The sequence below is a fragment of the Quercus robur genome, chromosome 9 (genome assembly GCF_932294415.1).
Source record: "Quercus robur chromosome 9, dhQueRobu3.1, whole genome shotgun sequence".
Taxonomy (NCBI): Eukaryota; Viridiplantae; Streptophyta; class Magnoliopsida; order Fagales; family Fagaceae; genus Quercus; species Quercus robur.
Genome location: NC_065542.1, coordinates 8,678,946 through 8,749,610, shown reverse-complemented (window position 1 = coordinate 8,749,610; position 70,665 = coordinate 8,678,946). Strand labels below are relative to the sequence as shown.

The 70,665-nt window shown below is 32.9% G+C and overlaps 7 protein-coding genes and 1 long non-coding RNA gene across 14 annotated transcripts in view; 5 read left to right on the top strand and 3 right to left on the bottom strand.

Annotated features, from left to right (window-relative positions):
• LOC126699096 (uncharacterized) overlaps positions 1–7,109 on the top strand; it is an 8,780-nt gene extending 1,671 nt beyond the window's left edge. The window contains exons 2-8 of the mRNA XM_050396673.1: positions 271–402; positions 1,221–1,344; positions 2,828–3,258; positions 3,576–3,652; positions 3,782–3,917; positions 5,718–5,921; positions 6,729–7,109. Of these exons, the coding sequence (XP_050252630.1) occupies positions 271–402; positions 1,221–1,344; positions 2,828–3,258; positions 3,576–3,652; positions 3,782–3,917; positions 5,718–5,921; positions 6,729–6,788 (1,164 nt within the window). The 3' untranslated portion in view covers positions 6,789–7,109. The remainder of the gene's footprint in view (positions 1–270; positions 403–1,220; positions 1,345–2,827; positions 3,259–3,575; positions 3,653–3,781; positions 3,918–5,717; positions 5,922–6,728) is intronic.
• An 11,367-nt stretch (positions 7,110–18,476) lies between these two features.
• On the top strand, positions 18,477–20,775 carry LOC126699411 (dof zinc finger protein 1-like). 2 transcript variants are annotated; one of them, XM_050397185.1, is made up of 2 exons: positions 18,477–18,790; positions 19,303–20,775. In XM_050397185.1, the coding sequence occupies exons 1-2, from the start codon at positions 18,767–18,769 to the stop codon at positions 20,137–20,139; spliced, it is 861 nt and encodes a 286-aa protein (XP_050253142.1). In that variant the 5' UTR covers positions 18,477–18,766; the 3' UTR covers positions 20,140–20,775. The 2 variants fall into 2 exon arrangements, with proteins under 2 accessions (XP_050253142.1, XP_050253143.1); XM_050397186.1 differs by lacking the exon at positions 18,477–18,790 and adding an exon at positions 18,886–19,129.
• Positions 20,776–26,704: 5,929 nt separating this feature from the next.
• LOC126698653 (pentatricopeptide repeat-containing protein At2g13600-like) lies at positions 26,705–29,478 on the top strand. The gene has a single exon (XM_050396031.1). The coding sequence runs from the start codon at positions 26,923–26,925 to the stop codon at positions 29,458–29,460; it is 2,538 nt and encodes an 845-aa protein (XP_050251988.1). The 5' UTR covers positions 26,705–26,922; the 3' UTR covers positions 29,461–29,478.
• On the bottom strand, positions 29,384–33,052 carry LOC126698654 (uncharacterized). Its single transcript, XM_050396032.1, has 5 exons — positions 32,620–33,052; positions 32,318–32,526; positions 31,291–31,389; positions 30,872–30,945; positions 29,384–29,871 (listed from the first exon to the last, which is right to left on the bottom strand). The coding sequence occupies exons 1-5, from the start codon at positions 32,942–32,944 to the stop codon at positions 29,646–29,648; spliced, it is 933 nt and encodes a 310-aa protein (XP_050251989.1). The 5' UTR covers positions 32,945–33,052; the 3' UTR covers positions 29,384–29,645.
• A 4,504-nt stretch (positions 33,053–37,556) lies between these two features.
• On the bottom strand, positions 37,557–41,645 carry LOC126698658 (protein yippee-like At4g27745). Of its 3 annotated transcripts, none has more exons than XM_050396038.1 (4): positions 41,313–41,645; positions 39,081–39,122; positions 38,822–38,951; positions 37,557–37,989 (listed from the first exon to the last, which is right to left on the bottom strand). In XM_050396038.1, exons 3-4 carry the CDS (start codon positions 38,912–38,914, stop codon positions 37,762–37,764), a joined length of 321 nt encoding a protein of 106 aa, XP_050251995.1. In that variant the 5' UTR covers positions 38,915–38,951; positions 39,081–39,122; positions 41,313–41,645; the 3' UTR covers positions 37,557–37,761. The 3 variants fall into 3 exon arrangements, with proteins under 3 accessions (XP_050251995.1, XP_050251994.1, XP_050251996.1); XM_050396037.1 differs by lacking the exon at positions 41,313–41,645 and adding an exon at positions 39,644–40,164; XM_050396039.1 differs by lacking the exons at positions 39,081–39,122; positions 41,313–41,645 and adding an exon at positions 39,644–40,168.
• A 693-nt stretch (positions 41,646–42,338) lies between these two features.
• On the bottom strand, positions 42,339–44,987 carry LOC126698659 (protein yippee-like At4g27740). 2 transcript variants are annotated; one of them, XM_050396040.1, is made up of 3 exons: positions 44,827–44,987; positions 44,601–44,702; positions 42,339–42,697 (listed from the first exon to the last, which is right to left on the bottom strand). In XM_050396040.1, exons 2-3 carry the CDS (start codon positions 44,694–44,696, stop codon positions 42,473–42,475), a joined length of 321 nt encoding a protein of 106 aa, XP_050251997.1. In that variant the 5' UTR covers positions 44,697–44,702; positions 44,827–44,987; the 3' UTR covers positions 42,339–42,472. The 2 variants fall into 2 exon arrangements, with proteins under 2 accessions (XP_050251997.1, XP_050251998.1); XM_050396041.1 differs by lacking the exons at positions 44,601–44,702; positions 44,827–44,987 and adding an exon at positions 43,248–43,862.
• Positions 44,988–48,026: 3,039 nt separating this feature from the next.
• LOC126700563 (RNA-binding protein 2-like) lies at positions 48,027–59,249 on the top strand. Of its 3 annotated transcripts, XM_050398757.1 has the most exons (7): positions 48,029–48,274; positions 51,566–51,687; positions 51,782–52,019; positions 52,136–52,197; positions 52,271–52,352; positions 54,321–54,441; positions 54,566–54,900. In XM_050398757.1, the coding sequence occupies exons 1-6, from the start codon at positions 48,181–48,183 to the stop codon at positions 54,422–54,424; spliced, it is 702 nt and encodes a 233-aa protein (XP_050254714.1). In that variant the 5' UTR covers positions 48,029–48,180; the 3' UTR covers positions 54,425–54,441; positions 54,566–54,900. The 3 variants fall into 3 exon arrangements, with proteins under 3 accessions (XP_050254715.1, XP_050254716.1, XP_050254714.1); XM_050398758.1 differs by lacking the exons at positions 54,321–54,441; positions 54,566–54,900 and adding an exon at positions 58,845–59,249 and having other exon boundaries at positions 48,027–48,274; XM_050398759.1 differs by lacking the exons at positions 54,321–54,441; positions 54,566–54,900 and adding an exon at positions 58,878–59,249 and having other exon boundaries at positions 48,028–48,274.
• Positions 55,092–56,773, top strand: LOC126700564 (uncharacterized). Its single transcript, XR_007647240.1, has 2 exons — positions 55,092–55,325; positions 55,862–56,773. It is a non-coding gene; the product is annotated as an uncharacterized LOC126700564 (long non-coding RNA).
• Positions 59,250–70,665: the final 11,416 nt, after the last annotated feature.

Below are 70,665 nucleotides of genomic sequence, written 5' to 3'. Positions count from 1 at the left end.
TTTTTCATGTTTATATCCATTTCCTCATTGAAAGTTTATAATATATTTTTCAAAACCCCCTGCCACGCGGGGGGGGGGGGGGGGAGGGTGGTGGGGTGTAGAGGATTCTTGTATGCTGACGGGAAGGTCTCCACGATTTTTAAGTAACGTATGTGTGTACATATGGAATCAAAGAATTCTTATATTTATGTATATTTTGCTATTAGTTTAAACTTATTGGACATTTTTCATACAATATTATACTATGTTTAATAGATCAATGGAAAATAGGTTGAGCCCTTTTTGGATATTACAAGTGCATATAATCATCTGCAACATAAGCAGCATGTAAAGAAGAAACCAAAGCAAACTAAGAGCTTGGCAAACATCTGTGAAGAAGTGTTGGGCTTTTCTCTTTCAAAGGTTTGGTCTTTAACTCCTATATTTTGTTTGTTTAATGCTCAAGATAAGTTCCTCTTCAATAGTGCTTCCTGTTAATTCATGAATCCAGGTTGTTTTGTTGTTGCCATTTTAATATGAAAAAATATAAGATCTGTTGTTTCATTAAAGATGCCATTTAAAAAAAAAAAATTATTATTAATGATAATCTGTAACATTTTAAACATAAGACTGAAAAATATGAGCACCAATGACTATCTTTATTTGGCTCACCATACTAGAAAAAAAGAAAAAAAAAAAGAAAAAAGAAAAAGGGAAAGATCTTGAATGCTAGATGTTCGATCTTTAAAGCCTTAAGTTGAAATTACTCAAATATACTACGATATCCTTTTGTATCCCTGCAGATGTGATGCTTAAAGATGATAAAAAGTTCCAATCTACAATACGAGATAATTGAATGAGGAATCAAAAGTCTCGCTAATCTCTGGGACATGTTTTTCCACTATTTGCATACTCTGCTCTAGACTGTTTTTTTTATTTTTTTTTTATTTTTTTATTTTTTTTTATTATTTTTTTTAATACAGGATTTTCACACAAAATACTCCAAAAAAAATACAAACACTGGTCATTACATACAAAGAGAGAGTGAATTGATAAAACCTGAAAGATAATTCTCTTGGGCTTAGAGGCATTCTCTTGGGCTTTGTTGCAAGTCATGGTTGTGGCACCTGTCCAAGTTAAATGAGAAGATATGTTGTTTCCTAGGGATTTCAGTTCCCAGTCTGGCTCAGGATGACAGTTTCAATTCTACAAGTTGTTAATGTAATTTATATCTCATTTAGGAACTTCAATGTAGTGATTGGTCACGTCGTCCTCTTACAGAAGAGCAGAAAACATACGCAGCGATGGATGCACACTGTTTGCTCGAAATATTTAATATCTTTCAGGCAAAGGTTGTGAAAGAAGGTATGTGGTGCATTGAAATTTTGAGCTTTGTTAAACCTTTTTTATAATTGTATGCCAGTGATCTTTGGGACAAAATTAAGAAGTCTTTGATTGTGTATCATATTTGCTCTTTTGTACCTTTGAAGATAGTTTTTAGCTTTATAGAATGGCATGAATGAATGCACACACACACACTCACACGCCTTCTTATTTGTTTGATGTCTTTAGCATATTATGCCTTCTGAGTTTTGTTGCTGGAAACTATATAATCACAAGTGTAATTCATTATAAAATGTTCTTTGTGTGTGTGGATTGCCAGATATATCACAAGTACTGGTAAGTTGTTGTTTTCATGATCTCCACAACTTCTGAAGCATGAATTCCCCACAGAATTGCGTCATTCAAAATTTTATTGTTCTCCGAAGTTCTACTGCATGTCCTAGAATTTTAGTTGGTCCAACAAACTTATTTCCATTCAAAGTTTCAGGAAATTAATTCCTGCACTGCTTTAATGAGTCATCTAACAACTACTCTGAATTTTCATGAATATTTAGGAACTAATTTGATGTGATGGCTATAAATATCCATATTTGATCCTTAAATCAAAAAAATCAGAAAGGATGACTCATTGCCAATTTATATTGGTGGATATACATTGAAGGTGGTAAAAGGTTGGACAGAGATACCATGGATTTTTTGCTGCTTCCTGGCTATCCAAACTTGGACATCTCCTCTTGAAAGACTGCAGAAGCAGCCAAAAAAGCTGGGATAATAATTCTTCCCGGCTTCAATATTCAAACATCATTTGGTTAACATCAGATATGAGGAATAATAGATGAACACTGTTAAGCTGTTTCCTGCCCTACTAGATCTCTAGATGATACAAGGTTCTGGTGGGTGGGGTCGTGTATTTGTGGTTTACACTCCCCAAGGATCAAAGGGCCCTGCCTTGGTGAGGTTCCACGACATTAAAAGAAAAAAAAAAAAAAAAAAAAAGATCTCTAGATAATCTCACTGCCTTATTCATCAACGATTATCTGAATGATGAAGGTGAATTACATGCTTGACCATTTAATTGCAAATCAGTTATTGATAAATAAAATTTGCCACTTGATTTGTACTTTGTCCTTGATGTATACTTCCTATATACTCGGGTGACACCCTTATTTTTTTAATATATTTTTTATTACTTATAAAAAAAAAATTTGTTTTGTGCCAGTAATCTTCCAATATGGTGGGCAAATTCACATTTCGCAACACTATTATATTATCTTCATTCTTTGCATTTCCAAATTATTGTGTTTCAAGTAAATACTTCTCCTTATGTCATGGTTCATGGATTAGCAATGTGAAATCAAATACACTAGTGAAACATTGAACACCCAGAATTACTTAAAAGAAAAGCAAAACATAGAACAACCAGAATCCTCTATTTCCCCTCTTCACTTAGTTATTGAAGCAATATCCAGTTTGTAATGGAAATTTCTTGGGCTCTTCATTGCAGGGAATTATTTTCATAATATCAACAAACCAGCTCCCCCTGATGTGAATCTTGGGTTGAAAGAGGTTCTTGAGAAGGATGATATGAATAGTAAAATTTTAAGGATCAAATTTGGTGAAGCTTTAGATATAGTCCGGGCTACAACTTCTGATTTTCCTCAAAGAATAGTTACAGTTGGGGGAATGAGGTCAATGTGCACCATGCCTATAGATGAATCTCTCTTGAAGGTTGTAAAAAAATATGGGGAAAAGATTATGTTGAAAGAGTCGGACAAAAAGCCTAAGGCTTCCAAAAAGAAAGGAAAGAGACGGTCACCGGTGGCTGAGAATTGCAAAGAAAACCGATTAGAAAATTTGGATGGTTGGCGAGGCCCCCCACCATGGGATTTGTCCTTGGGGAGTGATGGATGCCCTAAATTTCTATGTGATGTGATGGTAAGTACTTTATCTTATCTGTGAAGGTAATACTTCATTCGAAGTTACATGGTCTTAGTTTTTTACTTTTTGTACATGGTTGAATGCAAATTACCTGAAAATTTTAAGGCAAAATCCTTATCAGTGGCAGGTTCTTAAAATTGTCACTGACCAACTAACAATGAAACCCTCTCTTTTCATCTTTTCTTTCGCTCTCTACAAGAATCACCCCAGTAGTATTGTAATACAAACCCTTAGATTCTCTACCTCCATGCAATCTAGGATTTAAATGATTATGATTATTTTGTTTGCATGAGGCTGACAGAACATTTACACAGGTTGAAGGCTTGGCAAAACATTTACGGTGTGTTGGTATAGATGCTGCAATACCATATTTGAAAAAGCCTGAATCCAGGTGTTCCTTAAATGAATGATTTCAATCAATAAATAAATATATTTTTGACCTTAAATTGTTGATTATAGTGTCAACTTTGTCATATTTCTTATGCAAACTGAAAAAAAAAAAAAAATTCATTGCTTTCAGGGAGTTAATAGAACAAGCACTCAAAGAGAAGAGAGTGCTCTTGACACGGGATGCTAAGCTGCTAAGACATGAGTATCTGTTAAAGAATCAAATATATAGGGTGAAGAGTCTTCTAAAAAATGAACAGCTACGCGAGGTATGCATTCAGTTATTACAAAAGAAGATTGTTTTGTTTTGACATTCGAGGTTTATTTATGAGAACTGCTTTACAATTATAAATCATTTAAATTTTAAGAAATCATGTAACCATGCAATTGATAAAAATGGCTAAAAAAACTATTTTAGTACCCCCCAATAAATCAGATTCTTCTCACCTTAATTATCCAATTTAAGTACTTGTTTGAATTTAAATATTTGAAGCTGAACTATTAGTAAGTAGCACTATTTGGTTTGTGTTGCATTTGTTTTAAAAATTAAGCCAAAATGCAAAAAATTCCCTAGGGTTTAGGTCAATTGCGAAAATAACCCCCCTATGGGTTTCCATTCTTCTTTGTAACTCCCTAAGGTTTCCATATCCGTCAAATTGACCCCTGGGATTAACTTCTCTTAGCTCTTATGAACAGAAAAATCATGTAACTATCATGTGACTACCGTAATAGGATTTACCTACTGGTTCGTGCAATTGGTCACGTGATTTTCCCATCCATAAGAGCTAAAGGAAGTTAGTCCCATGGATCAATTTGGTGGATATGAAAACCTTAGGGGGTTATAAGGAAGAATTATTTTTAAAAATAAGGAAGAATTAAAACCCTAGGGGCAGGGGGCAGGGGGCAGGGGCGGCTTGATGCATTTGGGGGCCTAAAGCGAAAATTAATCATCTTATTTTAGATGCAAAATTACTACTAATTAACATGAACTACATAGAATTTTTTCTTTTTTTAGAAATTTTATAGACAGAAAAAATTTGACAAAATTTTTCATACTTGTTGATGTGGTAGATTGATAATGGTAAGTAAAATAGTGATGTTAGTGGTAGACTTAGATGAAAACTAGTAAAAGTTTGCTAATTAAACTTATTATTATTATTATTATTATTTTTTAAGAAGTGCAACATTCACAATATTTTTTTCAACAAATCTTAGATTTTAAACTGCTTTTTGTTTTTTATTTGAAAATATCACTATAATTATTTTTTTGCCATCAACAATAAGCTGTAATAACCTGCTACTTAGCATTAGTTGTAAAAGTGTTGTGAAAAATATTGTGGACGTTACATTTTTCTCTATTTTTTATTTGTTTTTCATCTAATAAAAAAAATCATTTTATTTATTGATTATAAATAACCCTATTGGTTAAAATTTGAGGGCATTTTTTTTACTTGGGGCCTTAGACGGTCGCATTTCTTGCTCCACCATTCAGTCGGCCCTGGCAGGGGGTGTTTTTGCATTTAGGCCTAATTTTTCTTAATAATCATTTACGCCTAAAAATTATCTTGATGCCTGAAATATTTTCAAAATTTTAATAGATCTAAAATTCTGAATAAGGTAAATCTGATGAAGATGTATTTCTGAGTAGGATAAATCTGATGAAGATGATCATAGATTTAATAAGTAATTCTTCAATTGGAACTTTGTTTTGAAATATGTACCCAGATGTCAGTCACGACACTACTTCTATCCTTTAAAAAAGTAAAATAAATATTCTTAGTAAAGATGCAAGGGGTGGAGGGTCACTGTTAATATCTAAAACGATAAGGAATACTGAATGATGATTCCATTAAGAAGAAAGATAGTACGAAGTCTGAACATGAAATCTGGTTTTTGAAGGTAGCCATGTAAAGAGCATGAATTGTAATTGACTAAATATAACTGTAAATGGGAAATGTAGAAGATGTCTGTGTTGCAGAGCAAAAGACAGGTTAAGGTTACAGTGAAGTGTGATGAGAATGTGCTGATGGCTAAGATTGGATGCCTTGATGTTTTGTCAATTGATGCAGGTCATTGAAACTTTCCAGTTGAAAATTAGTGAGGATCAGCTGATGTCAAGGTGTTCCAAATGCAATGGGAGGTTCATTCAAAAGCCCCTATCCACTGAAGAGGCTGTTGAAGCTGCAAAAGGTTTCCAAAGAATACCCAACTGCTTGTTTAACAAGAATATAGAGTTTTGGCAGTGCATGGACTGCCACCAGCTTTACTGGGAGGTACAATTTTTCTATTCATTTTTTCTCTGCCATTTCTATAGATTTATATATGTTTGAGGCAACTGAACCTTAACTCACTAGCCAATGATTGGGGGCACTGGTCTTGAGTGTAAGGCCAAGTTGACTAGATAGTTTTGAAGCAAAACAATATTTTATTGATCCATATTAACATCATATCAACTTTTGTTCTTGCTGGGAGAGAAGATTTTCTATACTTACATTTCATATTAATCTACTATCTAAAAAGACTTTTTGGTACTGCATGTGGCCTGTTTACCTTGTGGCGGTATTGGACATCAATATAATGTAGGCATGTGGTGTGTGTCTCTAAGGACCAGATGGACAAAAGACCAAATTTCATATAAATTGGTGTATGTAAAATCTGGATTTCATCAAGAATGACATTTCTTGTAGATTGCTTGACAACTAAAGTGCTGAAAACGTGGGAAATGGGGGATCCAATTTTTTTTTTTTTAATCTTGGGATAGATGGTTCTCTCTGGCCTTTTCTTTTGTCAAATTAAGAGTTGCAATCTTCTTCATAGACTTCTCTGGGACTATCCTGAATGAGAAGGATTCATCTTTAGCTCTGTCTTTGAAATATATGGCCAGAAACCCTCTTGAACGGATCATAAGATCTGGATCAAATGTCTCACTTGTTGCATGAATTAAAAAGTATGTTCTAATGTCGGTTTCTTTTGATTGAAAAATCACTTTGAACTTATCAGAACTGTCGATATGATGTGACGCTAGGGTAGATGGTGTTGGTAGCTGACTTTTTAACTTAATGTGCACATTATTCTTACAGGGAACCCAATATCACAATGCAGTCCAGAAGTTCATTGATGTATGCAAGTTGAACGAGTAATCTGTAAGTTCATAATCATTTTGCACTAAGATGGCATTGGTGCCACTTTATGACCCTTCTGTCTGAGTCGGCGTCCTTTTCACCTATCCGTGTAATTATACTTGATGATTCCATGTGTTCAAGTTGTGTATCTTTCTCACCCATATCTTGCATATGATCACGACATCTCCCCCCCTACTTTGTTTCAGTGTTGTTGTGTATAAAACTGGCTGGACCTCTTTGGGGGAAAAGCTGTCGGCCAAATTGAATAAACTAAAAAGGTGTTGTAGCATGGGCATGCCTTTTATCTATAATATTGTTCCAATTCTTTTTTGATTCCTAGTTATTTTTATTGTCACCAACTCGATGTTCTTCCAATGAATCATACCTTCTTTTTTTGGGGGCTAAAAATGGTGTCAAGAACTTTTTAAGCATCTGACTATTCCCGTGAGTGTGTGTAGTCCCATTCCACACACACCAAGTAATTATAAGGAGGAATCCTAGGAAATGGCCCTAAAATGCTAGCTCGAGGTTTTGAATTCAAAACCTCATGGATCTCATAAGATCTTAAAAGCCACTAGGCCAACTCATACTTGTTATGCATGAACTACAAAACTTTTATTGATGGAAAAGGCATTTTATCAACACGCAATCCTACTTGTGTGACATGACAAACTAATACAACTAAGCCTCTCACCTTTGGCGCAAAGTAGCATAGTTAATGTTCGAAGACAAAAGTCATTATTGATTCCATAATAATAACCATTTCACTGCTTCACTGGAAATTCTTTTCGCATTTTATAAAGGGAATGTTCCATGATAATAACTAATACAGATTAGTTGTGTTTTTTCTATTAATTTATTTGTTTTTATAAAGTTTTTTAAAGTTTCACTTTTTTTTAAAGCCTATAATTGTATTTTTGTTAACTTTTGACAAATAAACAAATGACTTCTCCAGCAAAAAACCAATCCAAAAGGACATTTAATTTGACCCCAAACGATGGGTTACTAAAACATTGTCATGCTAATTAATGGTTAACCTCACTTTCTTATGGAAAATTTTACAAGTTTTTGGACTTATACTGATCTGTTTGGTTTGCTGTGTTGATTTGATTAATGTGTTTTTTATAAAATTAAACACCGTTACTTTTTGAGTTGGGTCATCAACGCACTAAGCTATGATGTGATTGGTACAAAATTATATTATAAATTAATGAATCAAATATTAGTTGTTAGGCAAGAAGGATACAGAGGAAGATATGGAAACCTTACAAGCATGATACTTGTTTACTTTGGCTGATAGGTGCCTTCACAGTCCACACACATGCTTGCTTGATGGATAGGCCTTTATTGATTTTGAATGTCCTTTGGGTCCCACACTTAATTTTTGCTTAGTGGTGGGTCCGCCTAAGTTGGACCAACTCATTAGGTCTCTTTCTTGTAAAGATTGTAATAAGACCCTAAAGAGGGTTGCCCTCTTGTTTGTGCTTGAGGAATGTATTGGAGGGATGATGGGAATTTCTGGTGGGGCGGTGAAATGCGTAAAGATCGGAAAAAACACCAATGGCGAAAAGATAAAATTAACGTTCATTCTTTTTTGGCTAAAAGAAGACCTATTTGAAAAGTTCGCAAAAAAGTCTTCCTTACTGTCATTTTACAAAACTTTATATGAAATTTTCACTTTTTTAAGAGGAATTTTAGGGGTGGCGGCATTGATTGTGAACCAATTTTGGGTTATTTAACATACCGAGGTTAACCCAAATATTAATTACATAACCTTGATTGTCAACTATAGATTAGTTGAAATTTTAAAATTATTGTCAAAAGAAATTAATTAATTATTAATCAATTTCCATTTTTCATCAATTCTATAAGAGCTTAACCCTTCTAGACCATAAGAATATCCACTAATTTCTTCCTTTCGCTTTACATCCATCTCAAGGTATCATTTCTAATACATCTATGAGACAAGCTCTGACACATTAACCATATCTAATACATGTATCATAAATCTTTACTGAATGTGACATAGTGCAATAAAAACAAATCCTTCAATTTTCAAATATAAAGGGAACAAAAAAATTAAAAAAAAAAGTCTCTTTTTGACAAAGGAATTCCTTTATGGGTCTTAACTCTCAAGTTTAAATACATAAGGTCGATTTTTCTTGAAAACCCCTAACACTAAAACTATGACTAATGTTTGAAATATGATACGATACAATCATTGAACATTTGTAGGCTTGAACTATACCTAACCTTTCGAAACTTTGATACTTTTTCTTCTTCTTCTAGAAGTGATAGAATCATATCATGTTATATCTATATGATAAAAGTCGTATAATATGTTGTAGTTTGTATCAAATGTTATTAGTGTTATGACATGCTTTCATCATGTGTTGCACAATAAATATATCAAAATTATTATTATAATTTTTTTTAAATTAGACTTATTTTGTCAAGGCTTAAAATTTTAGTCTCTTGAAATTTATAAGAGGTATATTTTTCAATTTTAAATTATTTTTCATTCTTTACTTTAAATTGTAGTCTCTTGATATATATATATATATATATATATATATGGTTTTGATAAAAACTTGGTCTTATGCCTATGTAGTTTCACCATGTAACCATGAAGTAAAAGCCTCTGGATTACCCGATAACTGGTTTTGGCGAGTGGGGTTAGTTTTGTCCGTAAGAGTTTGATTAACAGTGAGGATTGTTGTACAATATGCTCTACGACGTGCAACTAATTTGAGTGAAGTTCTCCTATGTCATCAAAAAAAAAAAAATGTAACCTTAAAGTAAAAAAATTTCGTTTATTTTTACTTTATATTTTAATGTTCAATTTAATTTAAAACATTGAATTAATTTCTTAAATTTACATATGATTTTTTTATTAATTTATATATCACACAAGCATAATACTAATTATTACTATATAAATGATGCCTTTTTGGGGGGAGGTAGAAGGGGGGACTTCACGAGCCATTGCATCCGAATGGCTATAAATCCCACATTTTTGTGTGGTAAAATATCATTATTTTTAAAATTATAAAATTCATTTTATTTATTAATTTATGTTCATATATAGGAACAACATTTTTCATTATTTATTTATAGAAAGTCATTTAGAATCTTCTGTGAAACCATTAACTACAACTTTTTTAATTTTTTTTTATAGAAAGTCATTTATAACCTTATATAAATCCATTAACCACTCTTTAAAATAAACTCACAATAAAAATTGTGACATGAAAAAGACAGTGAAGAAGATATTAGACTTGTTAGAAAAAACATGTATGATATATATCACAATTTATGCTTCGAGCTGCTCTTGCAGCAGCAGTATGAGAGCGTAAGTTCATAAAATATTCTAAACTAACATTTTACCTTCTAGTGGCAGAATCAATATTGAGCTTTTAATGAAAAAATATTACTTTTTTTTGTCCGACACGGCTTGCGTTTAGCGCATTAATGTATTGGATACGTTAGACACGAACATATGTCTGCATTCTAACGTGTTCAATGCAACTGATGCACTGGATACAATCCTAACTTATTTTTGTCAAGTTCTACATTATTCCATGAAGTAAATGAAACCTCGTTTTAATAGTAATAGAAGAAACAGTGGTGAGTGAGAACATGGTAGGAACAACTATCAATACCAATAATTCTTCAAATAAAAACAACACACTATACCACCAAAAGCAGAAGCACATTAGAGCAAACTAATAAAAATGAAAAGGTTTATGGACTAAACATCCAAAAAAACTTAGAAAGATAAGTGTTAAGTGAGCTATTAAAGAACACTAGTCCCGTACTTTCACGTATGCCTTTTTATAACAAATTTTACAATTATTCAGTTGTCAATTTATTGATTATTATTTGGATCCATCATGGACATTACATTATAACCTATCATTTTAGTTCACCACCTCAGTAGTTGTGAAAAATTTTGTAAAAAAAAAAAAAAAAAAAAAAATTTATGACTTTAGACGTGTAGGGTTAAGGGCCCAAATGGTATATTGGGCCTTGGCCGAGAGCATAGTAATCCAAGAACAAATGAATGGTGTTGGATGGGTCAAGCTTAGAATCTAACGAGCAAGATACGAATGAGAGGGTGGTTAGAGGAGGAATGTCTCCTCGGATAGGCTAAGCACGGCTCAAATGTGTATCCTAAGGTTCAAGGTAACCTTCCAGGAAGCTTTAGTGGTAGGGACGTGTATCTCGAGTGCACCAGAGGGTTGGGAGCTCAGAAATATCTAAGGGAAAGCTGCTACCACCACATTAAATGCTCTGCAACTAACTTTCTGGCTGCATTAATGTGGAGAAGACCCCTAAATAGTGCTGCCTTGGCTATCCCAACTCACAGAAGACCTGAGGGGGTGTTCAATGGGACAAGCATTCAAGTAGTGGCTTAGATGACCAACAAGTGTAGGACCAAGATCGTTCAAAGGAGAATATATAACATGAGAAACCCTCCATGAAGAGAGGATCGGAAAAAAAGAAGGAAAACACTATAGCAATTAGGAATTAAACTTGTAATAGAACTTTAAGAACAATTTATAGGAACCAGTCTCTTCAGACGTTGCCGATGATATTTTTCCTTAGTGTAAATTTGTTATCTTCCTTTCTTTATCATCAAGATCTGTTTATTTGCCGCTTAATTCATTAAAGTCCTGTTTTCCAATCCATTCTCTACAAATTTATTGTTTTGGGCTTTTTAGGCCTAAATCCATATATTTTTTGGGCTAGGAATTCAAACAAGATCCTTACAAGATGTATTGCTGAACATTTAGTAGACTTGTTAAAAAATCTCCATAAAAGAGAAAAGAAAAATGATTGAAGTGATTTTTTTTATTTCAATGAACGAGTGGATCCCCCTAACTTGTCCATATTCCCCAAGCTGCATAAGAAAAATTGCTTGTTACAACTGACTTTGGATAGCCACCAATTCTCCAGACCTGGCAAGTTTCCAAGCCCAAGATTTTTCCATTAACACAGTATTTACTCTAGCCTTAGAATTGCTTGTTGCATCATTAATTAATTGACTCTATGGCCATACTTTTGGAAAATAACACCGACTGGGTGCCAATTATTACACCAAAGAAAGATCCTGCTACCATCTCCCACATCAAATTCACTTCAAAAATTTCCTAGAACCATCCCTTAGTTTCAGAATAGCTCACTCTACTCCATGCATTATCTTGAGAAGATTCCAGAGACATTTGCCTTTTAGAAGGCACTCATGCGTGCACCCAAGCAGTCCAAAGACTTTAATTTATTGAAGAGATTCCATACATGTTTTAAAACAGAAGCCCTAGTTAGTGCAAATTTTCAACCCCAAGTCACATTTTTTAAGCAAAAAGATTTTATATCTCATGCTACCTAATATCCTCCTTTACTTGAATATTGTCATTCTACCTCCTTTACTTGAATATTGTCATTCTATGTAGAAAGTCAAGAGTTGTAAACGAGCCGTGTTTTGTAAAGCAGTGAGCTTAAAGCAAAAAGATTTTATCTCATGTTACCTAAGATCTTCCTTTATTTGAACATTGTCCATTCTATATAGAAAGTCAAGGGTTATAAACGAGTCATGTTTTGTAAAGTAGCGAGTTTAAAGCAAAAAGATTTTATTTCACGTTACCTAAGATCCTTCTTTACTTGAACATTGTCCATTCTATACAGAAAGTCAAAAGTTGTAAACGAGCTGTGTCTTATAAAGTAGTGAGTGTTCCAACTCAGCTCAACAATTAAAGTAAAATGTTCAAGCTCGGCTTGAGCTTGAACTTGTCAAAAAGTTTAAAAAATTGAGCTCGGCTTGACTCAGCTTGATTAATTATTCACGCTGAGCCTGAGCTCAATATCAAGCTTTTAAGCTTGAGATCTAATACAAGTACATTATCAAACTCATATCAAACTTATTATCAAGCCTATTTGGTTTAGAGGAGTGATTCCAACTCCCATATATATATAGTCTTAGCAAAATATGAGTTTATTTGTTGAACTCATATAAAGCTTATTACCATGCTTATAAACGGGTCTAGACTCAATTTGTTTTATATCAAGCTCTAATGTTCATGAGTCTTGTTCATAGATTTTTTATTTTATTTTGCTAGTCTTTCACGTGCCACTGTCACAAGACATATACTATACATGTAAATTTTACATAAGGCACACGAGACAAGAGACAAGCATGTATAAAAATTTTGCCTAGCGCAAGGGTATGAGAAAATAAGAAAAATATTTCCCAAGTTCTACCAGTACCACAAATAAATTCACCACTTTTGCTATAACACTCCTATACAGCAGATTATGACTAATTACATGTCACTTTCATATAAACTTTTTTTTTTCTCCTTATTCACAATCAACCATGCTGAAAATTGTGGCAAAAATAGAAATTTTGTGTTAGTAGATTTTATATATATATATTTGGCTGAACAGTAGATTTTTTATTTATTTATATATATATATATATTTCCATTTTTCTTTTTCAAAGTATGATAGTAAACTATAAGTCCACAGAGAGACATGTGGGTCCTATGATGTGAACCCACTACTCTACCCCCATCAAATCATCTTAGCCAATGGTTTTTTTTTTTTGATAGGGCCATATGGTATTTTTTTTTTTTTTTTGTTGAGAATCGGGCCATATGGTATTTAAGCTGCACTATTCGCCATGAAATCACATCTCTGATTGATGCCAAAGTAAAAGTTCATATAGATGATGCTAGCTACAGTTCAACCGTTGCCGGAACTCAAAGTTCCTGTTATGGATAATGTTATTGCACGAAAACTATAAACTTTTTGTCTTAAGTTATTGATGTTACATTCAATTATTTACAAAAACTGTCTCAACCTTTTTTTTGAACCCAATTCTTACTGTTTTTATTTTTTTATTTTTATAGCTGAAATATGGTAAAATTTTCTTTAAGATTTATAATTTTATATTTAAGTTATGGACAAGTTTTGAGAAGAGAATTTAAGTTATGGAGTTGCATATAGGATGTAGCAATGTTTTTTCTCATAAACTTCAACTTCATCATTTCATTATTAGTAATTCAACTGATTTTTTTTTTTTTAAATGTTTTCAATAAAATTGTTTATAATCTAAATTTTCCTCTTATTGTTGTAATCATTTGAACTTTATATATATCATGTCTTTGAGTTAATTGTGGATATAGAATTATTAAAAGTTTGAAAACCAAATGTTAAAGACTACAAAATTCTCTCTTATTTATTGAATATGCAAATCTTATTATGAATCCAAATCATGAGACTCACTATTAATATCACTGCAGTTAGGGATATGGGTTGAGTTAGGTTGGGTTTTGATTGATAGTTTGTTTAACCCATCAGATCTAACCTGACCTGTTATATATATATATATATAAATGTATTTTACTCTCCTTATTTTCATATTTTAGTTTGATTAATTTTGATATCTTAATGAATTTGAAAATTTAAAATATAATTTAAACATGTTATATAAATTGTAATCATTTATTAAAAAAACTTAAATAATTAATGAAAACACATATTTTTAGTTTTTATAGGGCATAAAATATTTATATACACACAATCAAAATACTCGATCCAATTTGACCCATATAAATTGAGTTTGATTCATTTCTAGAAAAATTACAATTTACCATCCTAAACTATACCTTAGATTATACCATAACCTTATCGAGCACATATTTTGCACTTTAAACTATAATCCTTATTACATTTTGCACTCAGACGTTAAATTTGTCATTAATTAGGATGAAAATATGAAGTTTAAAGTGCAAAGTATAATTTCTTCTTTTATTTTAAAATGATTAAGAAAAATGACAATTAAGTATTTTCACGTAATGTCATAATTCTCTATCTAAGTTAACAATAAACTTAATGTCAGGAATGCAAAATATAACCATGGAGCATAATTTAAAACAGAAATGATCCGCCGGTGGGTGAAAGAAAGATGATGATGATGATTCGGTGGTTTCTGAGGGACACTGCACAATGCACACGCGGGGGATATGATTGATGATGGGATGGGATGTGTGAGGTTACGACACGTTTCGCTATCTCATGGGCTTCTTTCTCGTGGGGACATTCTCATTGTTCCCGATTCTTTTTGCCACGTGTTCGATTGTCTTGTTCCATAGGCTCACAGCTATTTAATAGCTTAGCTTGGATTTGATTTTGAGCCGCTGTCTCTCTCTCTCTCTGCCGCTGCCGCTGCCGCCGACGCCGACACTAAAAGGAGAATCTCTCTGTTCTGTTACGTGGCAAACTTGTAGCTCAGCTTTTAGCTCTCATCCCTGCACTCTCAATTAGGACAAAGCATTGAATCAATGATATATGAGTAAATGTCGCAGATATTTTTATCAATTTATTTTATTATTTAGTTTATTTTTATTATTATTTTTAGGTTTTATTATATTTTTTGTACTATTTATAGATCTTATTGTACTATTTCAATTAATTTTTACATTTATTAATAGTAATTTAGAAAAAAGATTTCAATTTTAATAAAATAAACGGATTCTAAATAGATGTTAAGAGTAGATACAGTAAAACAAATTTTTCTACAATTTCGCTATAACTTTGCAACGTAACGATTCGTGAGTGGTGGAATTAAAATAATAGGTCTATGATTTCATCATTCACGAATCGACATACAATAAAATTGTGGTAAAGTTGTTGAAAAGTTTGTGACAATAGAGTTCTATGAGTAAGTCTACGTTTAAAATTTTTTTTTTTTAAAAAAAACCCAATAATTATATTTTGAAATGTGTCCATTTAAATTCTAAACGTTTATTATGTGACTATCTAAATCCTATAAAAAAAAATGTAGACTTACTCTGTGAGTAAGGCTACATTTAAAAAAAAAAAAAAAAACCCAATAATTATATTTTGAAATGTGTCCATTTAAATTCTAAACGTTTATTATGTGACCATCTAAATCCTATAAAAAAAATGCAGCAAAATTAATTTTTACATAATAAAAAAGAATTATTTTTAACTGTGATCATAATTCTACCTGCGATGTTCACATTTTTTTTTAAAATTTTAATATTGATGTTTATATTTAAAATATAAAATGAGTGATATGCAAGGATAATATACGATAAGAAGTGTCTACTCTGGCTCATAATGTATTGTTTTATTTTGGTTTTAATAAAGTTGCAATATTCTCATTAAAAAAAAGTGTCTAAAATAGATAAAGAGTGTGGAACACGTTATCATCTATTTGGCCAATAGACTTTCTCTAAAGTTTCTTGAGTTACCTTCCCGATTATGTTCTTACCTCCTATGGAGGTAATTAAATAATAAAGAGATGTAAAGAGATGTTTTAGACCTGGGTGAGCAAAGATGCTAGAATATTCTACTCTTATTGTTAAATAAAAGTGAGATAGTTGGAGAGTTTAAATTGTTGCAATAATGAAAGTTTGAGGATTTTCTAGTAATATATATATATATATATATATTTTGCTAAAGTGGTAAGTTGTACGTAATTAGTATAACATTACTTTCACGTGAACTACTACTAAAAGTGACACTTCTATTTCAAACTAATCACAACATACCATTTCAAAAATTGTTAAAAGTATTGTGATTTGTGTGTGTGTGTGTGTGTGTATCACATGTATATTGGAATGAGATTTTTATTTTAAGGCTTGTTTGATATAATGAATGGTAATTACAATAAGAATGATAATTCATATTATTGGGAATATAATGTGTTGTAATGTAATAACCATTCTTATTTCTATGTTTTGTTGTAAAATTGGAATACAATCATACATATGCTTTTTATTTTTATTTTTTATTTGAATATCTTACTTATAATACCATATTTAGATAATATAATTTTTACACGAATTAAAAAATTACAAATAAATAATTTTTGCATTCCTATACTATATAATAGCGTGCGCGCACACACACACACAAGCATAGTAGCTTATGTAAAACATTTTCTCCATTTCTATTCACTCTTTCTCTATCCTCTAAACATAAAATCAAAATTTGCTTCCCTTCCCTTGCACTCTCATAGATTGTGTTTGTGGATCGTGGCGTTGGGTCGCAACAGTGACTACCAATCTAGTCATGGGTGATTATAGTGGCCTTCAATTTAGCCTTGTGTGGTTTGTTGTGTGTCATTGGATATGGAGGGTGTTGGGTTTGTGGGTGGTGGCAGAGCTTGGACTCATAGTTTTGAAATACAGCCGTTTAAAGAATCGAGAAAAAAAAAATTCAAAGTTTTTGAGATCGGACCGAAGTTCAACCAAAGTCGAACCATGTGGATCATTTAATTTTTGTTAAATTTAATTCATAAATTGTGTTTATATATAATAATTTTTCGTATCTTACAAACACAAGGCTTGCAGCCTAACGGTTGACATATCTTCCCAAAGAAGTCAAGTTTGAATCTATATATATATATATATTTCATTCATTGTGAAGAGTGAAAGAGAGTGTTACTATGATTTAAAAACTATATTTATTCATATTTCATTACTATGATACATGTCCATAACATGGACAATCAGAAATGAACACAATACTTTCCCCATTGGAGAGTATGACTCAACTGTGGAGGTAGTCCTTGTCACATAACCTACGAGGTTTAATTTTTTTGTCTATGCCAAAACATCATTCCATCGCACTCAAAACTGGATCCCACACACTGTTGTTCCTGTCGCTTCTAATTTACAATATTGCAAAACCACCCTTCTCCCTTTTCCTCTTTTCACTCTCTGTTTGTCTTCGTGATACTTCTACTTTCCTTGGCAAGTGGGGCCTCATCCATTCATTCTCATTTTGGAATAAGACATTTTTCATTCTCTATTTCTCTATTGGCAAGTAATACAAGTAAGTTCTAAGTTTCAAACCCTGTTTAAACCCATGTAGTAGTACTGCTCCAGTCATCCAAACCCAGTGTTAAAAAGTCAAGAAAATAGTAGCTTGGAATGTTTTACGTGTCCAATTATTGGGTGCTTTTTATAAAAATAATGTTTATTATTATGATGTCCAATTACATCATGCTAACTAGTAATAAGATGACTTTTCTAAGCAATTTTTTTTCAGTTCAAAAGAATTTAAGAATTTGGGAAATCAATTATCAAAATGGCAGGTTGGAAAAGAAGGAACTTTGAAGTAAATTAATTAAGCTATAATGGGATAGAACTTTAGGGACAAAACAAACAAAAACCAAAAACTTGTAGGTTACTTTACCATTATAGTTTATAGGTCCCATGAAAGAAATTGGTTTCTCATTTTAAACACATCATGCCTACACAAGGTGATTCAGCTTGAAATTGACTTATATAAAGACACACCTCTCTCTCTCTCTCTTCAATACAGAAAATTTAATAATATATATATATATATATATATAAGGCAAAATGAGAATAGCAAGAATCATTGTTCCTCATTCTCTGGTCAGAAAAAAGAACCCACTAAAGTCCACAGTCACACGCACAAACACACCCACAAGGAATAAGATTGACTAACTGAAAATGAAAAAAAAATTCTGCTAATTATTGTACAGCACGCGTGTACACACAATATTAGTATACTTACAAATATAGTGAAATATTAGGAAATTTGTTTTTTCGAGAATTAGTAAAATGAGTATAAACAGTTTCCAATATTTTATAGATATAAGTTTTTTTATACTTTGTTAAATGATCTCAAAAACTAAGATAGCATGGATAGATTTAGAGAGCAAAACTGAGTTCACATCCACACCTATTCAAACCTATTCTCTCAAGTAGTACTCTTAAAATAGAACATATATGACTATGATTATGAAGAGGGAAAATGACAACAATACCCTCTCACTCACAGATATAGAGTTGGCCAGCACATGGAACCACCACATATGCCATTTCTCTAGTGTTTCATATTGCTTTAAGACTAACAGCTTGAAAAGTGGGTGATTTTCTTCTCTTGGAAGACCATAGCTTTTCCTCTTCCTTTTTTTTCTGCCTCTTAAATCCATGGATACAGCTCAGTGGCCACAGGTAAAAGAGACTACTTTTTCATTTTTTTTTTCCTCTATGAAATTATGAAATTTTGTTCTTAGCTTGGGATTTTCAAAGCTAATAAAGAATATTTTGCTTTAAGTTTTAAAAAATCTTACTCTCTGATTGCTTGTTTTATAAGTATACCCTTTTCATTTTTTCCATGAGATGATGTTGTTTCAGCTCAGCTCCCCACTAATAGTTTGAATTTATGGTGCTCTCTTTTAAGATCTTTCATGTTGTTCTTGAAAGTACTGCACTTTATTTTTCCCACCATCTATAAAGCACTCAGAAAAAGTTATTATAATTTGTTTTTATTGCTGGTGTAATCTTCAAAGTGTAAAGCAGCTTCCTTGTTTTCTTTGTCTTGTTTGTTTCCTACTATACTTTCCTTTCTCTTTTCTTTGTCTTTAAATTCTTTTCGGTGACAAATACTTTTGTTTTGATCATAAACTGATGGCCTTTTCCTGTCCTTTCTTTCTTTCCTTTTTATTTTTGAAATTTATTATCAGGGAATTGGAGTGGTTAAACCTATGGAAGCTTCAAGGCAAATGAAGACAAGGCCTCAAAAGGATCAAGCTCTCAACTGTCCAAGGTGTAATTCAACTAACACCAAGTTTTGTTACTATAATAACTATAGTCTCTCTCAGCCAAGATACTTTTGCAAGACTTGTAGAAGGTATTGGACTGAAGGTGGGTCTTTAAGAAATGTTCCTGTCGGTGGAGGTTCAAGGAAGAACAAAAGATCAACTCCACCAACACCACCATTAGCATCAACATCACCTGCTTCATCTTCAAAGAATAAGCTTCCTGATCTGACTTCTCCACCAAGTTTCCCTCAGTCTGCTTCTCAAAACCCTAAGATCCATCAAGGCCAAGATCTTAACCTAGCATATCCACCAGCTCATGAGGACTACAACACCATATCTAAGTTTATTGAGGTACCCTATAGTGACAACAACAACAACCACAGCAGCAAAAGCCACCATCAAAACCCTAGTACCTCCTCTGCTTCACCTCAACTCTCAGCCATGGAACTGCTCAAAACTGGGATTACATCAAGAGGCTTGAGCTCTTTCATGCCCATGTCAGTTTCTGATTCCAGTGCAATGTATTCAACCGGGTTTCCTATGCATGAATTCAAGCCAAGTCTCAATTTTTCTCTTGAGGGGTTTCAAGGTGGATATGGGAGTAGTCTTCATCAAGGAGTGCAAGAAACTGGTGCAAGGCTCTTGTTTCCTATTGAGGATTTGAAACAAGTCCCAAACACAAGTGAATTTGATCAGAATAGAGGCCAAGGAGATTCTTCTGGTTATTGGAATGGAATGTTAGGAGGTGGATCATGGTAAATAATTAAGCCCCAAAAAGAGAAATGGATGATGAACAAGAAGTTGGTGTTTTTAATCACTTTTTTTTCTTCTCTTTTTTTTTTTTTTTTTGGGTTTTTCTTCCACTTGGGTGGGTGACTTGTTTTGAGTTAATCAAAACTAACAAATAGGGTACATGGGTTTCTTTCTTTCTTTTAAAGTATTCGCACCCCTTTCCTTCTCTCTCCCTTATTTTTCTCAGTTCTATGTACTTTCTGTTTTTTGCTTTCTTTGCACTTTGATCAATGTGGATGTTTGAAGCTTTATTTTAGGTTGGCTTCAAAAGTGTGTCACGGAATGCTGTGTAAAGATAGAACAAGATGCCAAGGGAGACTGATGATATCTCTTTTTAGGGCTTCATTTAGAAGAAAAAGAAACCTGACTTCTAGTTCTTTGGCCTTTGCATCATGGTCCTCGGTAGTACTCCTTATGTTTCTTCCATCACAGCAAAGGGTTCAGTGTATCATGTTGTTCATCTTGCTACAAAATTTTAATAATCTTCCATGTTTGTTAGGTAGCAAGAGTTTAGTAATATATTATATATATATATTCTGCAGAAGCATGTACTAAAGTTAAATTAATGATCAAATGACTATCTTAATCTTTGTTTATTTTAAATTAACACTGGGATTTTGTGGCTTTGATTATTATTGATAATTTATTTTATGGATTATATCTATTTCCTTTGAACTTTAAAGGTGAGTTGGAATGATGGCTGTCAATCCTTTACAGCAAAAGTTCTCTCTTTTTTCTCTTTTTTGCTTTGCCAACAGGTCAGAAGTGTCAGGTCCTTTATCAACACTATCTGGGTCGTAGAGATTCTTCAACCCCATTAAAGCACTTTCATGAAGCAAATAGGATCTGATCAAAGAAATACCAGAACTACTAGGTATGACCCCATGAACCATTTCTGCACATGCCATACCCACTTTAATCATCAAAAAGTGGGAATCATAAGAGAGAAAAAATATTACTAATAATAAAAGTGCCGTACCGCTTTTTAAACAGAGCGAGATCAGCTTAATTCACAGTGTATAGTAGTCAGAGTCTTTCACCCCCCAAAAAAAAAAAAAAAACCTTTAACCTTAGCTCAAAACCAGTTTAAAGTTTTGACCACCAAAACCTTACCTAAATGTATTTTATTCTTTTAAAGTCACTCATAGTTCAAGCCTCAATATTCATCACATTGTGCTCCATTTTCCTGAATCGTCATCATTATTACTCTCCATGTCCTAAAAATATTCTCTTTCTTTTCTTCTTCTTTAATATATATATATATATATATATATTTTGCTTGACTGTAACTCACACTGTTTGGCTATGGTGTGGGACCCACAAACATTCCCCTAGGTAAGCGTGCTGTGGAGTGTGGAATAATCTCCTCCACTCCGAAAATCCTCCAGATATATTGACCCTCCATTTATTAATATATTGTAGTAGTAGTAGTAGTAGTAGTAGTATATAATATATAGTATATAGTATAGTCTATAATGAGGGCAAGAGAACAATTCATTGATTTCCTTTAATTGTTGTCTAGGGTGCTTAGCACTAGGGTTTTTATTAAAGTGTGGTTGGATTGCAATGGGGGCACCACCTTGTCATGGAGGTGTCATTTTCTTTGCCAAACATAGGTATCTACTCCATTAATCTCTCTTTGAATCTTTTTTCTTTTGCTCTCTCATTTTTGTCAATGGGATGGGTGGAAATATTTAAGACTTTCACTAAACTTCAGCCCCTCGTGTCGGCGACAATTAGGGTTCATGGGGAATAACTTTGTCTAAAAATGTGCTGGCCAAATAGTAGTTTACCAGTAGTGTACTAGGCGGCAGGTGCAAAATTTTACTATATTAAACTTACAAATTGATTTTTTTTTTTTTTTTTTTTTGAGAATCTACAAATTTTTTAAGGTAATTGAAACTCATCAATCATATTTATTGTCACATTAGTTTGTAAGTTTTATATGGTAAAAGTTATGGTACCTTCAGCATTTTAGAGATTCTAAAAAAAAAAACAAAAAAAAAAAAAACTTCAGCATTTACGAGAAATTATATGGTCCTCATGGTAGACCACCATTCCACTAAAAGATTCTCACTTGTTTAAAATTGTCTAGCCAATTTTTATTTATTTATTTTTATCGTAAGCTGACTCAGCAATATTAACCAAATTTGAGTTTTTTAGTGAAATAATGAACAAGTGACATGGTTCATCATGATAACTGTATAATTTCTCAACATTTCCATGCACATAATTTTCAATGCAAAATTAATTTCCCATCATTATCCAATATATTTTGGTCGAACCATTAAGCAAGGCTAGAAGTAGGGATAGCTTTTGTTAAATTTGAATTTCAACGGTAGGAATTGTGGTCCTAAAGAAGCTAATCAGACTATTTTTTTTTTCAATTCACCTATGTTCATGTTGTACGACTTCTTAGCCGATATCATATAACCATGCGACAATAATTTTTTCTAGTCGTCACTTTTCACAATCGCATTTAAGCTTTACGTTTAATGTCTAGAAATTCCGTTTAATTAGGTCTAGACAGGCTAGAATTCAAACGTAGCAAATTCAAATACAGGCTACAATAATGTCATATATAATCACTGGATCAAAATTGTGTGTTCTGCACGTAGTTGACGATTTTTTCTTCATCATAAGCATGTTATTAGAATTGCTATAGAGCAGACAAGAAAGTATGTGCACAAATGGATAAAAACTTATATTTGATACTTAGTACTCATTTTATCCACCATAAACTACAATATGTCATGTATCTAACTTTTTTTTAACTAAACTTTGGCTTTATAAGGGAGCAAAAATAAAAGAAATGTGTGCACAAACAAATAAAATAATCTTTTACACTCTACCAAATACAGTACGCCATGTATCTAATTTTTTATGATTAAACTTTGGCTTTATAAAGGGAGAAAAAATAAATTATGTGACATACTGACGTTGCAATTGATAGAACATAAAGTAAAGTAGACAGAATAAAACATGATTTTTATTCCCAAGCTCATAGTGCACCTAGAATAAAAATGTCTAGCTAAGCCACTAGTAAGAGCTCGACAATATGTTCTATTGCTGCATTTAATTGGTGATACTTGAGCTGCTGTGGGAAAATTCATGGGTATTTTGCAAATCAATAATACAAATTACATCCTAGTTCCTACATTTTCTTTTCCTCCAATCAATGAAGTCTCTTATTGACACAACATGATACTTACAAAAATGATGTATCTCATTGACGCAGCATGATAGCCACAGGAAATGGAATACATTTATTTCGGATTGAGATCAGGTGCACCTTAGGTATTGCACCAAATCCAAATCCGTCTATTTCAACGATTGCACTTGAGTGTTAAAACCCTTGAATTCAAAATGCACAGAAAATAGAAGAAACTCTTTTAACTTTTATTAATGAAAGTAATAAAAGAGAGCATCGTGCTATAATTATGTCATCAACAATGGACAAGATTCTTTCTAATAATCAAAGTAATACATGTAGCATGATGATCATTTGGTAGGAAAAAAAGATGTACATTGAATTATTGGGGTTAAGCATTTGTGTTGTGCCTTAACAACTTTCGGAGTTTGGCTTTCTGTGAATAAAAGTTTAAAACTCAAAGCTGCCATGACCAATTGTGCATGATTCATTTAAAGCACCGTATTCTTCGAGGAAATCGAAATCATGGCCACCTTTACGTGACTAGCTCTATCCTAATTATCCATCTACCAATGTTCTAAAGTCGCTCCCTTGCATTATGCATTGCATTTTAACTCAACAAGTTTCATAGTTTTTTTAGGGGAAGTTTCGATCACCAATTCAAAAGACACTTTTTTTTTTGTCACCAAATATGTTAAAGATCTAGCAATAATAGGCTTTAAAAGCATGCTACCAACCCACTGCCTTATAGTTCACCATTACTTTTCTTTTTCTTTTCTTCTTTAGGTTTTGAGGTCATGGGATCCTTTATCTTCTCTTAGTTACCTTTTGAAACAAGGATTGGAATTTGGAAAGTTCAAGGAATCAAGGACCCATGTTCTTATGGGTAATCTACACTTTGCAGAATGGAATTTACCATTTGCCTTCTCTTTTTTCTTTTAAAAATTTGAGGTACAACTTTTTAAAGTTTCTCTTTTGTTAGGTTCATAATATGTAGGTTGGCAAACCATAAACAAAAAGTTCAGTCTTGTGTGTTTTTAAATTTCATTTCAAGTTCAAGACTCATTCCTAGAATAGCATAGCTATTCAACAGATCGAGAATTGTAAATCCTAATTCTCAATCAAACCCATTAAGTCGTCCAGTCTCTAGAATTTTGAGATCTACTTGCTAGACTATAAAAGGACCGATTATAAATCACTAAAAGAAGTTGGGAGAGAGTAGTGTTTGTAGGCCTAGGGTTTAGTACTAAGTCACTACTAGAGGTAACATTAAAATTTGGTTAATTTTATTGTAAAAACTTCAATTCTATTAGGGTATAGGTTTCCGTTACAGTTTTCACTTTGCAACTATATTGTTGTGTTATTTATTTTTAGCACTTTATTTGTTTGGCAAAATTGTTAGAGCACTCACGCTAAAGATGCTAAAATGACTTAAAACTTATTTTAGCAACCAAAACACAAAAAAGCAAGCTACATCAAGGATGCTAAAATAAAACCTTTGATGTTGGGTGTATTATAAAGTCGGGTGTTAAAATAAATAAAGTAGTGTTTTGAGTTACTAAAAACTATATTTTTTAGCAATTTTGCTATGAATGCTCCTATGTGGCATGATTAACCAAATCTAAACGTACAAATCATAATTGGTTTGTTAATTGATTTGGCATAAAATTGGTTAAAACTTAGCCACAAAGCATAGTATTGGTGGTGGTATATATAGCTATTTTACCACCTCGAACACCAAAAAGAGCCCAACATCAATGGTGCCAAAACCTTCTTCTTCTTTTTTTGGCAACTTGCTACAGTGAATTGCCAAAACTAGCAGTTCACTGTAGTAAGAGGGGATAATATATATATTTATATATATTATGCCTTTTGTTGGGTTTTGTAGTAGAGAGGAGGAGAGAAAAAAGATAAATAAAAAAATAAATAATGTTTGACTGATGGAAAAATTAAGAGAATTGATGTAGGATGTGTTGTGAAATTGTGTGTTAAAATAGATAAAATAGCTTTTTAAAGTGTTAAATACTAAAATTTTTAACTCCAACGATATAGATGCTCCCAGAGGTCTATATTTCTCAACAACTTTTAAAGGCACAACCATATGTTTATATGATAATCAATTACGCAAAATAAATTGATGATAATAAGTTCATCCAAACATGAGATAAGGTAATTTACGATTAAAGTTTCTTGTAATCAAACTAATGCATTCAGCATATATGGAATGGTGCATTCGTCAAGTTAAACAGGAAGATATATTCATCAAAACCTTAAAATTTTGATTAGCAGGATTAAATGGAAAATCATCAAAAGCATCGGATTCTGATTCAGTGTCACAGATTCACAGCTACACAAGTTACCAAGGCATTAAAATTGAAACAGCAGAGCACCATGAACAAGTCATCAAAAGCCCTCAAATACAAATCATCCGAGTGACTAAACAAGTCACCAAAGGCTTGAAAAGTGAAAACTAATCACCAGATCAATGAAATAGAAGTCATCAGAGGCCTGAAAACTAAAACTGCAGATTGTTTGAACAAGTTATCAAGGCCGGAAATATTGAAATAGTTGGTCAATGAACTTGAGTGCTATGATGATTAATAAGTTGAGAATTAAATAATGAAGTGTGAGAAAAACGTGTAAAGATTAAAACAAGGGAGAAAGTATGATTTAAAAGTAGTGAATGCAAGGTACATGTTCTATTCTTTCCTCTTTTTTTGACTATGTGAGGTAATCTGACAAATGAGAAAGTCTATCATGTATTGGATACATGTAATACCACCTCCTTAAAAATGGCTAGTTTTTGTTTCACATGTTTCAAGAAATGTCCACAGTTTTATATAACGCTTCCACCCACAATATCATATATTTATATTTTATACCTGATGTAAAAAAATGTAAACAAGGTAAAATACGAAACAAATCAAAACCTTTAAAAATTTAGGCGGCGAAGTAAGAAGAGAATAGTGTGTGTTTTTTAAGGTTAGGTGGAATGCTTTTACAACCAAACAAATGAACAAAACATTGATTTTATAAAGTAATAATAAAATTGTGAACGGGATATATACCATTCGAGTTGAAATAGACTCTTCTCTATTTCAAGTCTTCTTGTCTTTTCATTTTATCCATTTTATGATTACGATTTTATTATCAGAGGATCTGATTAGACATCGCTTATTACTTAAAATTAAAAATATTATAATAAAATAATTTTCAAATGTGTGAATAGTACCGTAAAACTCAATTTTAAAGAAAAATTTGTTAAAATCCGTATTTACGGGTCCCATAAACTGTTCACGGGACCCACAGAAAAACACAACACATTTTTTTCCTTTTCATCGCAATCCAAACCCAGCCTCCGTGTACAAACCGCCATATCATATCAAGTTTTAAATAGAGTGTAGTCCGCCACGTCTTTTTCCCCCATTCAATTTGGTTTTATGTAATTAACCCAACCTGTTTGCTAGGTCCATCCACAAATATGTGGTAACAGACTTAACTGGTAACAGTAAGAAGCAGAGGCACATCACTATCTCTTCAGACTCAGTTGCCCACTACCATCTCTCTCTTTTCACTTCACAGCCACAGCCAAAGCCAAAATGCCGACCCAATCATTGGAACCCATCATTCACCTACCACCATTACCACTACAGCCACTTGGTTCCAACAGGCCTAACAAAACCACTAGCCTCTCCTTTCAGCGGCCTAAACTAACCCACCAACCCTTGCACACCCACCTCTCCATGCTTGATAAACCAGTGGATTCAAACTCGTATGCTTCAATTCTCGAATCTTGTAAATGCCCAAGTTTAGGAAAACAGATACATGCCCACTCACTTAAAACTGGGTTTCATGGGCATGAGTTTGTAGAAACCAAGTTGCTCCAAATGTATGGAAGATGTGGCTGTTTGGAATTTGCGTATTTGTTGTTTGACACAATGCCGCTGAGGAACTTGTATTCTTGGAATGCCATTCTCAGTGTGTATGTGGATAACGGATTCTTTGAGGAAGCTTTTTTGCTTTATCAAGAATTACAATTTGAAGATATTGGCTTGGAGTTTTTCGTGTTTCCGGTGGTCTTTAAGATTTGTAGTGGTCTTGGCATAGTAGACTTAGGAAGACAGTTACATGGGATTGTAGTGAAGTATCAGTTTGCTTCAAATATTTATGTGGGTAATGCTCTGATAGATATGTATGGCAAATGTAAAAGCTTAGATGATGCCAAGAAGGTTTTAGCAACGATGCCCAAGAAGGACCGTGTTTCATGGAATTCTATTGTCACAGCTTGCGCTGCCAATGGGATGGTTTATGAGGCATTGGAGTTCTTGGAAAGAATGTCTTTGGAGGATTCGATGCCCAATCTTGTTTCTTGGAGTGCAGTTATTGGGGGGTTTTCGCAGAATGGTTATGATGAAGAAGCCATTGAACTGCTTTACCAAATGAAAGCAGCTGGAATTGAACCAAATGCGCGAACCCTGGCAAGTGTTCTTCCTGCTTGTGCTAGACTAGAAAAGCTAAGTCTTGGCAAAGAACTCCATGGCTATATAATAAGACATGGGTTTATGTCTAACCCTTTTGTCGTGAATGGATTAGTTGATGTGTATAGGAGGTGTGCTGATATGGGGACTGCTTTCAAGTTATTTTTCAAGTTTTCAATGAAAAATGTTGTGTCATATAATACAATGATTGTTGGGTATTGTGAGAATGGTGATATCTCCAAGGCCAAGGAGCTGTTTGATCAGATGAAGCTAGCTGGCAATGAGAAGGATATAATTTCATGGAACTCGATGATTTCAGGGTATGCAGATAGCTTCATGTATGATGAAGCTTTGAGCATGTTTCGAGATTTACTGATGGAAGGGTTTGAACCTGATTCCTTCACTCTAGGAAGCATTCTCAGTGCTTGTGCTGATATGGCTTCTTTAAGACAAGGGAAGGAAATACATTCTCAGGCCATTGTTAGAGGTCTGCAATCTAACACCTTTGTGGGTGGAGCTTTGGTAGAAATGTACTGTAAATGCCACAATTTAGCGGCAGCTCAGGTGGCTTTTGATGCAGTAAGTGAAAGGGACACACCAACTTGGAACGCCTTAATCTCAGGCTATGCATACTGTAATGAGAAAGAACATGTTCATGATCTTATTCAAAAAATGAAAGGAGATGGTTTTGACCCAAATGTATATACGTGGAACGGTGTTATTGCCGGCTGTGTGGAAAATGAACATTATGATTCAGCCATGAAATTGTTCACTGAAATGCAGAAATCAAATTTGAGGCCTGATATATACACAGTTGGAATCATTTTACCGGCATGCGCAAGGTTGGCTACAATTGAGCGAGGTAAGCAGGTTCATGCACATTCAATCAGATTGGATTATGACTCGGACATCCACATTGGAGCAGCACTTTTGGACATGTACGCAAAGTGTGGAAGTATAAAGCATGCGAAGCTGGCTTATAACAGGATCAAGAAGCCTAATTTGGTTTCCCACAATGCCATGCTTACTGCATATGCCATGCATGGACATGGGCAGGAGGGAATTGCATTGTTTCGTAAAATGTTGGAAGATGGTTTTGGACCAGACAATGTGACTTTCCTATCAGTTCTTTCTTCCTGTGTCCATGCCGGATCAGTTGAATCAGGTCATGAATTCTTTGATCTGATGGGATATTACAATGTGGAACCCACATTGAAACACTATACATGTATGGTTGATCTCTTAAGTCGTGCAGGCCAGCTTAATGATGCTTATGAACTTTTAAAGAGAATTCCCATGGAACCTGATTTGGTGATGTGGAGTACTTTGCTTGGAGGATGTGTAGTTCACAGTAATGTTGCATTAGGAGAAATTGCAGCAGAACGGCTCATAGAGTTGGAACCGCATAATACTTCAAACTATATTCTATTAGCAAACTTATATGCTCATGCAGGGAGATGGCATGACCTAGCTAAAACAAGACAGATGATGAATGACAGAAGAATGCAAAAGAGTCCGGGATGCAGTTGGATTGAAGATAGAGATGAAATTCATGTGTTTCTTGCAAGTGACAAATCGCACAAGCGAGCAGAGGAAATATACTCTACTTTAAATAATTTGATTATTCACATGAAAGGAGGGTTTACAATTTCTGTTTAAGTGCAACAAAAAAAAGAAGATTTGGTGCTCTATGTTGTATCATACAAAATATAAATATCTAAACATAACTTTCTAAAATATTCTTCCTAGAGAAGAGAACTGGCTTATAATGGTGCATTTTCTATTTGTTGGAAATGCCACTGAGAGTAACAGCATTATCTAAAGCATCATTCATAAGCTAAGATTCAGTACAGGTCCAGTGACTCAAGCACCCTGCGAGCTTGGATATGTAAAGCAGTCAGTCTTTCCTTGGGATCAAGTGTTGAACCAAATTGACTGGCTGCCCATATCAAGGAAGCAGATTTCTCTCCTAGAAGTCGCCTTATATCTTCATGTATGGCTGCCAACGGAGGCCTTTCCCTCCCATTTACATGCCCTATGAGTAGCAATAAGAACTCACCACATTTCAACCTAATGACAGGAAAAAGATATTTCTTATCACTATGTATTGAATTGGTAAGAAATAACACAGACAAGGGGGGTGATAAAAGAGAGAAATAGTGAAGAATTAATGAGCTATATATCAACTACTACCGACATGTCAATAATAGGCACATTCAAAGGTCTTAATGATGAGAGTTCCCTCCAACACAGTTTACCTAATCAAATGAACCAAGGTATGGACAAAGGAACAAAGAGAAGAATTTATTTTTTAGATCAACACTGTGTTTAGGCAAAGAGTCAAGTTGGAATGGCTTAACCTTGCAACAAAAAGAAGAAAGGGTAGTCTAGGAAAAGGCAGCAAATGCTGCAAGCATACAATCATGTGGTGACTGTCTGTACAGGACTTCAAAGGTTACACTAGTGTAATTCCAAAGAAATTTGCACATGTTTTGGGCAAACATCCCATGTTGCCCAATTCTACGTCTCCCTGACAGCTCTACTGTCAGATTCATTTTGCATTCTCAAGACATTTCTCTGTCTCCCTAACATTCAATTAGAGACACGGTTGGTCTCTTCTCAACTTGCTAACAAGACTACGAATTTAACCGTATAAAAACACAATCATTTGAAAAGGAAACCAGAACAAAAAATGATTACAAAAGTGCCAATTCCAAAGATTAAAATTATTGACCACTCTTTTAAGGTAAAAAAAAAGGATAAGGAAGATACATTCACCCAAACACTGTGAGAGGATAAAAGAAAAAGGGGGCATGGAAGCTAGCATTAGAGAAAACTTCAAGTTGAAGTAAAGAAAATTTAACATGCTCGTTTGAAAATTTTTCCATAGAATATGCCAAACCAGCAGGGCCAGCTAATAAGTTGTTACCATATTTTTCAAATTCGAAATATAGAACATGGTTTATATTGAAAGTAAAAGCGATTTGATTTTGCCATCAGAGAGGAACCATCACATTGCATAGTATAGATGTTTACAAGCATTAAAGTGATTCAGGACAAAAGAAATTACCTGAGATTTTCATCCACTTGTTTGTCTCTTATGAGCTCTGCAACTTCCTCGATACCATTACATGCCTCAAATTCCTAGAAAATAAGGAACAAAGTACACAACACATGTTGAACAAATATTAAGGCCATTTTATGGCTGGTAAGGTGACCTTGATTTACTTAATATTATGAGCCTCACTCTAGAAACTCATCTTCTCTCTTGAGCATACTTGAACAAATATTAAGGCCATACAGCAATAGGTAGAAGAAACAACAAAATAAGGATTAAACTTTGATCAACTGAAACAAAACCATCAAAAGAAGGTACAATTAATTATCATCAAAAGCCAGCTACAAGAAGACATATCATTATTTGGCCAAAAAAAAAATTCTAATCCATAACAAATGAACAGTAAAATAAGAGTCAAAATAGCGAAATACCATTTGATTGGCTGATGAGTCCAACATTATCGAGACTAAAGCATCTAAGCATGCACCTTGCTCAAGTACTCCACGAGTTGATAATATGTTCATTAAAACCTGCATAATAGAAAATTAGATCTAAGTTTGGTATTAAGAATTCTGACAATTATCAAAAAAATTATAAAATAATAAAAGAATTCACACATTTATATACAGCAAACTCTAACTCCCATCACCCTTGGCAAATAATCAACAGCCAAGAACAGAACCAAAAAAAAATTGACTGTTATGACTATATATATATTTTTTAAATAGGTAAGTTACACGTACAGGAATCTGCCTCTCCAGACAAAATTGGGGGTAAGGCTGCCTACCATGACCTTTCCCAAATCCCGCAAAAGTGGGAGCTCTGTGCATTAAGTACGACCTTTCTTTTTAAAGTTACATACACATTAGTGGGTCTTGAAACCATGATCTCACCAACCATATCATCATTATAGGGAGAAGAAAGTGTCATTTGAGCCATAGGTCATTGGGCAATCAATACAAATTTCATTGGTTAAACAGAAAGGCACAAGAGGAATGCAGGGTTTCCCCAAGACAATACATTGAAGAAAAGAGTGTTCAATAGTCAAAGATAAAGTTTACAGACACAAGAAAATTAAACATATAACCTCTACAAGTAACAGAGTTACACTTATACATGACAGTGATAATGACAGTAACATTGTCACACTGGTTTAACATTGAACAGTAACTTAGCTACATCATACCAACGGAACATGCTAAAGCCGCAAACTTTTTTATAAACGGCTGATCTGGTGGGTGGTGTTACCGGTGCACCAGTAAGAATTTGCCAAATCAACCGTTTGTAAAAATGTTGTAAAAGTGGAGATACCCCAAATCCAAATCTTGAATTTCACTATAAAGCATTCAATTTTTTTTTTAATTTTTTTTTTAATTTAAAATTTAATGGGTATTAATTAAAAACTGGGAATGAAACAAATCATGAATAATTAAGATGAGTATATAGAAAGATAGAGACCTGAATAGCGTTGTGTTGATGGGCCAAAGCAGTGCTCTCTCTATGAAGCAAACAACAACCTTCCAAAACTCGAAGCGCGAGTGCCACCTCAGCATCAGTAGAGGGACTCGTAATCTTCAAAGCCTCTACACCTTCACATATGTGATCTATACTCTCCACTTCCTCTTGTTCCCTTTCTTTCAACGAGTGCTCAAACACAGCTCTAACCACTGGTTTTTTTTTGTAACAAAAAAAAAAAAAAAGTTAGTTAATTAGTTAGTTAAAGGTGAAATTGAAGAAGAAGACGACGTCGTTGTTATAACCTTGGAGGTCAGGGAGGGACTGAGTCTGGCAGAAGAGGTGGACGGTGGAGTCGGACTCGGCGACGGATCGGAGGAACTTGAGGAGGTTGCGGAGGCCGCGGAGGCGGAGGAAGGAGAACTCGGCGCGGGCGTCGCGGAGGCCGGTTTTGAGAGCGAGAGTGACTTCGCGGTAAAGCCGCTTCCGGTTCAGCGAGTTGACTAGCTCTTGCACCGCCGTCTCCGGCGGCGGTTGCTGCTGCTGATGCTGTTGTGGTTGTGATTCTGATTCCGGCGATGGTCTCGGAGCTGATAGTCCCTCCGCCCACAGCGCCTTCTTCAGGTACATTTCTCTCTCTCTCTCTCTCTCTCTCTCTGTGTCTCTCTCTCTCGCTTTCGCTGCTGTTTGTTTCTGTGGAAAATGATTACCTTTCCTGTTGTGGTTGGTTTGTTGAAACGTAGCTTTTTGTGTTTTAACGGGATAAAACGACAGCGTATTCTTTCGCTGTTGAAAACTACAATTATTAAAGCGATGAGTTTGATGTTTTAGGTTGCGTTTGTTTGAGATAATGGAAAGTGTTTAGAAGATATAAAAGTTGGAGGATGAAAATTTTTTATTTTTATTCTTTACCATTTATAAGTGTTTAGTAGAAGCCTAGTAGGGATGGAAAAATAGAATGGTAGAAATTAAATTATTGTTATATCCTTATTATATTTAGGGTATGGTTTCTGTCCAGTGTTATGTGACATTGGACTTGTTGCGATCATGATATGTGTCCATTTTGGGACACGTGTCATGATCGCAGCGGGTCCAATGCACTGGAGGTACTAGACTGAAGCCACACCCTTATATTTATAGTAATGTCTTTTTATCCTTGTATCCACTTTTTTCCTCTTTTTTCTCTTCAAGAGAAATTATTAGGTCCATCGACAGGATTGCTAAAGTGGTCATTCTAGTTATTCTAACTAATGAAATATTGGTGGGTTCCAGTTACCTCAACTGGTAAAGTCACTTATGGTTGAATAAAAAATTTGAGGTTCAATTCTCATTTATATCAAAAACTGATTGATGTCTTGATCTGATAATAAATAACTATTATCAAAAGCGGATGTCATAGGTTTAAACTTTCTATTAAAAAAAAAAACTAATAAATCATGGTTATTTATGTAAATGTGACATCACCTAGTGGTTTTATATTTTTAATTGTTGTATTGATTAAGAATCTGACTCGCACATTTGCATAAGTGATATTATTTTATTGATTGGGATTTAAGAGGACTACTTCAATAATCCTCCCAGACTTAATAATTTCTTCCATTTTGGGGGAAAAATCACCCACCCATTTTCCTTTCACTCCATTTTCTCTCCTTAACCAAATAATGAATAATACATAATTTTTATCCCCTTGTTCCATCTTTCGCCTTTTCACCCCAATCAAATATAGCACTAGCCATTGGTTTCAGTTAACTCAACTAGTAAAATTTTTTATGGTTGAATAAAAGATTTAAGATTCAATCCTTACTTATACAAAAAACTGACTAGCATCTTGGTTTGACTATATATATATATATATATATATAATTGTTACACAATAAGATAACTATCACTTGACATATATTTTAAGAGGATTATGACTTAATTTGTTTGGATATTATCTATAGAAATGAGTACACAATAAGGTATCAAATTATTATTTTTTTCCCTTAGAAAAAAAGTATAAAATTATTATTTTTAGTTTATTAATAATATAGATAGTCAAATTTTTTTTTTTTTTAGAATAAATAGATAGTCAAATTTATAATAAGAAGTATATATAATTTTTAATAATATAAGATTAATAATATAATTTTTAATCGCGGTTTTATTATATATGAAAAATGAACAAATTAATCAAGCTTGTGAATAAATAATTTATTTGGTTTAACAAAAAATTGAATAAATATATAAATATATTCATTAAAAAATAAAAAATTCCCTAAGGACTTGGAGGACCTCAATCGCCATTTAGGAGGAGATTCCTGCAATAAAAAAGATAGGAGGCATATCAAGGAAGGGGTCCATCATTGACATTAGAAAATGATAGTGGACCAGCATAATTCTTCCTAGTACATGCCTACAGGGTTTTAGATTCAGTACTAATCTTTACTTAAAAAAGAAAAAAAAAATCATTACAAGTAAATAATTTCAGTATGGACCAAGGAAAATAACCCAGTGTGTGTGTGTTTGTGTGAGTTATTTATTTATTATTTTCTAAATTTTGTTTTTGAGATGGTTGTTGTAGGGGTAAAGTCCCCAAAACATACGATGGGCCTTGGGCCCATATAGAATTCGACCACGTCTGAGGAGAAGGTGTGGGTACCAAAAGGGCTCCCGGCCCAATTCTTATGGGCCCAAACTTGTTTAAAAGGCGGTCCAAGGAGAAATGTCTCCTCGGACGTGCCAAATATGGCTCAAACACACCCCCTACCAGCAATAAAGATTCACCCCAACGAGTGTTAGTAACAGGGACGAATCCCACAAACCCGTAAGAGGGAAGAAAGTGTAGGATGTCAATGGAGGGACTACAGCTGCCACATTAAATGCATGACAGCTACTTTTCTGGCTGCATTAATGTGGAGAGGACTTGTGAACAGTGTTATCTTGGCTACTACAACTCACAGAAAGATGGGGGAGATGTCCGATAGGACGGGCACTCAAGTGAAGGTCCAGATGATCAACAAGTGTAAGGTTCTGATGACCTCAAAGGGGCTATATAAGAGAGGGGAGTTCCCATGAAGAGGGGGACCGAAAAAAGGAGGAACTTAGAACAGAAGAAGAAGAGAAAAATCATAGTTTTTGATCAAAGACAGGGATACACCCCATACGTCTCCTCAGACTGTATATCGAATGGACATGAAGGAGATTTTCTTATTTCTGATTGTTGTATGGCCCAAAGTTAACTAGCACACACTTCTTTAGGGCCTAGTTCTGTAACCCACTCTCTACAAATTCATTATCTAGGGTTCTTTGGGCCAGAACCCCATAACTGTTGGGCCCAGGCCCTGAACTGAGACCCTACAGTTGTGGTAGAGAATCTTTAGAGTCAGATTGTTAATTTATTTTCTTTTCTTCCCTGCCCTTTTTAGGTGCTTCTTTTCTTACCAGCCAAATGAAGAATAAACAACTCATGCAACTTGTTCTCTGACCTTTTCTTGCAGCTTGTTCTCCTAACTTTTCAGTTTTATTTTTTTATAAATAATTTAAAAAGAAGAAGAGGAAGAAAATTGCATGATTAAGTTAAAAATATACTCATCATGATTAAGTTAAAAATTGCGTTATTTTTTTTTTTGGTGGTTCATAAATGTATGTGTCTAAATAAATAAATAAATAAATAAATATATATATATATATATATATATATAGGGTTGAGTTTAAGTTACACCTAGTGTAACTCTAAACAATATTACAACACTCAATATTTTTTAATTGAATGCAAATTTTGACAAATACACCGTTAGATTACATTATCTTCGTATATTCTCCATGCTTGCAAATTTTCATGGTGATCAAAGATTAATAGCCATGTCATCAATCAATTATTTAAATTCAAATTTTTGTAATTTAAAATATTGCATAAAAGATGAGTTTATTGATTGAATAGTAAATAACATCCAATTGACATGAAAATTGGCAAGAATGTTAAAAACATATAAAATATGTAATTCAACAGTGAGATTTTCAAAATATAAATTCTATAATAAGTTATTGGGTGGTGTAACATTACTTAGAGTTACATCATGTTTAACTTGAGCCTAACCCATATATATACATATATATATATATATATATATATTAAGCTCCTTCATTTATTAAAGTTTCAAGCTCTTTATCCATTGAAGCACGGAGCAAGCTGTATGCCAGTTTCAATGGAATAATTAAAGTGTGAAGTTGAAAAAACACAAAAGAAATAGTAATAAATTTGTATATCATATTTCAAACATGCTGTTTCTTTATTTGTGAAAAGGGAAATGATTTTACACTCACACACACAATGTACACACACGCTTTGTTTTTAGCTGATTTCAAGTCAAGATTTTAGTTTTTTTAAAAAGCACGTGTGTACACTGTGTAATAACCATTGCTCTTTGTGAAAATAGGTTTATTTCCTTGTTACCATGGCTATATTTTTGGATATCCACTAAATATTAATTGATCAGGAGGTGATTGGTATGCCGTTTCAATTTCATTTCATTAAGAATGATAAAATTCTTTAGGGTGCATGAGGATGAGGGTCTAGAAGAGGTGATTGGTAAGCTATTTTACCTTCAATTATAGAGACACTGATTCTCATACTCAAACCTGCAAATAAGTAACCATTAAGATTTATGCCAAAGAACAAAAAGGTAGATAGGAAAACAAAAGGTAGATAGGAAAACAACCATGCTTGTATCAGAAAGTAATGGTGTCACTTTCAAATTGTATAAGGCGACTGAACAGAAACCACTCATGTGAATGACCTTGTAATTTTACAAAAACATAATAAACTTACAGAATCAGGTAAACATGGAAATGGCCCTGGTGATGGAAAGAAAGACATGTCAAGCATGCTTTGCGTGCAGATAGTATCTGCAGTTAGGGTATCTATGCAAGCAAAGTTGCATATTCTGTTCACATTACCAAACATTTAGCTGAAAAAATATACCATAGAAATAAAAACCTGAAAAGCAGCTCCACTAGAACATGCTTTCAACCATAGCACATTGTCAGATCTAATTTTTTTTGCTATTACAAGCCTTCCAAATCAATGTGAGTTACTGCATTACTTTGCTTATTTGAATAGACAGACTTTTTAAGTACTAAGATTAACCCCATACACTTTGTAAGACACCGAATTTTCTTCTCTTTGGCCTTTTAAACAACTAAACAGAACCGGCTAGAGTTTTATATCTAAAAATCCATATCAGGAAAAAAAACTGCACACTTGAACAATACCGTGATTTTATTAACACAGAATTTGAATATTCAAATTACAAATTCCAGAGATAAGCACATCGCACGAATGAACAATGAGAAACAATGACATTTGCAAATGGGTGAGAGCTTCCTGTACAAGATGAACTTCATGTACCGCTAGAAAGTAAACATCAGTGCTGGAAGGAATGGGATGAGGACCCCCTAACAAAATGCTACCAGTTCTCCTTAACAATCTTCGATTTCTCCAATATGAACTTTCCTTCCTTGTACTTCTGTGTTGCCTCATAAGCTCTTTCATACTTCCAACCCAACACCTCATGGCAATCAGCACAATAGATATCAGCTACAGTGTGGAGACCAGTCATGAGATGCCTATCTTCTTTTGGCCCTATCACAATGTTCATTGCATGGGAGAACAAAAAAGCTCGGCCATTTCTTCCCTAATAACAAAATTATGGAAAATAATGTTGGACCAAAAATAAGCCCAAAACTTATTACCATAGTCAACATTAACACAAACAATCAAGAACAAAAATAGAAACATTGATTGGAGTTTTGATACAAGATATGAAAATGGCACTGATAACACCAAACATAAATCAGCCAAAAAAAATCCAGAATTCATTTTTATGAAATGATAAGAGTAACATGCTATTGGAGGGAACTAGGAGCACTAGACAGAAGGCTTGATCTGGTTGTGTGAAACAGGACACTAGCCTTGCCCACATCAGAGTTAGTATGAAGGGGATTGGCATAATGGCATTACAAAGGAAGGCTCTTACAGGTTGATAATTGTTACCCCTAGGAATTTTTGGGTATATGGCTACTTTGCTGTGCTATAGTTTATTATAAACATGGTTAAATTGCAGTGTTCCAGTTCTTGTTTTGGTTGGTGAAGTACTGAGCTGCTCCTATTTCCAGAGTGTGCTTTGTAGTAAAGCTGAAAAACTATCATAGTGTCAATTAAACCAATTTACCCAAAAAAGGAAAAGAAGTTCCGAGTTCAATTCTCTCTCTTTGCGCTTTTTGTTGGGGTCTAAATTCAATTATAGACCCTTTCTTTCCTTTATGATTTGTTCCTTAATCCAAGAGTTCTTATATTTATTTTTCCCTTTTTTGGTAAATCAAGAGTTGATATATGCAAATTTTGAGTTTTCCATTCATGGGTTCCTCATAAATTTCAGGAACAATCTTCTACACTCATTTTAAAACCAAGAATAATATTATAACCAAAAAGAAAACAATGGAATAAGGTTTTTCAAGCATACTCACCTGAAAAGCCTTGGAAATTATATCATCATGAAGTGAAACATGGTTCCGACAATTACAACAGCTGTACAATCGTGGCCCCATCAATTCAGCCATTATCCAACAATTTTTTCAGCTCCGAAGACCAATATGCCTGCCAACCCAGAAACCCAAAAAAGAGTCAAGAACACAAAAAAGCTTAGGTGGATGAAACCCAATTTAGACTACAATTCTGTGAGACCAATATAGATGCAAAAAAAGGAAAAAAAGAACACTTATTTACCTACAACAAGCTCAAATGATGAAATGATGATGACCCAAAAGTCTGAGAAAGATAAGAACACAGAAGGGGGTTGTTAGCGTGCAGTACTAAACCAAAGTTGGATTTTACAAGGTTGAGTAAAGATTCCATATAAGATATTAAGGTCTGACAGTGACAGAATTAGTATTAAAGAGTAAACAACAAGAACATGAAAAAAAAAAAAAAAATACAAATTAAATTATTGGATTACATAAAAAAGTTGTTTTTTTTTTTTTTTTTTTAAATAGCACCGATTGAAAAGTTGAAGTCTTTAAGATAAAAAATTGATGGAAAGAGAAGGGACAAAGGAAAACCCATTAAAGAAATGAATGAGTATGATAATGTAAAATAGGTAAGAACCTGAGCTGTAAAATCAGGTATTAATTTAAGGAAGTGTTTATTATTCTTTGCTTAGAGAATGAAATTTAGAATTCTTGCTCTTAACTTATAACAAGCTAATCAATACAATACAAAATAAAATGATTAGAAATTAGATAGATATGAAAGATAAATTTTCTATTTTTGTTTCTATTTTCTGTGCTAACCTGACCAGTCTGACTCAGATTCACGGTGGCAGCTCCCTAGAATTAGACCTTGATTCTGTGACTTCAGAGAGAGAGAGAGAGAGAGAAAGAGAGAGATGATTCTTTAATTCTACTGAGGACTTTGTAAGGGGACAAGGCTCACGCGCGAGCTTACCTGCCCTTCACACGTGCTGTTCCTATTTTTTTTCCGAGTAAGTTTTACTAGGAATAAAAATTATAAATTTATATCTTTCAAAAAAAAATATGTTTTAAAGTATTGTTCTATTAAGTTTTAAGTTTTATTTTTTGGGTGAAATTTGTGTGCTTTTTTTGCACAGTACACAGCATGATTCGGACACAACATGGGATATCCAATGCAAAAAAGCATTGAATAGAAGCTGTATCCTTATTCTTTATTTTTATGTTAATCCTTTTAACTGCCATTGTTTTTTAGTAGAGTCTTTTTGTGCAATCTACAACTGCAAGTTCAAAAAAGATGCCATTTTGTAAAGTTAAAATAGTATTAAAACTAATGGTGAGATCGGATGGAATTAAACATATAAATTAAGAACATATTAAAGTTAGAGAATAAGTAAAGTTAGAGAATGTAATTTATAATTTAGTCCTTTACCCACCTAAGGAGTAAATATTAATCTAATAAAGCTTGTCTTAATAACATTTTTTTTAATTATATATGAAAAATGTCAAAGAAAGTTGTACAAATTTTACTATGAAAATAATTATAAATTAATATGATAATGAATCTTATTGGTGTCATATTAATAATATAATAAATTAATTTCTTAATTATATAATTTGTTTATATATTAATGTTGACACTTTAGTTTATAAAGTTTATATACTAAAATTAGTAGTATATACAACATTGGGAGTTAAAACTTACAATTTACAAAGGGAAAAGAGGTTTGGAATAAACCGGCAAATAATTCTTGTTTTTCTCTATTATAAGAAAAACTACAGGCGTATTGACTTTCTAGGCATATAGAATAGGCCATATGGGCAAAAGCAGAAGAGAAATTCCTTTTGAGTTGTTGAGTAAACATTAGAATTATCAATTTAATGGCTGTATTGACTTGACACTTGCATATTGAAAAATTCTAGAGGACACAAAATGAGCTGATTCCAATAACCTAATCATACTTTGTCACAACTATCTGCACATCCTAATGTCATCAAGTTAAAAAGACAACTAAAAGCTCAAGCACTCTTACACTTTTTTATTGCTTTCAGGAATAGATCAACCAAGTAAACTATCAGAATATTTTCAAGGCGTATTCTTATCAAGGCCTGAAGATCCATTTTTAGTCTGCATCATTTGGGTCTCCATCTTTTAGCTTCACAAGGATCATGAGTCATGACATCAAACAATAAAGTTAAAATCATACCTGGCACAAACTTTCAATCAACATGTGGAACTACTACAGTGGATAGAATTTTTTAAAACATACTCTTAAATTATCTGTATGTTCATTAAAGATGCAGACTAGTCAGGCAGTACATCTGTTCTCCAAAATTGAGGGTAACGCTGTCTACCAATGGCCTCTCCTAGTCTTTGTAAAAATGGATGAGTCTTGTGCAGTTGGATGCAGACACCAAATCAGTCCAATATTGGAAAAATGTTAACCAATAAAAAAAGTAAAATTATAGTTCATAATGCAATTTGCCATACCTTTGTAGCCATATTCTATCTTAGAACTTGTCGCGTTACTCGCATCTTGAAATGCATTCTACATAATTCCTTTAATTGAAAGATCATTACCAGCAATCTGCAGGCCATCACACATGGAAGGATTGAAGTGGAAGAGTCCATAATTGGAAGGCTAGAAGTGAAATAGAAAGTTATAGAACTGCTGTTATGTCAGATGTGAGAGGAAGAATAGCATCAAAATCCATGATAAAGAATAGTATCCAGAATCAAGTTCTTTGTAGCCTGTGGAGGATCCCTTAATCTGGTTTTGATAGCTAGTTTGATTTGTGTTGTATCGGCTCTCATATTCCTATAAATGGAGTTGACTGTGGTAGTTAGCAGTTGATATTGCTTGTCCTGGCTGGTTGTTCCTGTGGTATGAGGATTAGTCCACTGTTTTGTTAGCAGCTGGAGGTTTGGAGCTGCTTGTTTTGTTTCTGTTAACAGTTTGGTGCTAGTGTTTTTGTTCCTGTTCTGCAGGTTTTCTCTGCTTTGAATAAAGAGTTTATTTATCCCAAAAAAGAAAAAAGGAACTTAGACGATAAGAGGGAAATGCTAATCCACAAAAATAAGATCCTTGTTTAAAGCTTCTCATTTGAAGTATGTTACTAATATTGGGAATAAAGGCACATTCTTGGACTGTTCTGACTTGAAGCAATGTTCTATTTCAAGCTCCAGTTCCCCTACACAAAAGTTTAGTTTATTCCTTAGAGAAAATGAACCACACTGCATAAATTTGGATGAGGATTTCATTTTCCAAGATTTTAAAACAAGATTCCGGCTAGGAAATTAAATTCTCTTTCACCAGATTTATCATCCTAGGTAGTCCAGAAATCCTTTTAGTATCATATATAGCCATCCTGTTAAGAGACTAGGATTCTTATCATTGGTTTTAGCCACAAGATTTACTTATGAACACCAATACCCTAATTATAATAACAATGAAATTAATATAAATCCAACACAGCTTCCTAGGCTCAAAAACAGCATATAATAGTAACAGATCGATGAACATGTGAAGCCTATGTGCTTGTATTCAATCTGGGACAAATGAAACAAGGACCTTCCTCATTGTGGAATTATTATTTATTGTTTTGGTGCTAAGCGTAGTACACAGTTATTTGGCTCATAACAGTGGATTCTTAATATTCCTTGCTGATCCTTGCTCTCTCGATTATGAACTTCCCTTCCTTGCTTTTGTGTCTGACATCATAAGATCGTAAATATTTCCAGCCTAGTACCTCACCACAGTTGCAGCAATAGATGTCAGCAATAGTGTATAGACCAGTTATTAGCTGCCTGTCCTCTTTTTGCCCCACAATGATGTTCATTGCATGAGAAAACAGAAATGCTGGCCCAGATTTTCCCTGAATAAAGTAACAGAAATAAAGTTGGGCAAGCATATTATTATGGCACATAATCACACACACAACATATGTATATGACTTATGAAGAAATATAACAAAAAATTTAGCATCTAATTCAAATCCAAAATGTCAGCTTGAATAAAAATAAAGGTTTGCACAATAATATGCAGTTTCTAAACCAATTTTTGTACAGATTCATATCTAGAGAAGAGCACAGTTCTGGATAAGTAGTCCAAATAAATCTAGCTACTAAACTATTTGATCAATGAGAAAACTGTTTAAATGAATATTTTATCCTTGCATCTTCAGTCAATTCAGAATTTCGGATAATAGTCCTCCCCTCTTTTGTAGTCTCTTACATTTTGCAATAAGTTATATAGTATTAAAAATAATAGGTTGAGAAAAAATATCACTGAATTCTTTTGTAGGAGAAAGCTAGACCAGTATGGCTATCAGCTATTCACTGCTTCCAATTAGTATGTTATTCTTAAACTAAACTATGTAGCAGATTTGAGACTAGAAAAGTTAAAGATAACATCATATACTTTACCCAAAAATTTTTAGAAAGCAGGTCACTGCGCAGTGCAAGAGGATTTTGACAATTTTTACAGCTGAACAAAGGTTGATCACTGAGTTCTGCCATCGAAATGAAAGCTTACCAGAGGAATGGCAAAGTCTAAAGCTAAGGAGATGAAAAGATAAGGACTCAAATTACAATATCAATTGGTGGAAGCAAACTTGATGGATAATTGTTGACTGGTTGATGGATATCCTAAAATGCAAGTTTGAGTCTGTGGCGGCAGAGTTTGATCAAAAGGCCAAATTTATAAAGAGAAAAGTCAATAGATGGTGAATATCCATCCAAACTACAATAATTTTGTCTAGGGATAAACCTTAAACCAAATAATAATTGTTTGACAAATATCTCTCTCTCAATTGGAATTTCTCTTTCTTATGAAAGGAGAAAGAAACAATAGGTCATGGGCATGGGAATTGAAATCTTGATAGGATCTTAAAATCTTAATTAAATTTGAAACCCAAAAGAAGTGGATCCCAGCTAAATATTAAAATTATAAAGATACCATTAGGATTGTAATTAAATATGTTGGATCTTGAAATCTTACCAATCCTTTACCAAATATTCATGTTGATCTATACATATAAAGGATTTAAAGGTCCAAAGACTAATTTTTTAAATTAAGTTTGAGCCAAAAATTAATAGGAAAAGTTTAGTAACTATATTTTACTAATAACAATGGGAAGTCAGAACCCCAATAGCCCTTTGCAGTGTGTTATTTTATGGATTTAAAACTTATTGATTATTCCAAAAGGTCCAAAACTAGCGTTCATTGCACAAAAATGGATATATACATTGCTGGCCCAATTTTCACTACAGGAAGTAATAAAAAAAGTGTTGGACCTTTTTTCTTTAATATACAGGAATATAATAATTTTTTTTTCTTTACTTCATCTTTATTGGTTTATTTGGCTTAAAAAAAATTAATTAGACGAAAATACGAAAAATGTGTTCCTCAAAAATAACAGAGTGACACGTGTTTAAATTAGTTGACTTGGATCCTAGTCTGCTGACTCTGCTCATTGGAAAAGCTCAATGTGTTTAAGGCCTTTCAGGATTGTACCTCTACCAAATAAACCGAATAAATTGCAAAAACCAACCCAGATTTATATAGTAATCCAACATGACAATCAAGTATAGTCTAATATGAGTGGTAATAGTTACCTACTGTGTTTAAATAACACATAGCGCGTAACTTAATAGCGTACAACAATAATTAGCGAACATAACGATCTTGTAAAGATCACTTCACATGAAATGATGACAAATGGAAACATATAAAAAAGACAAAACATGTCACAGAGTAAAGTATGAGCAGTAATTTACTCGATAATCCTTAGAAAGAAGGTCACTGCGAAGGGCGATAGGATTTTGACAGTTCCTGCAGTTGAAAAAGGGACGACCAGAAGAAAAGTCCGCCATTGATATCTGAAATACCAAAGGAACAACATATTAAAAAACCAAACCATAAAAAAGAGAACAAAACTAGAAGAAACTATTCCAACACATGCATGAAAAGCTTAGAAAAGTTGTGTTAATTAATCACTCGTACTTGAAACTTGAAAGAAGGTCCAGAATTCTGGCCTCAGAGATAAGAAAGTAAAGAAACTACAATGTTGGGGGGTAGAACTGAAACCGTGAAATATATAAGATGGGTGTGAAAGATTAGAGGGCCCAATTTTCAAATTGCTGTCGAATAAAATATCCAAAAGAAGATAAAAGTGTTACCAATTAGTCAGTTTCGTACGGGAAAAGACACATGAGGTTGATAGAGACAAAGTTAGGTGAGGAGTGAGGAGGAATTAGAAAATAGTAGAGAAGAAAACACTGCACAAAACAAAACCGCTTTATATCAATCCACTGTAATGAAACTTGCACCCAAAAAAATACTGCTTTAGCTCCTGTTACTAATATATATATTTTTGGCAAATGTGGTTCGGCCAAAATAATTTAAGTTGACTCGTATTTAAAATTTGATACTTTATCCACTTGAAGTTAGTTGAGTTATATTTTTATAACCCACATCGGTTAAAAATAGGATAAGGGTCTGCTTGAAATCTGCTTATTTTATTAAAACTGAGAACTTTTTACTGAAAATATTGTAGATAAAGATAAAAGTTAGTTGAAATAGTACAGTGAGACCTATGGATAGTATCAAAAAGTGCAATGAGGTCATGAATAGTAGCAAAAATAAGTTGAATAGTAAACTAAGTTGGCTTTTTAATCTTGAGCCAAATGCACACTAAGGGTCCGTTTATGATTCGCTTATTTTGCTGAAAATGAAAACTTTTTGCTGAAAGTATTGTAGATAAAGGTAAAAGTTAACTGAAATAGTATAGTGGGACTCATGAATAATACCAAAAAGTACAGTGAGACTCATGAATAATAACAAAAATAAGCTGAATAGTAAAATAAGTTGGCAAACTTAATCATGCCAAATGGACACGAAGGGTTTGTTTGAGATCCGCTTATTTTTTTTAAAATTGAAAACTTTTTTCTTAAAGTACTGTAGATAAAGGTAAAAATTAGCTGAAATAATACCGTGTGACCTATAAATAGTACCAAAAAGTGCAATAGGACTTATGAATAGTAGTAAAAATAAACTGAATAGTAAAATAAGTTGACAAAGATATTTTTTGCCAAACACACACTAAATATGTAATTTTGTTCCACTTTTATGTCTCTTTCTTCTAAAAACACAAAAAATATAAAAATACAAGATCAAATAAGATAAAAAAAAAATCTAGTAGAACACTTATATCATAAGATTTCAAATCACAGGTAGATAACTTAAATTTCAATCAAACTTTAGATGGGTAAAATATCAAATTTTAAACCATAGGTAAGCAGCTTAAATTTCAATTAAACCATAAGTGAGTAAATTGTAATTTAACATGTTTTTCTTTGTATAGATAGTAGAAGGAATAGTAGTTTTCACAATTCATGGTGCCCCCGGTTGGTGTGTCCAGTATTGAAACATTTCCAACGGCAAAAAGTTTCCATTGAAAATTCTTATAATTTTTGTTGAAAAATGTGATTTCTTTTGGAAGCATGTGCTCCCCCCATACTTTTCTCTAATGACAGTAATTTATTTTACACCGAAAATTGTAAACTTTGAAATAGTTAATGGAAGGTACAAACACTTGCTATTGACTCAACATGTGTCATTTAAGCTTGATGAGGAAGGAACACAGGGAATAAGGAAGTGAAAATAACATTCACAACCAATAAGAGGCTTGATTCTAAGAAAGAAAGGAGCTCCATGAATAATCCAGAGGACTTAAAATTATTACATAGATCATTGTAACTTTCGTTTTTAGGATATCATAGTATAGTTCATATGGCTTAGTGTAGGGATTGAGCCCTTAATACCTGCTAATCCAGCATTTTCTATTGGTGATCCATCATAAACAAGTTTAGCATCAACTTCAATAACTATTTCAAACATAGTAAAGCTTGCCATAACAACAATTAATTCTTCATTTTTATTAATTAACATAATACTTTAGTCAAAAGTCTATTTCCTATTTTACTGAATATGGTACCAAAGAAAAAAAAAAAAAAGATGTGAAAATTCAGCCAAATCGTAGACAAAAAAGAATACCTAAAAGATGTATTTATTTGGGCGCGAAATGGTTTATGATGGTTAGTGTGAATGAAAATGCTAGTCACCTAAAACTACTTTTTGAGCCAATAAAAAATTACATTAAAATGGGTGCGGGTCAAAAATTCATAAGAGAGTCTAACTACAACGACTAAATCAATTATCTTAATGCATTAGAATATTAAATTTTCTAGTTAAAAGATTTAAAATCGTCACGATCTTCTTTTTAAACTTCCCATATATGTAGAAATAGAAACAAATAGATTAGAAATGACATCATTTATCTCAATAACACCAAACTAAGGGGATATTAAATGAATGAAATTAAGATATAGAATAAATATAATGAAATTGAGCCACTTTGAGAAAAATCATTGGCTTCATCCCTACAACCCTTGTTCCTTTTAACTCCTTTATATCATTGACAACACTTCCCCCTTGTTGTCTATGGCCACATCGTTGCTTGTTTCTATCGATTCTCGATCATTTTTGCCACTAACCTCCAACCATTAATTGTCACCCGTTTTGTCCGCTACTTAGTTATGTCACTTAGTCACCCACCTACCACCAATTGTTGGCCACTGTAAACATCGATCATCAATTACCACTCTTGTTTGCTACCATTATTAATGACTTGTCATTGAATCTACCACTACTATCGCCATTTTTCTCCGTCACAACCACCGCCATTTGTGGAATTTTTCAGTGCAAGCAAGTAGTATAAACCTTTTTCACCTAACTTGCACAAAACAACATAAAATAAATCATTTTTCATTAAAAATGGTTTTTTCAAGGAATATCTATGAAATCTTATAAAGCTAAAAGCTCAAAAGTAACATCTTTTCAAAACAATTTTTTCATTCTCTACAAAATTAAAAACACAAGCAAACTATAAGATGATGATACTGTTTTTATGCATTTAAAAGGCAGATTCATATTCTAATGTATTATTACAACATTTTCATAACAAATATTCTAATTTGAACTCATTACTTAAATTATATTTTTGTTTACTAATAACAGTTAGTAACACCAACTTCTTACTTAAGATTTGTTAAGATTTTTCTCGAAAATGTAAAAAAAAACAAAAGAAGAGAGTTAAAAAACAACATAAGAAACAAAATCTAGTAATTTTCGTTGCGTTCTTTGTACTTCGCCGCTTTCTCGTCCTCAAAAGAGAGAGAATCTAAATCGTGTCTGTGCAAAAAACACTTCATACACGTATCCCCTAATTTTCCTCCCTCTCTCTCTCTCTCTCTCTCTCTCTCTCTAAGGGCTTTTCTCTCTCTCTCTCTCTAAAACATGGCGGACGGTTATTGGAGGTACGGCGAGGCACGGCAGGCGCAGTCGCAGGCGATGCCTCAGATGGTCGGAAAACGCTCTCGCTCCGATTACGGTAAAAAAACAAATCAAAAAACAACCTTAATTTCTACGATTTACTTACTTTTTTTTTTGTCTCCTCTTGTATTTTTTTTTTCCTCTATGTGATTCAAATTAGGGTTTTGAGAATTATTGCTTTTAACCCTGTTTGGTTGCTGAGAAAGCCGAAGAAAATTAAATAAAAGGCGAGGAAAAACAGAATCTTGGGCAATTTTTTTTTCGAATGTTTTGATTTGTGTTAAAAAAACAGGACCCTTTTAGCTGAAGAATACCTAGGGCTATGTTTTTTTTCCTGGGTTGTGATAAGAATTTTGATTTGTTTTTGTTTTAGGTTTAATGGTGAAATGGATTTCTTTGAGGTCCAGTTTGTTTAAACTGTTGTTGTCTCAGCTGTTTGATATCTGAAATTAGTAGTTGCATGGTCGTTCTTAAAGATTGTTGCTTGGATTATAGGAAAGTTTACATTTTTGTTTTGTTTTCTTACATGCCTGTAGGTATGTTTGTTTAAGATTGCTTTGTGTAAAATAACAGTTTGAGAGCTATGTTATATGAATTTGAATGATATTGAATCATAAGTACTATTTATTTCAGTTTAGGGTAAGAAATATAATTTTCAAGGCTTAAGAGAATATTATGCTTATCTATATTAGGAGATATATCTCTTCCTCGTGAATGATGTTGAATCATAAATTGCAACATAGCTCACATATTTATAATTTGACCAAATTCAATCACAGTCAGCTGGCTGTGTTTAAATGATATCGATTAGAACATACACTTGATACGTATAAAAGAATTGATCATTTTCATATACATTTGCTTGACCCGCTTATCAGATGTTACTCCAACTTCCTGACTTCAATGAAATTAGTGGTCTTTCTTTTTTTCTTCTAAAATTTGATGTTGGCTACTCACAACTTTCTGATGACTGCTAGTTTTCTTTTTATTCCTTTCACATCTGAATGTAGATAGACCTAAAGGAATTTATGTTATTGTTGTGTGCTCCATGGTAAGGTGTGCTTTTAGTGCTTGATCTGTACCATTCCATGATAGTCCATGGTCCTATGATATTGGTTGGACTTTCAACAATGCGTTTTGTTAGTAAAAGATCAGGGTTAATTGATAATACCTTATCAAACTTAACAAAGTTAGAGATTTTGAGATTTTGGTGCCATTTAAATAATAGTGTTTTGTAAAGTTTATTGGACTTATGAAGTTGATGGCAAAGACAATAAATTTAGATTTGGAATGGGATTTTATTTCAGAGTAATTATGAAAGTGCATGACTTTGTGATGTTCATTTACTGCTAAAAGAAAAATACTTTGTGATGTTCAAACTTTAGAAATGATGTAAGTCCATAACTGTGAAGGATGGATGATGGATCTATTCTAAATCTGGTTAAAAATCCCATTTCTCATACATAGATTTTAACTTGTCTCCAGGCCTTTAGATTTTGACATGTTTGCTGTTAAACAAGTTAAGGATTGTGTTTGTTGGTTTTCTCCAGAAAAAAAAAAAAAAAGGATTGGTGCATATTAATAAACATAGTAGTACTGGTGATCACTGGTTGTGTATGAGAGTGTGCATGTCTCTCTTGTTACATTAGATGCCTTGCTTTACAGGAAATAGGAGATTTAGCATAACCTTGGTGACTACATATAGGAATTTTTTTGAGAATTACTTACCCTATGTAGAGATAGGTGAGCTTGGACAGACACAAGTGCCTACAATTGCTTACACACGGGGCTTAGGGTTTGAAAACACTGTAGGTTTTTGTTTTGGGATTGTAGACAAAAGGGATTTAGGTATGGGGATGATTATGGTTTGAAAAAGATAGGATAAATTTTGTTATGTCAAAAATAAGAGATTGTATGAATCTTTCTGGCAGCAGCAAAATTAAGTTTCTTATAGTTTATTTTAATGGTTTATTTGGTGGTAAAAGCTGTGGGAAACTATGGGATTTTTGTTTTATTATAGGGTAAATTAGAAGAAAGAAAATGTTTATGGGGCTGTTCTGGGCTTATGAATTGTAACCCGAGAATAATGAAGTGAAGCAAGAAGCATGGGAGGTAAGAGGAATAAAATCACACTATGTAACCTGCTTTAAAAAAATGATTTTTTTGGGTACAATGAGATGAAACCTGCTTTAAAACATTCATTTGAATACAATGAGACATATTCATAAAGGCTCTAGAATTTTACTTTTCATTGTAAGCAGCTCTTAATATGGGAAAACCATGTTAGAGAGGTAAGACTGTTTTAAAATTGTAGAAAAGACTCCTAAGGCTGTTAAGAAGCAAAATAATCCCCAGGGACATATATGATTCTGAACCTGCATGTTATAACAACTATAACTCTTAGACAAACCTGGTGTGAAATTTATTCAAGTAGGAACAAGTTACTCTGCATTCTTTTGCCTTTGTTTCAGATCCTGTCTTTTTGGGATACCTTGCATCTTGGTTGAATTTTTTGTTTTCGCTTTCTTATTCTTTGTCTTGCTACTCCCTCTTGTACTTGGATCTTGTCCCATTTTATTTATAAATGAATTCCTTATTTTACTGATCAAAACTCTTACACAAATGACCCAAGTAGAAACATGTTGTAGTTTTATTAGTTTACTTGGGGCAGTACCTTTACAATAATTTAAAACTTGTCTCAATCAGATCTTTCACCTGATCCCTAGAAATGAATCTCCATAATTTCTAGAATTGGAAATCAAATAGAAACTAACATGTGTTCCGTTTTTCCATGGCTGCATTAATAAACATTTGGTAATTGAACTCTTCTATTATCAATTTGATAGCTGTTGATAGGATGCTTGCTGAGAGCCTTATGGCCCAGTTGGCACTCCTGGTGTTTCCAATGGAAACATCCAGGGTTCAAATCACCCCACCCCAATTTTTGATGTATCAAAAGTTGTTGGTAGGGTGCTTTCTATTGTTGATGATATAACATTTCTGGTATGTTGTGTGTAATTGGTGATGTTGAATGACCCTCAGCAGTTGCAGTGACCCAATTATGAGTGATGTGGTAGTTGAAGTTTTAAGTAATTGTGGCAATAAGATTTCTTTGGATATCGACTATTTTTCATTATGTTATTCGTTATATTTACTATTATATTTTCTTATTAATTTTAATTTTAATTTTTTATATTTACTGTTATTTCTTAATTAGTAGTTTTATCTCTGGCAGTTTGACTTTGTGCATGAAGTGGTGCTGTTCTTCTGCATTTAGAATCATGTGTCTTAATATGTTGCTTCTTTAAACTTGGGCTCATTTACTGAAAGTATGTTCTTGATTGTGAAGATGTCCACAGTGGTCATGACCTGCCCAGTTATTTTCCTCGTGATGATGATAGAGGGACACTTCGTGGAATGAGGGATACTGACTCCATTGGAGCATCCTATGACCGTTACCTTCGCAGTGCGGTATATAGTTATTTCTAGTGTTTAGTATCTTGAGACACATTTTTCACTCTTAATTTAATTTTATATTAAGATCTGTTCTTATAATGCATTTCAGCAAGTTTCATCTTATGGTGGGGGGCAGTCTGCTAGAGCCATGAGTGGAGGAATGTCAGGTCGTGCTGTTGATGATCCACGTATTGTGGGTCTTGGGAGTGTGGACCCAGGTTCAACTGTGAAAGACAGAACCTTGGGATATGGAAGTGGAAGGTCTGAGGTTCCCCTTCCTCCTGATGCTTCCAGTACACTGTTTGTGGAGGGCTTACCTCCAAACTGTACACGACGGGAAGTGGCTCGTATCCTTATGTTGGCTTACATTAACAGGCATTGTTTGCTCCTTTTCTTTTATCTTCACTTCACCATTGCTTGCACTTTTCCCTTCCTAGTCTTGTTCCTTCACTTGGGTTCTCAGATATCTTTCGCCCTTTTGTTGGCTACAAAGAAGTAAGACTTGTGAGCAAGGAATCGCGACATGTAAGTTATCTTTTTGTAAGTGCATGTTGATATTTCATGCATTGATGGATTCACTGATGATTAATCTGTCCAGCCTGGGGGAGAGCCACTGGTACTTTGTTTTGTTGACTTCGTAAGTCCAGCCCATGCAGCCACTGCCATGGATGCATTGCAAGGTGAGCATATTTTACCCTTTGATTTTTGTGAATTTTAGGATCTTGTATCTAAGTCATCTGTTTTATTGCTTATGGCTGTTGTCCTTTTGTAGTGCCATTAGTGGAGAAATAACATGTTTTCCTAGAAATATTTTCAACAAAAAAAAGGTTCCCCCCCCCCCCCAAACAAAACACACACACACACACAGAGGGGAATAGCTAGTTACACCATAAGGTGTGCCAAAAGTTCAAACTGAATATCGTGTGCTATTCTGACTTATGGTGAGGGTTGGAGGGGGTGGGGGGGCATATAGAGCTATAGATTTGTTGCATCTAATCTTATGATTTGGCATGGTGTTAAAGGAAATGGTGGGTTGGGCTGGTACTAAGAGTCCATCCCTACCCATAAGCGAAAAAGCTACCTTGGGAATCAAATTCTAGGGTCACCATGCCTTTCTGAATGTCTTTACCTCTATCAACAGTTTTTCGCAGATTCACTTTTATGCATACAATAATTAGACCTTTGATTAGTGTGCTTCTTTATGTCTCTGTACTTGTCCAATGTGCATATGCATGTTTTTAAATGAGACTTATTTAAATATTTTGTGTTTTTAGGCTATTAACATGTATCTCTATTTCTCCATTTCTATTGGGAAAAAAAAAGTATGTTATATGAAATTTGTTGTGTATGCATCAATTAGTTTATGATAGAGGTAAAAAATGTCATACAAATGTTTGTAGCTGGGAATCCTTTATATTTTAGTATGTATCAACCTGTTTCATTTATTTGTGTGCATGTCTGCTGAAATTAAAATGTCAAAATCTTGGAATAAATTGAATGTGAAAAAAAAAAGAAAAAGAAATTTAGTTTGCTAAATCTAACATTATGTTGTTATAATGTAAGCAAAAGGCTTCCTCTTCATTGCAACAATTACGTACAAATTTAATAGGAATATAATATAAATGGGTTTTTTTTTTTTTTTTTTTTTTTTTTTTTGCAATTTGAAACCCTAAGCTTCTAGAGGTTCACAAAATTTTTAAAAATATCTCAAAAACTTTGCTAATAATTAGTTTGATGGATTAGTTATTTCAAATGAAGGTGAGAAACTCTCCTCGAGAAGTATTACCTCATCTGTGTATCTAGAGTTTTTAGATCTTTTGAATCTTAGATTGTAATTACTTTGGAGTGGGTCAATGCACAGAGTGTGTATTTGAACTAGCCCTTCTTTCAAATAAAATTTTCTACTTATGAAAAAAAATGAAGGTGAGGAACTCACTTTGGAGGGCTTGGAAGTTCTGTTCCTCTAAAAGAATGATATGAACTAAACCAACCAGGTTTTTTCTTTTTCTTCTTTTAAAGAAAAATTGTTGGATTGTACAGTTCAAAACCCAGTTCTGTTGGATTGTACAATATTCAACAATTTTTCTTTTAAATAAGATAAAAAAAACCTGGTTGGTTTAGTTGACTTTATGAAACGTAAGCTCAACTGGCCAAATAGGCTACCTAGACTGCTTGAGTAGGTGGATCTAATCACATGGCTGGCCAACCATGATTATTGGTTAAAATGATGATGCGATAAATACCTCAGATTTAGGCTCACCTTTTCCTCATCTGTTCAAGAAAAATTGATCCTCCAACTAACTAAAGCAGATTCGATTGGGGCAAAATATCCCTCCAATTTTATTTTGCGTGTAAGCAATAGATTGGAAGCCTGATGAGTGAGCCTAACACCTTGTAAAGATGGTAGAATTTGTTTCACCGTTATGGGGAGTCCTAATGTGGTGCCCTTTTGACGATCAGGAAATGAGTGGTGGATCCACAGGGTATTATGGAAAGTGATTAACTGTTTGTCAGGTTTATTTTGGGTTTGTTATGTATTTCAGTTGAGGTAATGATGCACACGTCTAATATCATGTCTGCTGATGCCCTACTTAACCGTTCAAAACGTGGCTAGATGTTCAGCGTAAAATAGTCAATCGATTTTGCAGGTTATAAATTTGATGAGCATGACCGTGACTCGGTCAATTTAAGGTTGCAATTTGCTCGCTATCCTGGTGCAAGGTCAGGTGGCGGGCATCGTGGCAAGCGTTGAAATAAGCGGTTTTGCAGGTGATTAACGTTATCTTCCACCCGCTCGACTCTTTATTATTCATGACCATTAGGTGCTGACTAAGAAAACTTCATTATAAAACAATGAATCACGCTAAAATCATTGAACGGCGCTTCTCTGTAGGATTCGCTCGATTTGGAGAGGTTATGATAATGAGGAGTGATACAACAGCGTTGCGGTTTCGTGATTTACAAGCGCTTTCGTTAGGAACGACTTGAACCATGTGGTTTTCGTTAATTCCAGTGCCATTGCTAGAGATTTGGAGTGTGCTTTTCGTTTAGAATGCTGTGAACTATTTTTGCGTTTAATTACTTCGGACTGTTTCGATATACGTTTGACTAAATACTATTATCTTTATCCGTAGTTGGAGATGGTGTAAACTTCTGATTGTCCTGCCTTTTGGGCTTAATCTTGTGTTTCTAAGTATATTTATAGCAAGTGAGGTGATATTCGAAGTAGGTTGTCAAAAGTTAAAAGCATGTGGTGTAATTTTTCAGTTCTACATTTTACTCAAATAATGTCCCAGATTTCTCTCTTAAAACCCTTTTTTTTTTTTTCTTTTCAAAGAAAATAAGAAGAAAAAAAAGAGGACATTTTTGGCAGCAAAATGCCTTTATTTATTTATTTGTGTGTGTGTGTGTGTGGGGGGGGGGGGGGGGGGGGGTCTTTATGTTGAGTATTCCATTGCCTGTTTATAACTTTATGATAGGCTGGAGATGCTAGGAAAACTTGTTTCTGCTGTGCTCCGGAGGCTGTAGTCAATTACCTCATGCCCCAAATATCCCAAAGCCTGTGGGCCACTGTTACCTTAAAAAGTATTAATTTTGAATTCTTGATATTGGCCTGTACGTCTAGTGTCACACTGCATATTTTCACAAATTAGGTCCATAGCTTTCTGGCACAGTGGATAATCTTAAAACACTCCTGCAATGGTGTTCTTGGATTTCCAGAATACATTATGCATTCCTCATATGAAATTTTTGGCTCAAAAGAGCTATGTGAAGTTCTCCAAAGTTGAGCTTAGGCCAAACCTATAGTCTACTTATCCTTTGCCAGAGCTACTGATGGTCCGAGTTTGTGAGGACCATTCTTGACTATTTAAAACTGGGTGCTAGAGTCTGTGATGGAGAATGGGAAAAGGTTGTGTTATAACACCCCCTAGAGCAAATAATGATATTAGTTTTTGCACAAGGATAATATTTTCATAGTATTCTATTGCCCGTTTATAACTTTATGGTAGGCAGGAGATGCTAGGAAAACTTGTTTCTGCTGTGCTCCAGAGGCTGTAGTCAATTCCCTCATGCTCCAAATCCTATATCCCAAAGCCTGTGGGCCACTGTTACCTTAAAAAGTATTAATTTTGAATTCTTGATATTGGCCTGTACGTCTAGTGTCACACTACATATTTTCACAAATTAGGTCCATAGCTTTCTGGCACAGTGGATAATCTTAAAATACTCCTGCAATGGTGTTCTTGGATTTCCAGAATACATCATGCATTCCTCATATGAAATTTTTGGCTCAAAAGAGCTTTGTAAAGTTCTCCAAAGTTGAGCTTAGGCCAAACCTATATTCTTATCCTTTGCTAGAGCTACTGATGGTCCGAGTTTGTGAGGACCATTCTTGACTCTTTAAAACTGGATGCTCTAGTCTGTGATGGAGAATTGGTAAAGGTTGTGTTATAACACCCCTTAGAGCAAATAATGATATTAGTTTTGCACAAGGATAATATTTTCAGGGTACTTGTAGCCATCCTTTTAAGTAGCAGAAAAATTTCCTGAGGCCTGATAAAAATGTATTTCCATGAAAATCCCGTGATTGTGATATGCCCTATTTATGATTTCAATCAATTGTTGGAGTGCAAATTTATTAGAAAAATGCTCTAGTTGTTCATGGCCAGTGCTCCATTCAAGCATGCGGTAGAAAACAAGAAATTTGGATTAGCTTGGGCTTTAGTTCTTTCAAATATTTTCCTGGTTTTTACATATTCTAGATGTTTTGAGTTAATCATTTTTCTTTTCTTTTTGGTTTTGTGGAAAGGGGTTACTGTATGGTGTCTAATGGTTACGTAAGACGCTATTCTGGATTTGCAGGATAGGTTACTAAAAAGAGTAGTTATATACTTATAATACTAAATTTTTTATTACATATTATCACATAGACCTTGGACCTTGCAAATTGATGTGATAATTTTAGAACACATACAAAAAGAGTAATCCATAGTGTTACTATTGCGACTGGACTCGTCATAGTTTGAGTTTTATCTATTAAAATTTGCTATTGAGTATTGATTAATAAATAAAAATAACAAATAACAAAAAAAAAGAAAAGAAAAAGAAAATAGAAAAGAAAACTATCCTTGTATTAAAGGTATATAAAAAATGATCAGCCCCCGGTTTGATGAAAACCATTTTCTCACCACATCACCGGTCCCTTGACATTCACCTTCTTTGCCTTATCTTACATCTTTCAATTCTCTAAACTAGCGGCGGTGTAAGGAGTTGAGAAGGCAACATCACAATCAATCAAATCGACATATTCTTGAGGAGTTGAGAAGGCAACATTACAATTAATCAAATAAAAAATTTCTTTCTTTTTAAATAATTCAAATTTGGGGCACATCAGCTATTCGTACTTAAATAAAAATATAGGTACCATAAGAGTAAATATTAATGATAACATAAGCTTTTTACATTAGACATTTTGAGAGCAACTACATCGGCGGTTGCAAAATATAAAAAAGTGCTTAATTTTGCACATTTTAATAAAAAAAATCCCACATTAGTTCTTGCAAAAGTGTGTAAATATACAATTATTACAGTAACCGTGCATATATGTACAGTTATTATAGTTTTTTTATATATTATTTTAATATTTTTTTCTCTTCCTTCACATTTTCTCTTTCCCTGACTCTCTCTCTCTCTCTTCAACTCATAATCTCTGCAACTAATAACCCCCACCGCTAACCACACAGACCTAGCACTACCACCCACATCACCGCAACTCAGCATCGCTAAACACCACCTCCGCAACCCAACACCGCCAATCACCACCACAATAACACGGATACACCACAAAATCAACCAAAAATTAAACAAACTCACGCGATCATACCACAAAATCAATCAAAAATCAAACACACTCACACATGGACACACCAACAGAGATAGAGAATTTTTGTAAACTTGTGGTTGTGGGTCGACTAGATCGGTGCTTGTGGTGCTTTGATTGTGGATCATCGATTGGTGATCGTGAATCGTGGATTCGTGGATTGTGGATTGGAGAGGCGATTTCATCATCATCGCCATCACCGCCGTTGCATGTGGAATAGTGATGTGGATCGGTGTTGGCGGTGTAGATAGGTGCTTGTGGGTCGACGGAGTTCGGTGGTGCTTGTGGGTTTTGATGGTTGTGGTGCTTGTGATGGAGTGTTGATCTGACCGTAGAGAAAGTGGAAGAAAGAAGAGGAAGAAAAAAAGATAGGAAACAGCAGAGAGATAAGGCAAAAGAAAGTATAAGAAAGAAGAGGAAGAATAAGAAAAAAGAAACGGCAGAGATAAAATAATATTAAAAAAAGAATATAAAAATATTATTTATATAAAATATAGTGTATAATAGATGGATTGATGTGAGTGTTTTGTAAAAGTGTTGGTGTAAAATAGAAAAAGTAGGTTTTTTTTATTTTTTTTTTGTGTGTGTGTGTAAAATAGACGAAATCTTTTCAAAGAACTGATGCGGTTGCTCTAACAAGTAGATTGAGTGCAAAGTTTGCATAGAAATTTAAGTGGTTTGTTTCTAAATTTTGCCACAATCATTGGACAAACACCAAAATCAATTTCTATATAAATTCGATAGTTGGAGTGGGGATTTGAATCTTAGATGTTTCATTTAGAAACATCAAGAGATGCCAATTAGTTAAGTTACAAAGGTCTTGACAACACCAAAGTCAATTCACAAGAACTTAAAATATATAATAATGTTGCCAAGAGCCTTATAACTCAACTGATATTTCTTGATTTTTCTTATAGAGAAGTTAGGGTTCAAATCTCGATAATTATTGAATTATATATATATATATATATATATATATAGGAAGTGAATTTATTCACACAAACATGAATTAGAGATAAAGTTGAATTTGTTGATGAATGAATGTTTAGAGGTAGGTTGGTTTGAGATATAGGTGTGTTAATTTTGGAAAGCGTTACGTTTACACAATTTTTTAGGTGGTAAGTTGTTATTCATTCTAATTTAAACCTATCACTAAAATTACTTTTTCTCACTAGTAACAGCTAATAATAACTTATCACTTAAAATTTGTTGTGAAAATGTTGTATACATAGCATTTCTCAATAATTTTAGAGGACTATGATAATGGGGAAACTGTGTCTTTGGGTTGAAGTTATGGACAAAAACGATTTGTGGTGACTGACAGCTTGAAGATGAGCATTTGGCTGGGTTTGAGTGGGCAGATAAGATAAGATCCCAATTTGTTGATGATGAAACATGGCTTAGTGAAGAAGTTCAATGGGGTTTTGATTGTAGGCACTAAGGCAGCGCAAGCGGCTGAGTTGATGTTTCTCATCATTGCCATTGTAGGTAGCCTACATTATGGGATTTTTTTTCTCAAAATAAGATATGTAAATTGATTCCTCACTTGACAAATCAATCTGTTTATTTATTAGTTGCTAATGTGTTGATGTCACATGGATTGTCTTGTCAGTTTGTAAAAACCCTTGTAATAAAATGTCATATTTGAAAGCACTATGTAGGGCATGTATTTAAAGTGCAAAATTTTCTATCCCAATCTATATTCCACAAATAAAAACTTGACACATGGCCATCTATTTAATTACTTGCCAATTTTATGCCTTTCTTAATTTAGCTACATTAATTAAATAAAAGCTTAAAAATTAAAACACAACAGTCAATACATCTCCACCACTAGGCACGGGCACCACCGCCATCTTTCATTGGTGCTACATCCCCACTACCACCCGACCAACCATTGCTAGCTCTACTAGCAATCGCAGATGCGTTCAATGCCGCCAGACAACCATTCACTACTGCCATTATTGGGTATTGATATTTGTTATTATTGGCAGATATCATCTATAATTAAAACTTGTTAAGAGATTTGAAGAAGATAAAGAGGTGGTGGATAACCATCATGGTAATTTTATGCTCCAATTTTTTCCCGTCGGTAGGGGATGGCGTACAACTTGTCAACATATTGGTTAAGAATGAATAAAGACTTTGGAAAGAACGCATAAAGAAGAAATAGGAGACAAAAGACTATTGCTTGTAAGGATTTCTTCTCAAGGATTTCATTATTTTGTATTTTTGGTGACCTGTTGCTGCTAAGTGGTGCCAATAAAAGATGGTGGTGGTGTTGGTGGCGGCGACGTGTTGACTGTTGTGTGTTTTTTTTTTTTTTTTTTTTTCATTTAATTTAGATAATTGAGTTAAGAAAGGTAGAAAATTAGCAATTAATTAAATAGATGGCCATGTGTCAAGTTTTTATTTGTGGAATATATATATATATATATATTAAATTCTATAACAAATTCTTTGATTTATAGCCTCTAATAAGGACATCCTACATCATCATATTACTACTAGCTTCATCACATGAGTTTTTGCACGTGCAATGAGGTTCTTTTTTATTTTTGGGTTTAATGTTATAATTTTCTATTAATTCATCTCTTCTAATGTCATAAATTTTAGAGGCTTTCTAGATTGAAAAATTAGCAATTTAGGATGGACATTTGAGGCCAAAAAATTTGTAAGTAAATAAAAATTGAAGCAAATAATCATAGACTCAAAAAATAGCAATATATAAAAATTTAGATTGATTTGCAAACAATCTGAATTAAGTGAGAAAAAGAGAAATAAGAAATTTGGATTAAGTGGACAGATATGTAATACTTTTGTTTTTGTGACAAAGTTTATCTTTGATTTTCTATTTTGTTTCTTTCTGTTGAAAAGATTGTGGTTGATATGTCACTTCCTGATATATATTTTCGTTTCAACCACAATCTATTCAACGGATAGAAACAAAATAATAAAGCAAAGATAAACTTTGTCACAGAAACAAAAGTATTGAAAATCTGTCCAGTTCATAGTAAAGATTTAGATTTAAGAAAAATTAAAATTTTCACAAAAGCAATAACATTAATTAAATTCATCAATGGTCAGCTATCCAAACTTTATTCAAATAACAATAAGATAAAATCAAAGAAAAACTAATAAGTTAAAGAGATATAAGGTGAGACTTCTACAGAAACCCAAAGTCTTCCTCAAGTAATCCTCAAACTCAAGCCACATGCATGTGATTCTTGAACCAGCTACACTTCACACACTGTAATTAAATCGAAATATTAAAATTTGCAAAATATGATTTTTAATAGATAAAATTTGAGACAAACTTTAGTTTTGTAAGACTAACGCCCCCCATCCCAAAATTTACTAAAAGATGATTTTTAATAGATAAAATTTGAGACAAAATTTAGTTTGGTAAGATTTAGCCCCCCAAACCAAAAATATCGGGGCCCGCCACCTATAAGCTATGACTTGCCCATGACCCCTTTCCAATTAGACTAAATTTTGTAAAACTTTCTCAATCCACCTCCCAAGTCCCAACATATTACCAAGAGGTTAGTGTTTTTTTTTTTTTTAATTTTTTTTTTTTTTTTATAAATTATTTTTTAATTATTATTATTAATTTTTTTTAGCAATAGATGCCTTTGGAAATTGTATCACCTTCCCCCACAACTTTTTTTTCAACTTCATTTTCCTTACTAGCCACCCAAAAAATCTCTCATCATTTATCTTCAATATCTATCTTTAATTACCAATACCCTTTGAAAGAGGCCATAATAAAAATGGTATTGGTAACATATGGTCTATTTAGAAGTTTAGAGAGGGAGGAGAGTAAAGGGGAGTAGAATAGTGGAGAGGAGAGTAGAGGGGAATGGTTTCCTTCCACCTTGTTTGGATGTTTTTAAAATTAGTAAGGGGGAAGGCAGAGAAAATAATTAAAATAGACAAATTTACCCCTATTTGAAAATGAACTTGCAACATTGGTCTATTATTAATTTAGAAAGGGTAAATTGGGAAATTTATCTAGTCAATAATTTATCTACTCTACTCTCCCTCCAAATCTCTTCAATTTGGGGGAATTAAAAATGAGGGGTTAGAGGTGGTTGAAACCCCTCCAAACTCCTCCCCCTCCTTCCTTAAAAAACTTTCAAACAAGGTAATTGAATTACTCTCCCTCCCTCTACTCTACTCCCCCTCCTTTTTTAAACTTCCAAACAGGCCAATAGTGTTCTCTAGCAAAATTAACAGGCTAGTTACCATAGATTTTTTTTTAGAGGTACAAAATTCTTCCTCTCATTTTTCATTTCTATTTATTTATCTTATGGTTTATAATTTTATTTTCTTTCCTTTAATTTATTTTAGCCAATTGATAGGTTTTATTCACTATTTTGAATTTTACATTGGCTTCTACTCAAATTGTTTTTGTATTTGACATTTGGAAAAACAAATCTTGAATATTTGTAATACATGTTTATAACAAATTAGAAAACTTGTGTATATTATGTAGAGTTTAGAAATATGTAAAGATTTCATATAAGATAATCTTGTAGACATATAACTTCTATATACAACACACACGCGAGCACACACACACATATTTTACCTTGGAATTAAAATTTATGACTTAAAAAAAGAAACTAATGTATTCTTGTTACGTTATTGACCCTATTCCTAAAATATGTGTAAGAGAAATCATTGGTTACTAAATGATGTATTTTTGACCTTAAGAAAAGTCTAGATAAAAAAAGGGAATCTTGTAACTTGTTTTAGATAGATAAGTTTCCAATTTGAAATGCATTGGAAAGTTCACGAACAACGTTTCTATTAGGAGCCAAGAAAAATAAATTTTCAACAGCTGGAAAAATAAATGTTGGATTGCAACTCTCTCTATCTTGAGCTCCTGAAACAACGTTAATATTTCAAATAGCACTATTTAGGTCGGAATTTAATCCTGTTGATTGTCTTGCTAAATTGGCTCTGACATGTATTGGTTACTAAATGATGTATTTTTGACCTTAAGAAAAGTCTAGATAAAAAAAGGGAATCTTGTAACTTGTTTTAGATAGATAAGTTTCCAATTTGAAATGCATTGGAAAGTTCATGAACAACGTTTCTATTAGGAGCCAAGAAATATATATTTTCAACAACTGGAAAAATAAATGTTAGATTGCAACTCTCTCTATCTCGAGCTCTTGAAGCAACGTTAATATTTCAAATAGTACTATCAAGGCCGGAATTTAATCTTGCTGATTGTCTTGCTAAATTGGCTCTGACATGTATTGGTTACTAAATGATGTATTTTTGACCTTAAGAAAAGTCTAGATCAAAAAATGGAATCTTGTAACTTGTTTTAGATAGATAAGTTTCCAATTTGAAATGCATTGGAAAGTTCAAGAACAATGTTTCCATTGGGAGCCAAAATAAATAAATTTTCAACAGCTGGAAAAATAAATGTTGGATTGCTACTCTCTCTATCTCGAGCTCCTAAAACAACGTTAATATTTCAAATAGCACTATCAAGGCCGGAATTTAATCCTGTTGATTGTCTTGCTAAATTGGCTCTGACATGTATTGGTTACTAAATGATGTATTTTTGACCTTAAGAAAAGTCTAGATAAAAAAAGGGAATCTTGTAACTTGTTTTAGATAGATAAGTTTCCAATTTGAAATGCATTGAAAAGTTCACGAACAACGTTTCTATTGGGAGCCAAGAAAAAAAATTTTCAATAGCTGGAAAAATAAATGTTGGATTGCAACTCTCTCTATCTCGAGCTCCTAAAACAACGTTAATATTTCAAATAGCACTATCTAGGCCGGAATTTAATCTCGCTGATTGTCTTGCTAAATTGGCTCTGACATGTATTGGTTACTAAATGATGTATTTTTGACCTTAAGAAAAGTCTAGATCAAAAAATGGAATCTTGTAACTTGTTTTAGATAGATAAGTTTCCAATTTGAAATGCATTGGAAAGTTCACGAACAACGTTTCTATTGGGAGCCAAGAAAAATAAATTTTCAACAGCTGGAAAAATAAATGTTGGATTGCTACTCTCTCTATCTCGAGCTCTTGAAACAACGTTAATATTTCAAATAACACTATCAAGGCTGGAATTTAATCTTGCTGATTGTCTTGCTAAATTGGCTCTGACATGTATTGGTTACTAAATGATGTATTTTTGACCTTAAGAAAAGTCTAGATCAAAAAAGGGAATCTTGTAACTTGTTTTAGATAGATAAGTTTCCAATTTGAAATGCATTGAAAAGTTCACGAACAACGTTTCTATTGGGAGCCAAGAAAAAAAAATTTTCAATAGCTGGAAAAATAAATGTTGGATTGCAACTCTCTCTATCTTGAGCTCCTAAAACAACGTTAATATTTCAAATAGCACTATCAAGGCCGGAATTTAATCTTGCTAATTGTCTTGCTAAATTGGCGCTGACATGTAATGTAATGTGTGTGTATATTTATATACACATGCTTCAGTCTCATACACTTGAACCCAATTGGATAGGAGCATTTCACAATTTTAATCAATTTGGGGAAAAAAATATTAGGTTAACATTCAGTTTAGTCTCCCAACTTTATTTTAATTATCAAATTATTTCTTAAGTTTTAAATTTTGTCAATTTGCTCCACCACTTTGGAAAAAAAGTCAATGTGCTCACTGCTATTTAAACTTTTTTTTTAAAGTTAAAATTTTAATTCAAAACATTTATGAGATGCGTTATTTTGTTTTTATTGGTAACTTGATAGTTGAGGAGGGGAATCTAGACGTTTTTGTTGGAAACATTAAAAAAATCTAGTTAAGCTATAAGGCTCTTGGAGAGTTGTGCTATTTAGTAAATCTTAGTATTTGATAGGTATTTTTTTAATATAAAAAATACAAACTAAAGAAAAAGTTTAAATAGTTTCTTATGCAGACATATTTGGATGGAGAGATCATATTGACTCGTTTTGATAAAATGAAGGATTAAATTAACTGAAATTAAACCTCAAATTAATTTGACAATTGAAGTGACTAAGTTCAACTTCAACCTTGCCATATATTTCAAAATGATCTCTATCCTTTAGAATGTTTCAATTTAGTCCATATATTTGAAGTTTGTACTAAAAAGGTCCCTATTATTAATTCTTGTTTTGATTTTGAGTTGAGATTATTCAACGAAATCCCATGCATTTTGAATCTTTGATAACAACAAAGTAGGGAAGGGATTGGTTATTCAAATTCTTTGTTTACTTCTTTTATGTCTATTGAGAGAGTGTGTGTGTGTGTTAGCAACATGGATCTTTTTGTTACAAACTTCAATATATAATGACTAAAATGAAATTGTGTACTAAACTTAACAACATGAATGAGAACCATTTTGAAATATGAGACAAAAATTGCCACTAATGTGTCAATAAACCTTGAATTTTAAAATTTTTCTCAAATTCATCTTTACTTTAAATTTTTTATTGTTTGGCTAGCTTAGAATAAATTTAAGAACACATTCAATTTTATAATATGCTGATATGATTGATTGTAAGTGCATGGTGGATACTTTTTGCCCACCACTTTAAACATGGGTTTATCACTTTTCTAATCACTTAACAATCTATCACTTTAGTAAATTGAAGATTTGATTGTGAAATTAGGGATGCTCATAAGTCATAATATTGTTGTGAGACTTAATAATTAACATCCAATTATCCATATACAAAGAGACTTGGCGTGGTGGATACTTTTTGCCCACCACTTTTAACATGGGTTTATCACTTTTCTAATCCCTTTAGTAAATTGAAGATTTGATTATGAAATTAGGAATGCTCATAAGTCATAATATTGTTGTGAGACTTAATAATTAACATCCAATTATCCATATACTTGGCCATTCTTTTTTTTTGAGAATCTACTTGGCCATTCTAGATAGAGATTTTCCTAGATTTCGTCTCTACTCTAGACTTTTTGTAGTCGTAGACTCATAGCTAGTGTGAGAAACAAGTATCCATAGTCAAAAAGTCCAAAACTACAACACTGTTTGCATGAAGACCATCGTGAATAGAATATACGTCGGGGCAGAAAAGTTGCCATTCTTGCTCGTTTGATAAGACTTCTAATTATCCGTTTTCAGTCTTTTCACTGTTTTCAGTCAAAGGAATATACATCACAGCTAAAAACAAGGTGTCTATAATTAACGGATAATCAAATTAGGAAAAATATGTATACATAATTTTTGTGTCAATTAACTTTTACCCTATGTTTGGATTAAGGGAATGTGAGCCCAAATGATAAGTTTTTCATTAAATTTAGCTCTTTTTTTTTTTTTTTTTTTTTTTTTTTTTTTCTCATGCTGTTCAAATTGTAAAAAAGAGTTAATTTCTCTTCATTTCCCTCCTCTTCTCCTCAAATCAAACATAAGATTAATGTGACACAGGAATGGAACTAAGTGCATCCAAATTTACTAAAATATGAATTTTAATAGGTAAAATTTGAGACAAAATTTAGTTTGGTAAGACTTGGCCCCCAAACCAAAAGTATAGGGCCCCCCACCTATGACTTGTCCATGTCCTCCTCCCAATTAGACTAAATTTTGTAAAGCATTCTCCATCCCCCTCCAAGTCCCAACACCTTAGTCAGAGTTTAGTTTTAATTTTAATTTTAATTTTTTAGCAATAGATTCCTTTAGAAACTTCTATCATCTTCCCTACAGCTTTTTTTCAACTTCATTTTCCTCACTAGCCACCAAAAAATCTATCATCATTTGTCATCATCACTTCAGCATCACTTGGTGCTTTACTCTTCTCACATTAGTTTAAGCTCTCTTCAATATCTATCTTTGATTACCAATACCCTTTAAAAGAGGCCAAAATAAAAATGGTATTGGTAACATAATGTTCTCAAGCAAAATTAACAGGCTAGTCACCATAGATTTTTTTTTTTTGAGAGGTATAAAACTTTTCCTCTCTTTTTTAATTTCTATTTATTTATCTTATAGTTTATGATTTTTTTTTTCTTTCCTTTAATTTATTTTAGCCAATTGATAGGTTTTATTCACTATTTTGAATTCTATATTGGCTTCTACTCAAATTGTCTTTGTATTTGACATTTGGGAAAACAAATCTTGAATATATGTAATACATGTCTATAACAAATTAGAAAACTTGTGTATATTATGTAGAGTTTAGAAAGATGTAAAGTTTTCGTATAAGATAATCTTGTAGACTTATAACACACACACATATATATCTTACCTTGGAATTAAAAATTTATGACTTAAAAATAAAAACAAAAACTAATGTACTAAGACATACATACATGCATACATACGTAAGTATGTATATATGTATGTACGATGTTGTACTTTGAGTTTTTCTTGAACTAGAAACTAATACGATAGTTCTTCTTTTTTTAGTAGATCAATATTTTGAAATTCTAACACCAATTAATTAGAATAATACAACAAAATAAAACTATTTTTTAAGGAAAAATCGATAGTAAATTCTATTTGTTCATGTTCATAGTCAAGTACTTGCTTCCTTTATCAAGGTTGTAAGGCAAAAGTCTTGACTTTTTGTTTTTGATTTTTGGTTTAAGATTTCATATATTATATATATATTTTAATATAAAGTACGAAATATAATGTATTCAAAATTGGACATGTGTTAACGAGTGCCCCAAAGACACAAGTTAAAGACTGATAAATGCTTACAAAGTCATTGTAGCTATATGTCTTTTTTTGGATATATGTGTATAATTTAAATTTATTATTTTTTAAAAGTGAAAACTTAATGAATGTCCTAAGGACATTTGTTAATGAATATATTTAGGAAAGTTTTTATGAAAAAAAAAAAAAAAATCAGGATATGTTTGGTAATAATTTTTGTTTTCTATTTTCAAAAACTTGTTTTTTGGAATATAAAGAAAAACCAATTTTCTTGTATTTTTGAAATCAAAAACATGTTTAATTAGTTAAAATTAAAAAGATAGTTTTTTGAAGAAAAAAATAGAAAATACTAACTTATTAAATGAGACAGATTTATTAAATTAAATGCGAGTTTTCATTGACTTTTAAAAATTAGAAACTGAAGTGAAAACAATCTTTTTCATGTTTTCAGTTTCTTTCACAAATTGAGTTTTGAGAACAGTTTTTGTTTTCTGTTCATTTTGGGTTGCCAAACAAGTTTTTTCGTCTCAAAAATAAAAAAATTGTTTTGGGAAATAGAAACTAAGGGGGAAAAAAACAGTTACCAAACATACCCTGACGGTTTTCCAATTTCCATAAAAAGGGCATAATTTTTTTTTTTAAAATTGTTTATTAACAATTGCCCTAAGACCACTCTTTAACATGAACCTTTTAAAGGAAAAACTCTTAGTCTTAGGTATTCTCGAAGTACTAAAAAATGATGTAAAAGGAAAAACTCTTAGTCATAGGTATTCTTGGAGTATCAAAAAATGATATTTTCTTCCCTCACATTCATGGTAGACCTCATCATAAATTTAATAAATAAACTCCAAATAAATGTGAGAGGATGGAGTATTATTTTCTATAGTCTAAGAACACCAAAAAAATTACTTATTTCAAAGAATATATAAAGATATTATTTAAAAGCATTAAATTCATCTTATTCACCATCGTATCCAATAACAAGATTCTTCAAAATGTAACGATGATTTAGTAAGAAAGTTTTAATCTTCTAGATGTGGGGTCCTTTTAATAATGTCATGCCGAGAATCTTTGACAAGTAGAACTCTTTTGTAAATGTGACTCATGTGAGCATTAAAAGGTAGTTAATGGGTTAGGGTGGGTCCGTGTGAAACCATTAAATGGTAGCTACTGACTCCATGTGGGTAGGTCACTTACATTGACGGAGGTGAAGCGGTGAGGTCGTCGCTTGACCTGTGGTGGTCCTAGTGGCTCGAGTCATAAATGGTCCTTTGACTATCTGGAAGCTCACCATTTTTTGGTGCTTCATTTTTCTTTCCTTTTCCTTTTTTTTTTGGAAAAACATTACATGAGACAAAATCATTTTTTGGTGCTTCATTTTTCTTCTCTTTTTTAATTTTTGCAGGAAATACGATCAAATTCCATTCCTTTATCTCATCAAGATTCTTCGTCAAACTTGCCTTAATTTTAGGAAGAATTGACCTATTTTATAGGGATGAAGTTTGGCTCAATATCTTTTCCGAGAAATGGTATTCATTAATTTACCAATCCATTACCTAATAAATTATAAAATTATTTAGAGTAAAATATTATTTTTTGTCCTTAAATTATGCAAAAAGTTTTGATTTTCATTCCTCCATCTTTTTCTGTTAGTTTATGTTTAATGTGACTTGACAGAGTGCTGATGTGATACCTGACTTGGTATAAAATGAAAATTAGTCTAAGTTAAGTACTACATCAACACTCCATTAGATCACATAAGACATAAACTAACAGAAATAGATAAAGAGACAAAAATCAAAACGCCTTACTAAGTTTAAGAACGAAAAACGAAATTTTGTGATAGTTTAGAGATGAAAATAATATTTTATCCAATTATTTATGTGTATTATTTAAATAAGTCATATATTTTATTAAATAAATTAAAAATTATACTATTAAAAATCTAAAATTAAACTAAACATAGTGGACTTAGTAGATTGGAGCAAAATAATTTTAATCATGTTGGGCGCCGAATTGTTTCTTTTGACTATATCTTTATCGTCATTTTCCTAATAAAAATAGTATAGGTAGGCGAAGTGATAGTGCTGAAAAGTTGCAACGGTAGTCTGTAATAGTATAGTGGAAAAGTTGGCCAAATTATCTTTTCCTTTATAATATTGTTGCAACTTTAAAATGGCAAAGACCATATTAGCTTTCATCGTGATGCACAATGCTTGTGCCTAGCATTGCGTATCATGTAAAATTTCACAACCTTTTTTGTGATTATTTTACACACTATGATGGCAAAGACTTACCATGATTATGATTGATTACAAGTCACTTCCTTATGAACCTATTATTTTTTCTTTACCATTCACAATTTGCTATTAAAACAATTGTGACAAAAATGATGGTATTTTATGTGATCTTTGAATTTTTGGGAATGCACAATTCTTGTGCTTACTGCTTAGCATGGGACGTGAATGGCTTAGCTGACTTTTCCACTTCTAGAAGTGTTTACTGTTTAGTCAAGCAATAAATAATAATGACACAACAGTCATTATTTATTCTTTAGTAAATTGCTTTTTATTTCACAATTTTTGAGGTAAAATGTTATTACAATTGATGCACAACAATCATTAGGACATACAACGAATAGTTAGATATTACTAAAAAATAGTTAGGGGCTTGATAAAAATTTAAAATAATTTCATAATATTCTAAAATTAGTCTACCATATGGACTACCATAATTTGTAATTTATTTTTTTATTTACTTATATGTGAGGAGAAAAGTAGATTGGTTAATCCAGGTAAAAATAGTTAAATAACATCTTTTTGGAAACTATGTTGTAGTCTACTACTATTTTTAAAATATGTAGGGATCTATCACTTTTTGAGTACTCAAGTTTGGTGAAATTGAGTTTTCCATGGTACTCGAGTTCCATGAATTCGAGTACCATGGAAAAATTTTGAAAATTTCTCGAGTACCATAAATTTTTTTTTCAGAAACTTTGAAGTATATTTTTTCAAAGATCTTGAATTTTTGGAACTTGAGTTTCATGGCAAATTCAAGTTTCAAAATGATGGTAGATCCTTACATATTTCCAAAACAGTGGTAGATTGCTAATTTTTTTGCTAAATAGTGGTAGTGGGCCATTTTCGCCAGTTAATCTATCTATACTATTTATAAGAAGATTCCCCTCTTTGAACTGTATTTTTATATGGTTTAGAAATACCCCTAGATCTCATATTTAACAAGGACCAAAATTAGGAACAACTTGGTAAAAATATATTTCAAACTCCACTTAAAATGCCTACAAAATAGGACACTCTCATACTAATTTATGTCTTCAAAACAAACCTATCCAAAAAGAAAAAATTTAAATAAATAAAAACTTCTTAGTGCACTTTGACAAATAGTTTAATTTTTCTGCTTTTTTTTTGGCCAAAAAAAAAAAAAAATCTAAATAGTATAATCTCTCTAAATGACAG

Bases quoted from the DNA above. Each gene is read 5' to 3' on its own strand.
- LOC126699411 (XM_050397185.1), top strand. From the start codon at position 18,767: ATGGATACAGCTCAGTGGCCACAG. The intron at 18,791-19,302 runs GTAAAAGAGACT...ATTTATTATCAG, and splicing joins ATACAGCTCAGTGGCCACAG to GGAATTGGAGTGGTTAAACC.
- LOC126698653 (XM_050396031.1), top strand. From the start codon at position 26,923: ATGCCGACCCAATCATTGGAACCCATCATTCACCTACCACCATTACCA.
- LOC126698654 (XM_050396032.1), bottom strand. From the start codon at position 32,944: ATGTACCTGAAGAAGGCGCTGTGGGCGGAGGGACTATCAGCTCCGAGA. The intron at 32,527-32,619 runs GTTATAACAACG...AAAAAAAACCAG, and splicing joins GTCCCTCCCTGACCTCCAAG to TGGTTAGAGCTGTGTTTGAG. The intron at 29,872-30,871 runs GTAATTTCTTTT...TCCTGTCATTAG, and splicing joins CAAGTGGATGAAAATCTCAG to GTTGAAATGTGGTGAGTTCT.
- LOC126698658 (XM_050396038.1), bottom strand. From the start codon at position 38,914: ATGGCTGAATTGATGGGGCCACGATTGTACAGCTGTTGTAATTGTCGG. The intron at 37,990-38,821 runs GTGAGTATGCTT...TTTTGTTATTAG, and splicing joins TAATTTCCAAGGCTTTTCAG to GGAAGAAATGGCCGAGCTTT.
- LOC126698659 (XM_050396040.1), bottom strand. From the start codon at position 44,696: ATGGCGGACTTTTCTTCTGGTCGTCCCTTTTTCAACTGCAGGAACTGT. The intron at 42,698-44,600 runs GTAAATTACTGC...TACTTTATTCAG, and splicing joins TTCTTTCTAAGGATTATCGA to GGAAAATCTGGGCCAGCATT.
- LOC126700563 (XM_050398757.1), top strand. From the start codon at position 48,181: ATGGCGGACGGTTATTGGAGGTACGGCGAGGCACGGCAGGCGCAGTCG. The intron at 51,688-51,781 runs GTATATAGTTAT...AATGCATTTCAG, and splicing joins ACCGTTACCTTCGCAGTGCG to CAAGTTTCATCTTATGGTGG. The intron at 52,353-54,320 runs GTGAGCATATTT...TCGATTTTGCAG, and splicing joins TGCCATGGATGCATTGCAAG to GTTATAAATTTGATGAGCAT.